We start from the raw sequence: 72,089 nt of genomic DNA on the forward strand, positions 1-72,089 counted from the left end.
AAATATCGTAGCATTCACAGGTAAAACTTGGTGGTCTATTAATGCTTGATCATTTTCCTAAGAAAGGATTTGCGGAAGCTATTTTATCCTGGATTTAAAAGAAAGTTGCCCAACTCTTTCTCTGATACCAAATGTAACTACGGGATGTAACTTAAGAGGGGGAGTGAATTAAGAATACCCGATTTTTGTCGATTTTGCGCTATGTTCTTAGTTTTCTTAAGTTATAAAAATGATATGTTGTTAGAAAGATAAAGTGCAAAAAATGAAAGTGTTTGAAAATAAATAAACACAAGGAATTATCCTAGTTTCCCTTATCAACCAAAGATACATCTAGTCCCTTCACATCTAAAAGTATTTTACACTATGTTAGATCTTTATACAAGTCTCACACCAAGATATCTCCAACAATCTTTTAGCATAAACACCAAAGACTATGGTGGACTTTGAATCTCTCTGAATCAAAGGATTTTTTCACAAAACACCAAACAATATATTGGACTTTGACCTACACAAATTCAAAGAATCTTTTACAGCAAACAGTTTATCTACAGACTTGGTGATCATGTTACAACACACTTTTTGAATAATCTTAAGTATTTGAATCTTGAATAAATTCCAAGATGAAGATTGATCTTCCCTTTCAATGTTACAATTCAATAATATATAAACCTTAAGTGATCAGAGTATATTATGAAACTTTTTGAATGATTTGAAGGTTATGCACAAAGTTTTAACATATTAAAATAAATGAACTCTTAGAAAATTAATTTGAATTGTATTAAAATTTGTATTAAATTGGTAACCTTAAGTACACCCTAACAAACTTCTATAAATAGATGAATAAGTTTGAGACGTTTCCATGAAGGATTTCATTGATTTAGAATGACAATAGTTCATGAAAAAACACAATTCTGCATTCCGTGCCCGATTTTTTAAATCGAGTAAACGTTACATGATTTAAAAAGTGCAGGATGGTTTTCAAATTTCAAACAACAACGTTCATATAATTGGTTTCTTAAATCAGGTAACTTGTCATCTCAAAAAGTGCATGACATTTTTTTTAATTCAAACATAACGAACCTGTAACTGGTTCAGTGATTTGTGTAATCGGTTACCACCCTATAAATTTTTAAGAATATGCTTTTAAAATGTTTGAATTGAGTGGTTTTGATGCATGAATGTTGTAGCACCTCAAATTTGCACCTATCATTGTACATATCATTTCATATTAGGTCATAGCATATCATAACCCATTGCATAACATTTGCATTGTTTCTCAGTTGCCTCAAGAGCAAGCAAGCAAGAATTAGGTCAAACTGATCAGGAGATCAGTCTACCAATCAAGCAAGGTTGCTTCTCAAGGAATCAAAGCCCTAAGGTTTGCCCAACAAGTTCACATGCCTTGGAGGTCTTTTTGAAGTGTTCAAGTCAAGGTTTGAAGGCTCAGAGGTCATCAGTCGATGCACAGACAAGCCAAAACCCTAAACAGTCAGCAATCAGTCAAAGCAGTGGATGGTGGCCATTCTTGTGGAATTTGGGCACCATGATCAATCATCAAGAGTTCATATGTCTTGAGACATCATTTGAAGTCAAGGTCTCAAGGAATTAGGGTTTGGAATTCATCAGAAATGCACAGTCAAGTCCAAAACCCTAGAAAGTCAAAGTTGGTCAACTGTGGTTGATTTCTTTGGTTTTGATGGATGGAAATGGTTTGAAGGAGTTTATTCATGTCCTAGTAGGTCTCATATGTCATGGGAATCAACATCATGGAAGAATATCAAGCCAATCAGAAAATTTCCCAAAAATAGAAACTGGACCTGTAATTTCAACTGCCAAAAATGGAAACTTCTTGATCCTCAACTTGCATCATGATACAAGCTTCAAATGAATTTTTGCCCAACATGAAAGTTGAAGATCTTGTTCTCCCATTTTCAAAAAGTCCAAGAACTCTCAAATCCCATGTGCGGTTGTCAAGATATGATCCAATCATTTTCATCAATTTGTGAACTTCAACTGAGCATATCTCCCAAACCATAAGGCCAAATTTGGTGGGGTTTTTTCCTACAAACCACATTTTTCATCCTCTTTCCAAAAATATAAATTTCATGACCTAAAACCCTGCCAATCAAAATGGCATTTTTGGACCTATTCCTTTAAAATTCAAAGTTTGACCCAAGTTTGACTTTTTGCTTCTTTGATTTTTTCTTGACTTGGCCAATTGGAATCCATTTTATACCACATTTGTGACATGTTCCAGCTCCTAACTCATCATCATACCACCATTTTCCCATCATTTTGGCCTAAAGTGCAAAGTTGTCAAAATATGCAATTGGTTTCAATAAGCAAGTACATGTTAGCAATTGATGTGCAGCCACAAAGCAGCAGAAATGCAGTCTGTATGCAGCATGATTGCAGGCCCACACGACCAATCTGCACACCTCCATTTTCATTTGTACCAATTTAGCAAAAAATGAAAATAAGTTCTTTAAGGCTAAGCAAGCTTAGCATGTGATTAGTGGAGCATAAACAGACCCATATAAGCCTTCCTTCTGTCCAAACAAACCCTAGTTTTTACAGCCTACACACAGAAAACACACTCTCACTCTCTTCTTGCAAATTGGCAATTGGAAAAATTCTGAGCAGATCCTCAAAGCACACAAGTTCCTCTTGTTTCCTTCATTATCTAGACAACATCTTGAGCACATTCTCATCATCATTTCTCAACTGAAACACCTTCCCTAGCTCTGCATCTTCAAGAGCACTGTTGAGGGCAGATTTTAGGCTGGACCAGGTTATGTGTTCTTGAGCTAATTTTCTGCAAGCATTCAACCTTTGGAAGCTGTGTGACTACCTGTTTCGAGCTATATCCCTCAATCCATCACTATTTCCAGCTTTTCTTCAAAAACAAGTTAGTTTTCAGTCCTCTCCTTTCTCCAAACTATATCATGTTTTTGGTAGGTCTTATCATGCTGAGTACACTACAATTTATTTTACCTGAAATGATGATGTTATGAGGGAGAAATCCGGATTTGTATTTTTTGTGCATGAAGTTGTTCTTACCCGATTCTTGAAAACTATGGTGTATTAGTGGTCATGTTTGAGGGATATGTCATGCTTGCTTGCCATGTTATTTGATTTTCAATTGATGATGACTGATTGATGATGTTGAACACATGCTACTGTTATATCCGAACCCTAGCACTCTGTCTTGAAAACTCCCATAGTCATGTTGTTTTGTTGTCAGCTAGGTTTACTTAATGATGAATGTTCATTACCATGCCTGATTATTGAGGATTCTATTTATGATTGTTTGTTCATCATTAATGGTTGAATATGGAAATAATAAAGCATTGCTGTATCCATTAAACTCTAATTTGTTTCCAGTTTATTTTCCCATAGTCATGCCTGTTGTTATTAGGTGTATCTGCATAATCATATTGTTGCTGCTATGCTGCTGACCATGCTATAGGTTGATGTTGAGTTTCAATGAAAATGTTCATGCCTGCTGTTTCTTAAATCCATTAGACCTGCCTAGAATATCTCCTTGAACTGTGTATGTTTTTCTGTTTAAAGCCATTTGGGGATGATGTTTAGTTGCCAGGCAAATTGGGCCTCTTGATCGGGATTGATTTTCTCATGATGTTGGTCACATAAATAAACCTGTACCAGTGCCATGTTATTATGTGTTTTGCTTGAATTTTGTTTGATGTTGATGAACCATGGAGTGGAATTGATATATGTTGCTGTTGTTTAATTTAGTTCTGCCCGGGAATCTCCTCTGCTTGTGCTTGGTCTGTTGTTAATTAATGCTGTATGATGATGATGTTGCATAAACAAACTTGTACCAATGCCATGATTGCTTGCCATGCTGTTCAAGTTTCAATTGGTGATGACTGTTTGATTGCATGATGAACATGACTTTCAAACCCTGCTGCTGTTAAACTACTTTATCCTGTCCAGGAATTTTGTCTGAATGTGTATTGGTTTGTTGCACTATTGTCATGATTAATTGTTGCTGTTCATTGGATGTTGTTTATTCGATTGCTTGAAGCTGAACTTGATACCCTGCTGATAATCCCTAAGGTTTTTCTAAAAAACAGAATGTTGAACTTCCATTGTTTATTTTGATGTTGTTCATGCTGCTTGCCAAATACTATGCTGGTTGTGTGTTCAAATGTTTGATTCTGTTTGGATGTTGACTGAACTTGTTTGAAGTTTGAACCTTGAGCCATGATGTTGAAATCCTGTTATTTTTCTTCCAGAAAATCATGCTTTTATTGTTGCATGAACATTGGCTGTTGTTTTTGCTCATGTTGCATGATACATTTCGAGGCCATGCTATTGTGTGTTTGCTGTTTGGATTTGCTTGGATGATTGATGAATACACGATGCCATGCTAATACCTTGCTAACTGTGTTTCAAACCTTAAAACCTGCCAAGATTTCGCATGAACAGATGGTGTTGGTTTGTTGTTATGTTATGGTTGTATGAAGAATGTTTATTAGATGCTATGCTGTTGTGAGTTTGTGGTTTGAATTTGTTTGGATGTTGTTGCTCATGTTGTATGTTACATTTCATAAACCATGCTGTCGAAACCCTAGAGCCAGTTCCCATATAGTCTTGTTGGCTGTTGTTGTCCTGTGCTGCATGAATGTCCTTTATGTTACCATGTTGGTCTGCACGATTTTGTTGAAATTTATTGGCCATGATGTTTGATTGAAGTTGAGTATTTGAATTGCCCTGCTGTTGTATTATGCCAAGCCCTAGTTCCCTGCATGAACCCAGAAAATATGGAAGTTCATTGGATATTATGGCTTGGTTTACTGTTTCATTGGGGCAAGCCAATCAGGACATTTCCTGGGCGCCCCTGAAACACAGTCGTTTCAATAAGTGGCCTCAGTAATTACACATTTGCCATCCTTTGACCTTGGTTTGACTACCTTTGCCTTGCCCTTGTTCATGTTTTGCCCAATATTTCATCCAACTTCAATAATTATTTTCCAATTCATTTTTCACCCAAAAATTATGAAATTTTTTACACTTGATCATGTTTGAGTCTATTATTTAATGGTGAATTTTAATTAATTTTCCAGTGGTTGGTTTTTAATTGACAATTATTTTCTCAACATGTGTGCATGAATGATACCCTTGGCCATTTCAATTGTGAAATAATGATGTTGTGCCCAATGCCTTTGAAATTTTTTAGGGTGAAACTAGACACATTGACCTTCATTTCCATATAGAGTTTGTGCATTTATCATTTGTGGATTGAGGGTTATGATTTTTTGAAGTCATGTGTTACAATTGATGCTATGCCATGATCATGTATTTTCACAAATTTTGTTCACACACTTCCCCACATCCAAATGATCCCAAATTTTGCATGAATGATCTCTTGTATGTCTAGTTGATCTATGAATTTTCTTGGAGTTAATCATGCTGTTCTCCATTTAATTGAGAATTTTCTTCCATGCTTAGTCATTTGTTGACTTTTTGTGCTATACCTTGCCAAATCCTTTGTGAAATTCTCAAATCATATTGTATGTCCATGAAATTTCATATGTGATAACTAGACTCTTTGAGCTTTGCATTGGTGTTAATCTAATTCATTTCTCTTCTGTTTTCAAATTGATATGATTTTTTGAAGTTGACCCATGCTTGTTGACTTTCACCATGCTTACTTGAATTTGTTTTGACTTCATGATTTTATTTGACTGCCTTCCTCTCATCCAATTGCCATGAAATTTGACATGTATACCATGTTAGATGTTAGGATTGAGTGTGATTTGTTTCATGATTTTTTGAGATTGTTTGAGTTGACTTTTGAATGAAGTCTTTGCTGTTGACTTTTGTATGCTTCCTTTGCTATGCTTTGCATTCTTTTGCATATGAAATGACCTTGATGCATGATATAAGTTTGAACCCAATTGTGTTTGCTTCCTACATGATTGAGTTTGACTTTGATTGAATATTGCTTGCTGCCTTGACCTTCTTCTTTCATCTTTGACCCTAGGCTAGCCCTAGTGGTCTTCTGAGCTTACAATTGAGCTGTTGTTTCAGGTTGAGCACCCATGCTTTAAGGATCACTCAAATGTGATTGAATTTGATTGTTTGCTTGTCTATATTGTGCTAACCTTTTGTTTTGTAGGTGACTCATGTAACTTGAGTCTTGCTTTGCACAGTTGATCTTCTGTGGTTGACTGTTTCTCCATTTCCTTTGCTTTTAACTGTTTAATTGCATACTGATTTGTTTGGTTTTTCTCAGGTACCCTTTAGTTGCTTTAGTTGCTTGCTTTGCTTTTTAGCAATTGCTTTGAGGTATAATCTCTTTTACTTCATGTAGTCTGGAGTCCCGGTCTGTTATTTGACCGGGCAAACTGTCTGAAGCCCTCCTTAAGAGGCAATGCCTGTGTTTGTTTAAAATTGTCCTAAGCAGGAAAAGTCCTTCAAGTAAGGCAATCGGTGGAAGGTAGGGATAAGTAGCCTATCCCCCACTATTCAGTGTGTCCTCTCTCTGCTCCCATTACATGGTTGAAGCATCGAGATAAGAACCCAAGATCTATCGAGTCAATAAGGGGAAAGAGTTCCATCTTTCTGAACTCCCCTACTTTCTATTTGATGCTCTCCCAGGCCAGGGATAGAAGCAATGAGGCACACCCCTCATCTCCTTTCCTCTGCTTCACCTTAGCCTCTCAATGGCAAGGTTAAGAGCACACTTACCCCATTCCAGTTGGCCCTAGTGCCTAACCTCTGATGTTTGAGCCCCCTTGTTGGTGTGTTTATTTTATGCTATCTGTGTTTGTGATTGCTTTGTTTGCCTCTTTAGGCTCTAGTTGCTTGCCCTTGTGCAATAGGTTGTGCTTGGCTTGCTTCCTGTGCAAGTCAAGTCTGTGTGGCTTAACCCTTGTGTGAGCCACACTTAGAGTTGTTAGGCCGAACTACGGCAACTCTGATTCTCATGTCCAGATGAGATACGTAGGCACGAGATGCGATGTCTTGTCGAGTTTGACTAACCACTAACACTAATTCTTTTCTCTCACCCCTGTTGTGATTGAGATATCCCCTTTCTCTTGCCACTAGTTGCAATTGAGATCCCTTGCTTCCTGTGCAAGCCTTGTCTAGGATAGGTTGGCCCTTGTGCCATTTAGCTAGAAACCTTAACTTAGGGTTGACTTTGCATGACAACATCTAGGCTCGAGTCGTAGTCTCCCTAGAGTTGTGTCTCCCTCTGTTATCTGGTTAGGCTAGATCCTTTGTCCCTGCGTAGGGGAACTACATCGCCCTGATCTTCACACCAGATGAAGTATGTAGGCAGGAGATTGAGCTGATCTCTCCGGGCGCCTTTTCTTTTCTTTTTGTGTTTTGTTTGACAGTTATAGGCTGAGTCCCAGACTCCCTCTCTATCTGTTGTGTTGTTTAGGTTCGGATGCTGACGTAAGTCCAGTGATTGGCATTCAGGCTCCACGTTTGCCTCTTTTGCGTGTCGTTTAGGTTCGGATGCTGACATAAGTCCAGTGATTGGCAGTCGGGCTCCACGTTTGCCTGTGTTTTGTTTTGTTTGCGTGCGTGTCAGCCGAGCTACGAATGCTCTGATTCTTCTCTCGTCCGAGAAGATACGTATGCATAGGATACGATATCCTAGCGAGCATGTGTCGTTTCCCCAGTCCGAACTACTTCGACTCTGATGTCTATGCCTGATAGACTAAGTAGGCCCAGGATGCGACATCCTGCCGAGTCAGTTTCAGTCAGTCTCTTTTGTCTCTTTCAGCCAGTGTGTGTGTGTTTGAGCAGTGTTTAGCAACCATATTCCTTCCTTTTGTGCGTGGATCCCGTAGAGTACTACGGATGCGTAGGGTGCCTAACACCTTCCCTTCGCATAACCGACTCCCGAACCCATCCTCTTTGGTCGCGAGACCATGTTTTTTCCTAGGTTTACTTCGAGCGTTTCCTTTCCCTCTTTCGGGATAAATAACGCACGGTGGCGGCTCTGTTGTTTCTTTCTTTTCCCGCCGGTTTTTCGCGCGATGCGACAGCTGGCGACTCTGCTGGGGATACGGAGAAGTTGACCTACGCTGGTCCATCTTCCCTAGGCGAGTCTCTCCTAGCGCTCTCTAGGATTAGGGTTTTGGTTGCTTTCTGCTTGTTGTATTTTATTGCATTCATTGTATATATGTACATTTATTGTTTGCATTGATTGTGCGCATTGATGTTTGCATTTCATATTCATTATTCATTGCTGGCTGGCTGTCTGTTTTCTCTGTGTGGGGGGGGAGTCAGTCGAGGTAAAAGGTCCAATACCCAGACCATGAGTGAAAATCTAGGATGATTAGGAATAGAGTGATTCATGGGAAGCGGGTGGTATGGCGCCACTTAGCGGAACATTGATATCACGAGCAGTTCAGACCCTGGTGGGATACTGTCGTTACATACTTCGGGTGTGTATATGATAGTATTTCTGCGAAAGGTTATTTATGCTGCGTTTCTCTCAGCTTTACCCTGGCCTAGACTACACCCGTGAGTGGGGAAGGGTTATTCATTACAGGTACCGTTGGTGACTTTGGTTCTGATGGTGACTTTTGTTCAGACAGTGTTCAGTTAACCCTAAGTTGGATTTATGTTCTGATTCCGACTGAAGCTTCATTCTGATCAGAGTTTGCACAGCCAGCCGTGTCTGCATCATGTGCATCATAGCATGTTTATTTTTCAAAAGAAACGCATTGAAAAAAAAAAAAAAAAAAAAAAAAAAAAAAAAAAAAAAGAGAGAAAAAAAAAACTAATCTCTGCATGCATATCATTTCTCAGGTACATTCCCGAGTCTGCCTACTGATTGAGATGGCAACAGTTCCCGAGCTGAAGCGGAAGACCTGTTCGTACAGTTTCCACCGAGAGCCGTTGACTCCGCTAGTTGAGTTGGGTAGCCTCGTGTCAGACGATCGACTGAAGAGTTTCGTTGGACGGTATGGAGATCTCTTGACAGTATTGAAGACAGTAGTAGATCCAGTGCCTCTGCAGACACTACTCCAGTTCTATGATCCAGAGCTCAGATGCTTCACCTTCCAGGATTACCAACTAGCACCTACTCTCGAGGAGTATTCCATCCTGTTGAGTATCCCTGTTCAGCATCAGGTTCCCTTCTTGGACGTCCCCAAGGAGGTCGACTTCAGATTGATTGCCAGAGCTCTCCGGTTGAGTGTTGAGGAAGTTGGTAAGATTTGGAAGCCTTGTGGGGAGGTTGTTGGTCTACCGTTGAAGTTTCTGTTGAGAATTGCCAGAATTGAAGCAGATAAGGGGAATTGGGAAGTTTTTCACGCACAGCTAGCTGCCATGATCTATGGGATCATCCTATTTCCTAGTATGCCGAACTTCATAGACCATGCTGCCATCAGCATTTTCATCAGAGGGAATCCAGTCCCTACCCTCCTTGCAGACACTTACTATGCCATCCACAGTCGGCATGGTAAGGGTGGAGCCATCAGATGCTGCTTACCTCTTCTGTACAAGTGGTTCATGTCACTTCTGCCAGCCAGCGGACCATTTGTGGATGCCCAGAGCACTCTGAAGTGGACTCAGAGGGTCATGTCGCTCACTTCCTACGACATCAGGTGGCAGTCGTACCGGATGGACGTGAAGGATGTTATCTTGAGCTGTGGTGAATTCCGGGGTGTGCCACTCATAGGAACCAAGGGTTGCATCAATTACAACCCAGTTCTCTCCCTTCGCCAGCTAGGGTTTGTCATGAGTAGAAGACCGCTCGAAGCTGAGATAGCTGAGAGTTTCTGTTTCGAGAAGAAGGATGACCCTGCTAAGTTGGAGCAGTTAGGGAAGGCCTGGAGAGATGTTGGAGTAAAGGATGGATCCGTCTTAGGGAAGAAGTTTGCCATTGCGATGCCCGATTACACCGATTGGGTAAAGAAGAGAGTGGAAACTTTGCTGCTTCCCTACGATAGGATGGAGTCGTTGCAAGAGCAACCACCCTTGGTACTTGCTGATAGTGTGCCTGCTGAGCACTATAAGTTAGCCCTGATGGAGAGTCGGCGTCTGAGGGAGAAGGAGCAAAACACTCAGATGGAGTTGTACAAAGCTCAGGCCGATAAGCTGCATTTGGCCCATCAACTCAGGGAAGTGCAAGGAGAGGATGCTAGTAGAGCGAGGGGGAAGAAGAGATCATATGAAGAGATGGAATCCCTGATGGATGCAGATCATAGGGAATGTCTGAGATTACAGAGAGTGGAAGTCAGTTATCAAAAGAAAATCAGAGACTTGGAGAAGCAACTCAAGGACAAAGACAGTCAGTTGAAGAAGGAGATGGAGTTGAGACAGAAGTCGGAGGAGTATCTCGGAGGAGAAGTCTTGGAGCTGAGGAGACAGTTGAAAGAGAAGATCACTCCGCTACCAGATTGTTCAGAATGTTCACTGCTGATAGACCAGTGTCATTACCTGAAGACCCTCATTCCAGAAGACCGTCTGCCTTAGACTATATCTTTGTTTTGTATTTTTGTTGCTGAATCACCTCCAGGCTTGTTGGATGGGATTCATTTGTTTGTAATCCATCTCTCTCGGATCTTTTTATTGAGAATCACCACCAGACTTGTTGGATGGGTTTCTTTTTCTTTGTACTCTGTTTTCGAAAATTCAGTTGTATGACTTCTTTTGTACCCTTATTCATATATAAGGCTGTTGATTTTCTCTGTTGATCTCTTTTTCCCTGTATCTGTTTATCTCTTGTTGCTGCAGGTTGCCATCTTTTTTCAAGATGAGTCAGACTCCTTGAATGCCTGAGAAATGAGCATCTCATGTGCATCATGCATATCATTAGACATCATAATCATATCATTTGCATAACAGGTGTTCTTGTGCAGTCTTCTCACTGTGGGTTCCTGTGTTCAGGCAGGATAGCTGATCAGAGACAACACCGCTACTCAACGAGGCTCAACCATCAACGTAACATGGATCAGGTGCAAGCCGAGTTGGCAGAAATGAGGGCTAGCATGGCCCAATTTATTCATATGATGCAAGGGGTTGCACAAGGTCAAGAAGAACTCCGAGCATTGGTCCAGAGGCAAGAAGCCACATTGCCACCGCCCAACCAGCCTCTGCAAGAAGGAAACCCAGTTCCTGAGGTCCCTGCCGCTGCTGTTCCCGTCAACAACTACGCTGTGGGTGAAGAGTTGAGGGGTATCCGAGTCGACGGTCAACCGATTGCTCCGGATGTTGTTAGTCCCAGAGTCATCCATGCTCCGGTCCGTAACAGAATTCCAATTGTTGACAGACAAGAGGATTTATTCACTATGCTCAGCGAAGACGACAATATCTTGGGTAGAAATGATGCGAGAGATCGCAAAGTTGAGGCCCTTGCTGAGAAGATCAGAGCAATGGAATGTCAAAACTCCCTCGGTTTTGACGTTACAAACATGGGATTGGTTGAAGGACTCAGAATCCCGCACAAATTCAAGGCGCCGTCATTCGACAAATACAACGGTACCTCTTGCCCTCGCACCCATGTGCAGGCGTACTATAGAAAGATATCCGCATACACAGACGATGAGAAAATGTGGATGTATTTCTTCCAGGATAGTCTATCTGGGGCGTCCTTGGACTGGTATATGGAATTGAAGCGGGATTCAATTCGGTGCTGGAGAGACCTGGGTGAGGCGTTCCTCAGGCAGTACAAGCACAACATGGACATGGCTCCGACCAGAACTCAGTTGCAAAGCTTATGTCAGAAGAACAATGAAAGTTTCAAAGAGTACGCCCAGAGATGGCGCGAACTAGCTGCGAGAGTTCAACCCCCTATGCTAGAAAGGGAGTTGACTGACATGTTCATTAGCACTCTACAAGGTGTCTATATGGATCGGATGGGAAGCTGCCCATTCGGAAGCTTTTCTGACGTCGTTATCTGCGGCGAAAGAACTGAGAGCCTGATCAAGGCTGGGAGGATCCACGATACTGGTTCCTCGTCGTCATCAAAGAAACCCTTCTCTGGGGCACCTCGCCGTAGAGAAGGAGAAACCAACGCTGTACAACACAGAGGGAGTGCTTACAGAGCCAACAACAGGGACCAGTATCGTCCAATCGCTGCAGTGACCATTCCTGCACCTCAACCGCGTCCACAACAACAAAGAGTTCAACAACAACCGCAACAACCGCAACGACCTCAACAACAGCAACAACAACAGCAACGTCCTTTTCAGCAGAGACAGAGATTGAATCCTGATAGGAGATTTGACCCTCTGCCCATGTCGTACGCAGAACTACTACCCGAGCTACTCCGGCTAGGGTTTGTAGAGTTGCGTACGATGGCAACTCCTACTGTGCTGCCACCCGGCTACGATGCCAATGTAAGATGTGACTTTCACTCTGGGGCACCAGGCCACCATACTGAAAGATGCCGGGCGTTTCAGCACAAGGTTCAGGATCTGATTGATTCCAAGACAATCAACTTCTCTCCGGTTCCGAATGTGGTAAACAATCCTATGCCGCAACATGGGGGGCATAGGGTTAATAACATTGAAGATGGAGAGGCTGAAGATCTGGTTGTGAATGTTGAAGATGTCCAGACTTCCTTACTGATTGTCAAGGACCGATTGCTAAAGGGGGGTGTTGACCCAGGTTGTTCAGAAGATTGTTTGGGCTGTTCAGAGGCCATGGACGGTTGTGACCAGTTGAAGACTGGTATTCAGAGGTTAATGGACGAAGGCTGTCTACAGTTTAGCCGTGCTACCAGAGATAATGGGGCAGTGTCTACTGTCACCATTTTTTATAAGCCGGCTGAAGGAAGAGGACGTGGGGCTGTCAGTACACCCACCACCAGCAATACTCCGGTTACCATTTCTGCTCCGGTAACCATCAGAGCACCTGCTACTATTGTGGCGTCCGGCAGAGGACAAGTTGGAAATAGTAGAGCTGTGCCCTGGAGTTATGACAATGCCTATCGCCGAGATAGGAGGGCTGGTAACCAGACAAGGCCGGTTGTTCAAACGCCAGTTACGATCAGTGCTCCTGTGAGGATCCCTGCTGTTACAAGTCCTGTGGTGGACAATGTCGGAGGACAGGGAGGCTTCACAAGGAGTGGACGACTGTTTGCGCCTCAGCCTGTGAGGGATGCTGCTGCTGAGTCATCCGCAAGAGCTAAGGGCAAACAGGCAGTGGTTGACGAAGAACCGGCTCAGAAGGAGGCTGAGGGTTCTTTTCAGAAAGATGTTGAGGAGTTCATGAAGATCATCAAAAAGAGTGATTACAAGATTGTTGATCAACTCAACCAGACTCCGTCGAAGATCTCGATACTCTCCTTGCTGATGTGTTCTGAGGCACATCGGGACGCTCTGTTGAAGATGCTGAATATGGCATACGTCCCGCAAGAGATATCGGTCAACCAGCTGGAGGGTGTTCTAGCAAACGTGAGTACCAGGCATGGTGTAGGTTTCACTGACCTAGACTTGACGCCTGAGGGCCGTAATCACAACAAAGCCTTGCACATCACTATGGAGTGCAAGGGCGCTGTTTATCTCACGTGCTAGTGGACACCGGGTCGTCCCTGAATGTCCTTCCGAAGCAAATACTGAAGAAGATAGATGTCGAGGGAGTCGTGCTCACTCCCAGTGACCTGATCGTGCGTGCATTCGACGGATCCAAACGGTCTGTGTTTGGTGAAGTCACATTGCCAGTGAAGATAGGTCCTGAAGTCTTTGACATCGTATTTTATGTGATGGACATTCAGCCTGCTTACAGCTGTTTGTTGGGGCGTCCTTGGATACACGCCGCTGGAGCAGTCTCGTCAACTCTCCATCAGAAACTCAAATATGTCTGGAACGGTCAGATTGTGACCGTCTGCGGTGAAGAGGAGATTCTGGTGAGTCATCTCTCCTCATTCAAGTATGTTGAGGTGGATGGCGAGATCCATGAAACCCTGTGCCAGGCATTCGAGACTGTGGCATTAGAAGGTGTAGCTTGTGCAGAGCAGAGGAAGCCAGGTGCTTCAATATCATCGTACAAGCAAGCCAAAGAGGTTGTTGACTCCGGTAAGGCTGAAGGCTGGGGCAAGATGGTTGACTTGCCTGTAAAAGAAGACAAATTCGGCATTGGGTACGAGCCTCTCGCAGTAGAGCAGCATGTACAAGCAGGTCCGAGCACCTTCACCAGCGCTGGGCTGATGAACCATGGGGACGTCTTTGCTACTAATGGTGAGGACTGTGGTTGTGATTTGGATGTCTGGGTCCGCCCTTGTGCACCAGGCGAGGTCATCAACAACTGGACAGCAGAAGAAGTGGTCCAAGTTACTCTACTGACAGAGTAATTTTCTTTTGTTTATCATTTTGCATGAAAACCCTACGTTCCGCCCAGGGCGTAGTGGTTCATTGTAGGGCCACATCATGTTCTCAATGTTTATAAATAAAGGACGTTTTTTTTCAATCAAATTTTGAGATCTCTGTCTTTCTATTTTCTGTTTTTCCACTTTTTCAAAATATTAAAAATGGCAATGTTTTTGTTTTTTGTGACTTTATTGAAATCTTTTTTCTAAAAACAAAACATTAAACATGCAGAAGTGATCTTTTGGCACCCACTGTGAACGACTCTGTTATGGCTCAGTATGATTTCAACAATCCCATCTACCAAGCTGAAGAGGAGAGTGAGGAAGACAGTGAACTCCCTGCAGAATTGGTCAGACTACTGAAGCAAGAGGAAAGGGTCATCCAACCTCACCAGGAAGAGTTGGAAATTGTCAATCTAGGTACCGAAGACGCCAGAAGAGAGATCAAGATTGGGGCTGCTTTAGAAGACTCTGTCAAGAGGAGGCTAATCGAGATGCTGAAAGAATATGTGGAAATATTCGCCTGGTCATACCAAGATATGCCGGGTTTGGATACAGACATTGTGGTGCATCGGTTACCTCTCAGAGAAGAATGCCTGTCGGTCAAGCAGAAGCTTCGCAGAACTAGTCCTGATATGGCTGTCAAGATCAAAGAAGAGGTTCAAAAGCAGTGGGACGCAGGTTTCCTGGCTGTTACAAGTTACCCACCTTGGGTTGCCAACATCGTTCCAGTGCCAAAGAAGGATGGCAAAGTCAGAATGTGTGTCGATTACCGGGATCTGAACAGGGCAAGTCCAAAAGATGATTTCCCATTACCTCACATTGATGTATTGGTGGATAATACGGCTCAATCCTCGGTATTCTCTTTCATGGACGGTTTCTCAGGCTACAACCAGATCAAGATGGCGCCAGAGGACATGGAAAAGACGACATTCATTACACCTTGGGGCACGTTCTGCTACAAAGTGATGCCATTTGGGCTGAAGAATGCCGGTGCTACCTATCAGAGGGCAATGACGACTCTCTTTCATGACATGATGCACAACGAAATCGAAGTGTACGTGGATGATATGATTGCGAAGTCGCAGACGGAAGAGGAGCACCTGGTTAATCTGCAGAAGTTGTTTGACAGACTGGTCAAGTTCAAACTGAGGCTGAATCCGAACAAGTGTACGTTCGGGGTGAGATCCGGGAAGCTCTTAGGCTTCATTGTCAGTGAGAAAGGGATTGAGGTTGATCCAGCTAAAGTCAAAGCTATTCAAGAGATGCCTGAACCGAAGACGGAAAAGCAAGTCCGTGGGTTTTTAGGGAGATTGAACTACATTGCAAGGTTCATATCTCATCTAACTGCTACATGTGAACCAATTTTCAAACTACTCAGAAAGAATCAGGCGATCAAATGGAATGATGACTGTCAGGAAGCTTTTGACAAAATCAAAGAATACTTGCAAAACCCTCCAATCCTTATTCCTCCAGTTCCTGGGAGACCACTGATCATGTACCTATCAGTCACCGAGACTTCGATGGGGTGTGTATTGGGTCAGCATGACGAGTCTGGTCGAAAAGAGCATGCCATATACTACCTAAGCAAAAAGTTTACCGACTGTGAAACAAGATATTCACTGCTCGAGAAAACTTGCTGTGCTTTGGCCTGGGCTGCTCGCCGACTAAGGCAGTATATGTTGAACCATACTACTCTGTTGATTTCTAGGATGGATCCAGTCAAATACATCTTTGAGAAGCCAGCTCTCACCGGACGTGTTGCCCGTTGGCAGATGATCTTAACAGAGTATGACATTCAGTACACGTCTCAGAAGGCCATCAAAGGTAGTATTCTGTCAGACTATCTTGCCGAACAACCGATCGACGATTATCAGCCTATGATGTTTGAATTCCCTGATGAGGACATCATGTATCTGAAGGCGAAAGACTGTGAAGAGCCGCTTGTTGAGGAAGGACCTGATCCTGATGACAAGTGGACACTGATGTTTGATGGGGCCGTGAATATGAACGGTAACGGTGTTGGGGCAGTGTTGATCAATCCCAAAGGTGCTCATATACCTTTCTCTGCCAGATTGACTTTCGATGTCACCAACAATGAAGCTGAGTACGAGGCTTGTATCATGGGGATAGAAGAAGCCATTGATCTGAGAATCAAAACACTTGATATATTTGGAGATTCAGCTCTAGTGATCAATCAGGTCAATGGAGATTGGAATACAAACCAGCCACATCTGATTCCGTATAGAGATTACACCAGAAGAATACTGACGTTCTTCAAGAAGGTGAAGTTGTATCATGTCCCGCGAGACGAGAATCAGATGGCTGATGCCTTGGCTACTTTATCTTCCATGATAAAGGTTCATTGGTGGAATCAGGTGCCACATGTTGCTGTGAATCGACTCGAGAGGCCTGCATATGTGTTTGCAGCCGAGTCCGTTAATGCTATTGATGATAAGCCGTGGTATTATGACATCAAGAACTTCCTCAAGACTCAAGAGTATCCTGAGGGTGCGTCGAAGAATGATAGGAAGACCCTGAGAAGGCTTGCTGGAAGCTTTTATCTGAATCAGGATGATGTGCTATACAAGCGGAACTTTGACATGGTCTTGCTCAGATGCGTGGATAGACACGAAGCAGACATGTTAATGCAAGAAGTGCATGAGGGTTCGTTTGGTACCCACGCTGGTGGTCATGCAATGTCGAAGAAATTGCTGAGAGCCGGTTATTATTGGATGACTATGGAATCCGATTGCTTCAAATACGCTCGAAAGTGCCACAAGTGTCAGATCTATGCCGACAAGGTGCATGTACCACCAAGCCCGTTGAATGTCATGAACTCGCCTTGGCCGTTCGCCATGTGGGGCATTGACATGATTGGGAGGATTGAACCAACTGCTTCTAATGGACATCGCTTCATCTTGGTTGCGATCGATTACTTCACCAAATGGGTGGAAGCAGCTTCCTATGCCAACGTCACCAAACAAGTGGTTGCCCGGTTCATCAAGAAGGAAATCATCTGTCGTTATGGAGTTCCCGAGAGAATCATCACTGACAATGGTTCGAATCTCAATAACAAAATGATGAAAGACTTATGCAGAGATTTCAAGATTGAACATCACAATTCTTCTCCTTACAGACCAAAGATGAATGGTGCTGTAGAGGCAGCTAACAAAAACATCAAGAAGATTGTGCAGAAAATGGTCGTTACGTACAAAGATTGGCATGAGATGTTGCCTTTCGCTTTGCATGGATACCGTACCTCAGTACGTACGTCGACCGGGGCAACCCCCTACTCCCTTGTGTATGGTATGGAAGCAGTCCTACCAGTTGAGGTTGAGATCCCTTCTCTGAGGGTATTATTGGATGTCAAGCTGGACGAAGCCGAGTGGATTCGTACAAGGTTTAATGAGTTAAGCCTTATCGAAGAAAGACGGTTAGCAGCTGTGTGCCATGGGCAGTTGTATCAGAGAAGGATGAAGCGAGCCTTTGATCAGAAAGTGCGTCCTCGGACATTTCAAACTGGCGATCTAGTTTTGAAGAGGATCCTTCCTCCCGGTACAGATAACAGGGGCAAGTGGACTCCTAATTACGAAGGTCCATATGTTGTGAAGAAGGTCTTCTCCGGTGGAGCCTTGATGCTTACAACTATGGACGGTGAAGATTTTCCTTCCCCTGTCAACTCAGATGTAGTCAAAAAATACTTCGCGTAAATTGACCCGCTGGACAAAAAGAACAAAATAGTCCAGGCAAAAATGGGCATCCCGGCGAACCAAAAACAGAAAGAAAAGGTTCGGGCAAAAGTTAGGGATAAAAATTGAAAAAATTGTACACCCGGTAAGTCGAAAACCCGCAAGGGCGGCTTAGGCAAAAATGGGTATCCCGGTGGATTGAAAACCCGAAAGGGCGATCCAGGCAAAAGAGGGATTAAAGCGAAGACTACATTCTGAGTCATCTGTACTTCGTCATGCTTCGTCAGCTGCCATCTCCAAAGATGTGATCGGTCCAGTCATTCTTCTCAGAAAGCAAGGAATTGGGAGGAAACTGATGATCTATGAGTTATAACAGAGTTGGGAAACAGTGGATGCCGTGTTCACATTGCCATTAGGATAGTTTATTTTTTCCTTTTGTGCGCAATTACCTCTTTCTAGGAATTGCTTCCCAATGTACTTGCCTTTTCAGGCACACTTTCAATCAATAAAAGTCGTTATTCAGATAAATTGCTCTCCTGTTTTTACTTTTACTGTTTTGTTTGCAAAAAACGTCCGAATTTTTGATAAACATTGCATCTAAAAACATGAAGGCTAAACAATGACGTGCAGAAAGATTAAAACATTTGAAAATCATTTTGAATGTTGAGGACACTTGAGCGTATCTTGTCCATGTACTCCCTGGGGCATCTGTCGTTCCGATTCGCAGGTCGTCACCTGTGAGTATTCTCCCCGGTAAGGTCGTCGCCTGTGAGCACTCTCCAGCAGTGCTTTCCCCAGACAGAATCATTACCCTAGTCTATGGATTGTTCAAGCCTTCCCCAGCGAAGCAGTCATTTCTCCAGCGGAGATTATCCTACCAGAGGATTGGATGAGTTATCGTGGCAGATCGATATCCGCATCCCCAGCTGAGTTGATTTCTACTCGTGAATATTGTGGGTCGTCCCCGGCGGAGTAGCAGTTATTCCCCAAAGCAGTCTGTTTTATCTGAGGTTTGCATGAAGCCTCATCCCCAAAGAGTCGCCTGATTTAGCTCCCCCAGCGGAGTTTTTATTTCCCCAAGCGGAATTTTTGTGGATCGATTGGGCTATCCCCAGTAGGTTTCCCTCTGTTTTCCCCCAGCAGAGTTGATTCATTGCTCCCCAGCGTGTTGCTTTGCTTTCCCCTAGTGGATTTGTATTGTTGGCTCCCCAGCAGTTGCCCTCTTTTTCCCTAGTGGATTTGTCTTGAAGATTTCCTCAGCACAGTCGTCCTGTGTATTTCTCCCCGCAGAGTTCTTATCATATTGCATTGCATATAGTAATCATTGCATCCTCAAAATTGCGTAGCATTTCCATCCCATATGGAGCATTACGCCATAGAAAAATTCAAACATATGCATTCATGTGTTCGATACCACATCAGACCGCATCCCCGGCAGAAGCGGATCATTTTGTTCAAAATCAGCACCAGTCTGCTACATTTGCTTCGACGGCATTCGGAATTGATTATCCCCACAGAGGTTTATTTCCCTCACCCGATGGTGACAGAGGTTTATTTCCTCACCCGATGGTGACAGAAGTTTGTTTCTCCCCAGTGAGACTCCCAGCAAGTGATCAGCCTTGTTTCAACTTATCCCAGATTCTATTCTGGTGATATCAGTAAGAGTCACGTCAACACCCGCGTGTGTCTTCTTTGTGTTGGTGTCGGTAAACGCCATTGCTTCGGTGTCGGTAAACATCGAGTTCCACCCAGTCATCGGTAAATGTCTGGTCATTTTTTGGTGTCGGTAAACGCCATTGCTTCGGTGTCAGTAAACATCGAATATTTCTTTCAGTCATCGGTAAATGTCTGATAATCCCCAACAGAAATCCCCAGTAGAGTCATCGGTAAATGTCTTGTCTGGTTTTCAGTTGCAAATATCTGTTTGTCTTTCCCCAATAAATTTCTCATCCCAGTCATCGGTAAATGTCTGGTCATTCTTTTGATGTCGGTAAACATCATCTTTCGATGTCGGTAAACATCGTGTCTCACCCAGTCATCGGTAAATGTCTGGTCATTCTTTTGATGTCGGTAAACATCATCTTTCGATGTCGGTAAACATCGTGTCTCACCCAGTCATCGGTAAATGTCTGGTCATTCTTTTGATGTCGGTAAACATCATCTTTCGATGTCGGTAAACATCGTGTCTCACCCAGTCATCGGTAAATGTCTGGTCATTTCTTTGTTCTCTTGTTAATAAAATCAGAATCCCCAGAAGTCGTCGGTAAACGTCTTGTCTGGTATCACCACAAAGATTTTGTTCCTCCCCAAGCGGAGATGCCATCGGTAAATGGCCCAGTTTCTTCGATATCGGTAAATATCGAATTCCCAGTTGCAGCAGCCATCGGTAAATGGTCTTGCTAAGTTGACATCGGTAAATGTCCAATTTCTTTGAAGCCACCATCGGTAAATGGTCTTGCTTCTTTTCTACATCAAATTTGTTTCCCAGCAGCCATCGGTAAATGGTCTGGCTGAAGTTGATATTGGTAAATATCAAGGTCCCAGTTTTAACCATCGGTAAATGGTTTGCTTTTCAGAAGTTTGTTGTCCCCAGCCGCCATCGGTAGATGGTTGTGCTGAAGTTGATATCGGTAAATATCAAGGTTCCAGTTTCTTCAACCATCGGTAAATGGTTTTGCTTTTCTGAAGCTGTCTTGCAGTTTGTCATCGGTAAATGACGTGGTTCACATGTATCTCATCCAGCCGGTGCAAATTTCTACGGTTCTTTTGTATTCAATCCCTGTTTACCCTGAAAGTCTGACAGCCATTGCTATCATCCGTTCGGGTTCCCAGCTGATTGAATAGGGGCAGCTGTAGCACCTCAAATTTGCACCTATCATTGTACATATCATTTCATATTAGGTCATAGCATATCATAACCCATTGCATAACATTTGCATTGTTTCTCAGTTGCCTCAAGAGCAAGCAAGCAAGAATTAGGTCAAACTGATCAGGAGATCAGTCTACCAATCAAGCAAGGTTGCTTCTCAAGGAATCAAAGCCCTAAGGTTTGCCCAACAAGTTCACATGCCTTGGAGGTCTTTTTGAAGTGTTCAAGTCAAGGTTTGAAGGCTCAGAGGTCATCAGTCGATGCACAGACAAGCCAAAACCCTAAACAGTCAGCAATCAGTCAAAGCAGTGGATGGTGGCCATTCTTGTGGAATTTGGGCACCATGATCAATCATCAAGAGTTCATATGTCTTGAGACATCATTTGAAGTCAAGGTCTCAAGGAATTAGGGTTTGGAATTCATCAGAAATGCACAGTCAAGTCCAAAACCCTAGAAAGTCAAAGTTGGTCAACTGTGGTTGATTTCTTTGGTTTTGATGGATGGAAATGGTTTGAAGGAGTTTATTCATGTCCTAGTAGGTCTCATATGTCATGGGAATCAACATCATGGAAGAATATCAAGCCAATCAGAAAATTTCCCAAAAATAGAAACTGGACCTGTAATTTCAACTGCCAAAAATGGAAACTTCTTGATCCTCAACTTGCATCATGATACAAGCTTCAAATGAATTTTTGCCCAACATGAAAGTTGAAGATCTTGTTCTCCCATTTTCAAAAAGTCCAAGAACTCTCAAATCCCATGTGCGGTTGTCAAGATATGATCCAATCATTTTCATCAATTTGTGAACTTCAACTGAGCATATCTCCCAAACCATAAGGCCAAATTTGGTGGGGTTTTTTCCTACAAACCACATTTTTCATCCTCTTTCCAAAAATATAAATTTCATGACCTAAAACCCTGCCAATCAAAATGGCATTTTTGGACCTATTCCTTTAAAATTCAAAGTTTGACCCAAGTTTGACTTTTTGCTTCTTTGATTTTTTCTTGACTTGGCCAATTGGAATCCATTTTATACCACATTTGTGACATGTTCCAGCTCCTAACTCATCATCATACCACCATTTTCCCATCATTTTGGCCTAAAGTGCAAAGTTGTCAAAATATGCAATTGGTTTCAATAAGCAAGTACATGTTAGCAATTGATGTGCAGCCACAAAGCAGCAGAAATGCAGTCTGTATGCAGCATGATTGCAGGCCCACACGACCAATCTGCACACCTCCATTTTCATTTGTACCAATTTAGCAAAAAATGAAAATAAGTTCTTTAAGGCTAAGCAAGCTTAGCATGTGATTAGTGGAGCATAAACAGACCCATATAAGCCTTCCTTCTGTCCAAACAAACCCTAGTTTTTACAGCCTACACACAGAAAACACACTCTCACTCTCTTCTTGCAAATTGGCAATTGGAAAAATTCTGAGCAGATCCTCAAAGCACACAAGTTCCTCTTGTTTCCTTCATTATCTAGACAACATCTTGAGCACATTCTCATCATCATTTCTCAACTGAAACACCTTCCCTAGCTCTGCATCTTCAAGAGCACTGTTGAGGGCAGATTTTAGGCTGGACCAGGTTATGTGTTCTTGAGCTAATTTTCTGCAAGCATTCAACCTTTGGAAGCTGTGTGACTACCTGTTTCGAGCTATATCCCTCAATCCATCACTATTTCCAGCTTTTCTTCAAAAACAAGTTAGTTTTCAGTCCTCTCCTTTCTCCAAACTATATCATGTTTTTGGTAGGTCTTATCATGCTGAGTACACTACAATTTATTTTACCTGAAATGATGATGTTATGAGGGAGAAATCCGGATTTGTATTTTTTGTGCATGAAGTTGTTCTTACCCGATTCTTGAAAACTATGGTGTATTAGTGGTCATGTTTGAGGGATATGTCATGCTTGCTTGCCATGTTATTTGATTTTCAATTGATGATGACTGATTGATGATGTTGAACACATGCTACTGTTATATCCGAACCCTAGCACTCTGTCTTGAAAACTCCCATAGTCATGTTGTTTTGTTGTCAGCTAGGTTTACTTAATGATGAATGTTCATTACCATGCCTGATTATTGAGGATTCTATTTATGATTGTTTGTTCATCATTAATGGTTGAATATGGAAATAATAAAGCATTGCTGTATCCATTAAACTCTAATTTGTTTCCAGTTTATTTTCCCATAGTCATGCCTGTTGTTATTAGGTGTATCTGCATAATCATATTGTTGCTGCTATGCTGCTGACCATGCTATAGGTTGATGTTGAGTTTCAATGAAAATGTTCATGCCTGCTGTTTCTTAAATCCATTAGACCTGCCTAGAATATCTCCTTGAACTGTGTATGTTTTTCTGTTTAAAGCCATTTGGGGATGATGTTTAGTTGCCAGGCAAATTGGGCCTCTTGATCGGGATTGATTTTCTCATGATGTTGGTCACATAAACAAACCTGTACCAGTGCCATGTTATTATGTGTTTTGCTTGAATTTTGTTTGATGTTGATGAACCATGGAGTGGAATTGATATATGTTGCTGTTGTTTAATTTAGTTCTGCCCGGGAATCTCCTCTGCTTGTGCTTGGTCTGTTGTTAATTAATGCTGTATGATGATGATGTTGCATAAACAAACTTGTACCAATGCCATGATTGCTTGCCATGCTGTTCAAGTTTCAATTGGTGATGACTGTTTGATTGCATGATGAACATGACTTTCAAACCCTGCTGCTGTTAAACTACTTTATCCTGTCCAGGAATTTTGTCTGAATGTGTATTGGTTTGTTGCACTATTGTCATGATTAATTGTTGCTGTTCATTGGATGTTGTTTATTCGATTGCTTGAAGCTGAACTTGATACCCTGCTGATAATCCCTAAGGTTTTTCTAAAAAACAGAATGTTGAACTTCCATTGTTTATTTTGATGTTGTTCATGCTGCTTGCCAAATACTATGCTGGTTGTGTGTTCAAATGTTTGATTCTGTTTGGATGTTGACTGAACTTGTTTGAAGTTTGAACCTTGAGCCATGATGTTGAAATCCTGTTATTTTTCTTCCAGAAAATCATGCTTTTATTGTTGCATGAACATTGGCTGTTGTTTTTGCTCATGTTGCATGATACATTTCGAGGCCATGCTATTGTGTGTTTGCTGTTTGGATTTGCTTGGATGATTGATGAATACACGATGCCATGCTAATACCTTGCTAACTGTGTTTCAAACCTTAAAACCTGCCAAGATTTCGCATGAACAGATGGTGTTGGTTTGTTGTTATGTTATGGTTGTATGAAGAATGTTTATTAGATGCTATGCTGTTGTGAGTTTGTGGTTTGAATTTGTTTGGATGTTGTTGCTCATGTTGTATGTTACATTTCATAAACCATGCTGTCGAAACCCTAGAGCCAGTTCCCATATAGTCTTGTTGGCTGTTGTTGTCCTGTGCTGCATGAATGTCCTTTATGTTACCATGTTGGTCTGCACGATTTTGTTGAAATTTATTGGCCATGATGTTTGATTGAAGTTGAGTATTTGAATTGCCCTGCTGTTGTATTATGCCAAGCCCTAGTTCCCTGCATGAACCCAGAAAATATGGAAGTTCATTGGATATTATGGCTTGGTTTACTGTTTCATTGGGGCAAGCCAATCAGGACATTTCCTGGGCGCCCCTGAAACACAGTCGTTTCAATAAGTGGCCTCAGTAATTACACATTTGCCATCCTTTGACCTTGGTTTGACTACCTTTGCCTTGCCCTTGTTCATGTTTTGCCCAATATTTCATCCAACTTCAATAATTATTTTCCAATTCATTTTTCACCCAAAAATTATGAAATTTTTTACACTTGATCATGTTTGAGTCTATTATTTAATGGTGAATTTTAATTAATTTTCCAGTGGTTGGTTTTTAATTGACAATTATTTTCTCAACATGTGTGCATGAATGATACCCTTGGCCATTTCAATTGTGAAATAATGATGTTGTGCCCAATGCCTTTGAAATTTTTTAGGGTGAAACTAGACACATTGACCTTCATTTCCATATAGAGTTTGTGCATTTATCATTTGTGGATTGAGGGTTATGATTTTTTGAAGTCATGTGTTACAATTGATGCTATGCCATGATCATGTATTTTCACAAATTTTGTTCACACACTTCCCCACATCCAAATGATCCCAAATTTTGCATGAATGATCTCTTGTATGTCTAGTTGATCTATGAATTTTCTTGGAGTTAATCATGCTGTTCTCCATTTAATTGAGAATTTTCTTCCATGCTTAGTCATTTGTTGACTTTTTGTGCTATACCTTGCCAAATCCTTTGTGAAATTCTCAAATCATATTGTATGTCCATGAAATTTCATATGTGATAACTAGACTCTTTGAGCTTTGCATTGGTGTTAATCTAATTCATTTCTCTTCTGTTTTCAAATTGATATGATTTTTTTGAAGTTGACCCATGCTTGTTGACTTTCACCATGCTTACTTGAATTTGTTTTGACTTCATGATTTTATTTGACTGCCTTCCTCTCATCCAATTGCCATGAAATTTGACATGTATACCATGTTAGATGTTAGGATTGAGTGTGATTTGTTTCATGATTTTTTGAGATTGTTTGAGTTGACTTTTGAATGAAGTCTTTGCTGTTGACTTTTGTATGCTTCCTTTGCTATGCTTTGCATTCTTTTGCATATGAAATGACCTTGATGCATGATATAAGTTTGAACCCAATTGTGTTTGCTTCCTACATGATTGAGTTTGACTTTGATTGAATATTGCTTGCTGCCTTGACCTTCTTCTTTCATCTTTGACCCTAGGCTAGCCCTAGTGGTCTTCTGAGCTTACAATTGAGCTGTTGTTTCAGGTTGAGCACCCATGCTTTAAGGATCACTCAAATGTGATTGAATTTGATTGTTTGCTTGTCTATATTGTGCTAACCTTTTGTTTTGTAGGTGACTCATGTAACTTGAGTCTTGCTTTGCACAGTTGATCTTCTGTGGTTGACTGTTTCTCCATTTCCTTTGCTTTTAACTGTTTAATTGCATACTGATTTGTTTGGTTTTTCTCAGGTACCCTTTAGTTGCTTTAGTTGCTTGCTTTGCTTTTTAGCAATTGCTTTGAGGTATAATCTCTTTTACTTCATGTAGTCTGGAGTCCCGGTCTGTTATTTGACCGGGCAAACTGTCTGAAGCCCTCCTTAAGAGGCAATGCCTGTGTTTGTTTAAAATTGTCCTAAGCAGGAAAAGTCCTTCAAGTAAGGCAATCGGTGGAAGGTAGGGATAAGTAGCCTATCCCCCACTATTCAGTGTGTCCTCTCTCTGCTCCCATTACATGGTTGAAGCATCGAGATAAGAACCCAAGATCTATCGAGTCAATAAGGGGAAAGAGTTCCATCTTTCTGAACTCCCCTACTTTCTATTTGATGCTCTCCCAGGCCAGGGATAGAAGCAATGAGGCACACCCCTCATCTCCTTTCCTCTGCTTCACCTTAGCCTCTCAATGGCAAGGTTAAGAGCACACTTACCCCATTCCAGTTGGCCCTAGTGCCTAACCTCTGATGTTTGAGCCCCCTTGTTGGTGTGTTTATTTTATGCTATCTGTGTTTGTGATTGCTTTGTTTGCCTCTTTAGGCTCTAGTTGCTTGCCCTTGTGCAATAGGTTGTGCTTGGCTTGCTTCCTGTGCAAGTCAAGTCTGTGTGGCTTAACCCTTGTGTGAGCCACACTTAGAGTTGTTAGGCCGAACTACGGCAACTCTGATTCTCATGTCCAGATGAGATACGTAGGCACGAGATGCGATGTCTTGTCGAGTTTGACTAACCACTAACACTAATTCTTTTCTCTCACCCCTGTTGTGATTGAGATATCCCCTTTCTCTTGCCACTAGTTGCAATTGAGATCCCTTGCTTCCTGTGCAAGCCTTGTCTAGGATAGGTTGGCCCTTGTGCCATTTAGCTAGAAACCTTAACTTAGGGTTGACTTTGCATGACAACATCTAGGCTCGAGTCGTAGTCTCCCTAGAGTTGTGTCTCCCTCTGTTATCTGGTTAGGCTAGATCCTTTGTCCCTGCGTAGGGGAACTACATCGCCCTGATCTTCACACCAGATGAAGTATGTAGGCAGGAGATTGAGCTGATCTCTCCGGGCGCCTTTTCTTTTCTTTTTGTGTTTTGTTTGACAGTTATAGGCTGAGTCCCAGACTCCCTCTCTATCTGTTGTGTTGTTTAGGTTCGGATGCTGACGTAAGTCCAGTGATTGGCATTCAGGCTCCACGTTTGCCTCTTTTGCGTGTCGTTTAGGTTCGGATGCTGACATAAGTCCAGTGATTGGCAGTCGGGCTCCACGTTTGCCTGTGTTTTGTTTTGTTTGCGTGCGTGTCAGCCGAGCTACGAATGCTCTGATTCTTCTCTCGTCCGAGAAGATACGTATGCATAGGATACGATATCCTAGCGAGCATGTGTCGTTTCCCCAGTCCGAACTACTTCGACTCTGATGTCTATGCCTGATAGACTAAGTAGGCCCAGGATGCGACATCCTGCCGAGTCAGTTTCAGTCAGTCTCTTTTGTCTCTTTCAGCCAGTGTGTGTGTGTTTGAGCAGTGTTTAGCAACCATATTCCTTCCTTTTGTGCGTGGATCCCGTAGAGTACTACGGATGCGTAGGGTGCCTAACACCTTCCCTTCGCATAACCGACTCCCGAACCCATCCTCTTTGGTCGCGAGACCATGTTTTTTCCTAGGTTTACTTCGAGCGTTTCCTTTCCCTCTTTCGGGATAAATAACGCACGGTGGCGGCTCTGTTGTTTCTTTCTTTTCCCGCCGGTTTTTCGCGCGATGCGACAAATGTTTAGAAATTTTATAAATGAATAAATAAGAGTTCTGAGAATCTAAAGTTTATACATAATAAATTGCAATTAAGTGTCGTAGCACCAAAATCAATTTCCTTAAATTCAGAACATTCAATAATTTATGCACTCTTGATATTTAATTGAGTTAGACTTCAAATTTTTTCTGCTTTAATAAACTTTTGTCTTCGTCAAAACTAAACTAAGATAGATGATGAGCACCTTCTTCACAATTTAATGGGTTACTTGTCTAATAAAAAACGATTAAATATGTGTGTAGTTCTATAAATAACCCAAAATTTAGTTTTAGTATCTATAAAAATTGCCTTCGAATAATGTTCCTTTTAAAGTTCTTCGTCCATACTTTTGATCTCTATCGTCTACTTCCTCTAATGGAAGTTGGCATGACACACCACGTCACTTAAAATCAACATCATACTTGACTAAAAAAACATGTTACATTGCGGGGTTACAAACCTTCTTGTCTGACAAAAAATCATTTTTGGAGGCATACTTCCAGTAATAATTGAGGTGTGCATTGAGCAATTATCCTAAATTTATGATGAGCCAAACCTGATAAATCAAGTGAACTCGTTTGACAGTTATATGATCTTCAAGAATTCAATTTGTCACCCCTAATTTGAACCTGACACTCACTATTTTGTATTAATAGACAATATTGTCCCTGCAAAAATATTTCACTTATTTCTTAAATTCATCTTTCACACGCGTGATTTTTGAATTTTAAGGCGATACCAGAAATTTGAAAAATAATATTTTTTTACCGTGAATAATAATTTGCAAAATTTTGTACAGTAGATTTCAAAATTTTCGATAATAATGAATACATTTACACTAAAAAATTTACAATTTATGTTACAAAATGACTTGCAAATCCACGGAAATTTCATAATTTCTAATAGTTATAAGAACTTTATTTTTTTTCCCGAAAATTAAAGAATTTCCAAAAAAAAAATAGAAAAACTCTAAATGTAGTGAAATTTTCGATAATTATTAATCTTTTTTATTTTTTCTATTTTTTAAGTGAAATATAGGGACAGTGACGACACTATTGCAGGCAAAGCGACAAATCAAACGGCAGATCAGGCTATAGGGCAGCTGAGGCTGAGTCTTCCCAGATACTGGCAGGACGAGTGATTCCAACCGATTCACACAAGAAACAGTTGACTGAACAAGGACAGGGAGATATGGTGTCATCAAACAGTCAGAACTCTACGGAAAATAAAGATCCATTGAAGTACATATATGTGAATAGGAATTAGTTTATTCATAGATTAAGGGTTTGTTCCTAGAATAAGGGAAACAAACCAGTGTGAATAGGAATTAGTTTATTCATAGGGTTTGTTCCTAGAATAAGGGAAACAAATCAGAAATTGATTTGTTCTCATTAAATGTAATTAATTAGTGTAATTACTTGTATAACCCTATAATCTCTATATATACCAAGAATAATAATGAGAGAGGTATCAAACCTATTTTTCTGACATGGTATCAGCCTCGCGATCAAACTTGTGATTTTTTGGTTCTAATCGAGTTTTGTTGTTCATCGTTTATTGGTCTCTGATCGATCAACGTGGAATTTGTTTCGCGGAGATTTCATCGTGATTATAGGGTTAAGGCTTCAGTTTGTTTTGCGATTCTTTTCCCAAATCGTGATTCTCGGTCGTGTTTGGTTTTTTTTTCGGTTGCAATTTTGATTTTTTTGTTCTTGGATGTTCTTGGTTTGAGATTCTTGATCGTGATTATCTTTTAATTCTGCCGCTTCTTCAAAATCGCATTTGCTTTGTTTGTGGATTGTGGATTGTTCGGTTCGTGGATTATCTTGGTTATCTTCTTGTTGCACTATTTGTGGATTGTGGACACTATACTGTTCGTGGAGTATTTGGTTTGTTTACTGTTGTTGGATTATTATTATAATCATAATAATTATTATAATAAGAATTATTATTATAATAATTTATCAATTAGTGAGGTTGAATCTTGTTGCATACTAACTTAGATGGCTTCCGAAAAAGAAAGAGATAATTTTTGTGTCCGTTTTACCGACAAAAATTATTCAGCATGGGAATTTCAATTTAAGATGTATGTTAGAGGAAAGGGATTATGGAGTCACTTAGATGATGTTTCTAAGGCACCGACGGAGAAAACTGCTTTAGATGTGTGGGAAACTAAAGATGCTCAAATCATCACTTGGATTCTCAACAGTATTGATCCTCAGATGATCAATAATTTGCGCTCTTTTTCAACTGCTCAAGAAATATGGAATTATTTGAAGCGCATTTATAACCAGGACAATTCGGCAAAACGGTTTCAGTTAGAGCTAGACATAGCCAACTATAAACAAGGTGACTTGTCTATTCAAGAATACTATTCTGGTTTTCTAAATCTTTGGACAGAACACTCTGCTATTATACATGCTAAGGTTCCCAAGACCTCCCTCGCGGTTGTTCAAGAAGTTTACAACACCAGTGGGCGAGATCAATTTCTCATGAAATTTCGTTCAGAATTTGAGGTTGTCAGAGGTGCTTTGCTAAATAGGAATCCTGTTCCTTCTTTGGATACTTGTGTTGGTGAACTTCTCAGGGAAGAACAACGTCTGATTACTCAAGGAGCTATGTCTCATGATGTTGTCAGTTCCGAACCCATGGCAATTGCATATGCTGCTCAGAGCAGAGGAAAGGGTCGTGATATGCGACAAGTCCAATGTTTTTCTTGCAAACAATTTGGACATATTGCTCGCAGCTACAGTAAGAAGTTTTGCAAATATTGCAAACAACAGGGTCATATCATCTCTGACTGTCCCACGCGTCCTCCCCGACCAGCACAACATCCAGCCCAAGCATTCCATGCCACTACCAACTCTACAGTTGGTCTTCTCAGTACTGGTGCATCTAATGGCGGTGTTATACAACCTGAAATGATTCAACAAATGGTACATTCTGCTCTTTCAGCCTTGGGAATTCAGGGTAAGTCTTCTAATGTTTCTCAACCGTGGTTTCTTGATTCTGGCGCATCCAATCACATGTCGGGCTCCTCTGAATACTTGCACAATTTACATTCTTATAATGGCAATCAGCAAATTCAAATTGTTGATGGTAATAAACTCACTATCACTGATGTTGGTGACATAAACTCTAACTTTCGTGACGTGCTTGTATCACCTAAACTTGCTTCCAACTTATTGTCAGTTGGTCAATTGGTGGATAACAATTATAATGTTAATTTTTCTCGTGTTGGTTGTCTTGTGCAGGAGCAGGTGTCGGGGAAGGTGATCGCGAAGGGGCCTAAAGTGGGAAGATTGTTTCCGCTTCAGTTTAGCTCTAGTCATTTATCTTTTGCTAGTAATAGTGTTTTGAACTCTTATGAGGATTGGCATAGAAAATTGGGTCATCCAAATTCTGTTGTTTTGTCTCATTTATTTAAAACTGGTTTGTTGGGAAATAAACATGTTTGTATTGCTTCTATTTCATGTTCTGTTTGCAAATTGGCTAAAAGTAAAACACTTCCTTTTCCATCAGGTGCTCATCGTGCCTTCACTTGTTTTGAGATGATTCATAGTGATGTGTGGGGAATGTCTCCTGCAGCATCTCATGCTCACTATAAATATTTTGTCATATTTATTGATGACTACAGTCGTTTTACTTGGATATATTTTCTTCGATCTAAGTCTGAAGTGTTTTCTATGTTTCAGAAGTTTTTGACATATGTTGAAACTCAATTTCAAGCAAGTGTGAAAATTTTTCGATCTGACTCTGGAGGTGAGTATATGTCTCATGAGTTTCAGGAGTACCTTCAACAAAAAGGGATCTTATCTCAACGATCTTGTCCCAATACCCCCCAACAAAACGGGATGGCAGAGCGAAAGAATCGTCATTTGCTTGATGTAACTCGCACTTTACTTCTTCAAGCTTCTGTGCCATCCCGATTTTGGGTAGAGGCTCTGCTCTTTCCACAGCCGTATTCTTGATCAATCGTCTTCCTTCTACGGTTATTGATTTTGATTCTCCTTTCTTTCGTCTTTTTAAAACTCAGCCTGATTATAGTTATTTACATACTTTTTGATGTGTGTGTTTTGTTCACTTACCTCAGTTTGAACGAAATAAGCTTGGAGCACAGTCTATTCAATGTGCATTTATGGGGTATAGCAACTCTCATAAGGGTTTTGTGTGTTATGATGTGTCTAATCACCGCTTTCGAGTTTCTAGAAATGTTACATTTTTTTATAATCAATTTATGTTTCATTCTCTTTCTCCTGTCACAAATGAAATTGCTATTCTTCCTAATTTTTCTGTTATGCCTCGATCTATAGAACGTTACAAACCAGGAATCATATATGTCAGACAACGCAGAAAACAGGTTCCCACTGCCCCTCCCGACACAGATCCGCCACCTAATCCTGAACCGGTCAAACAACGACGTTCTAGTCGAATATCTAAAGCACCAGATAGATATTCACCAGACAGGTATGATTCCTCACATACTTCTCTAACCGCCTCACTGTCTAGCATATCTATTCCTACTTGTTATGCACAGGCTGTTAAAGACGTGCGCTGGATAAAAGCAATGAATGAGGAACTTCAGGCTCTTCGAGAGAATTTTACATGAGATATTGTCTCTTGTCCCCCTGATATCAAACCCATAGGTTGCAAATGGGTGTATTCTGTGAAACTGAATTATGATGGGTCTCTCAATCGTTTCAAGGCTCGATTGGTTGCCTTAGGAAATAAGCAGGAATATGGAATTGATTATGATGAGACATTTGCACCGGTTGCCAAAATGACATATGTTCGTACAATACTCTCCATAGCTGCTTCTAACGGGTGGTCTCTTCATCAAATGGATGTGAAAAACGTTTTTCTTCATGGTGACCTGACGAAAGATATTTATATGACTCCTCTTCAAGGTTTATTCTTGTCATCTAAGGCTGTGTGCAAGCTCAAATGCTCCTTATATGGTTTGAAACAAGCGCCTAGAGCATGGTATGAAAAATTCCGCTCAACTCTACTTGGGTTCTCCTTTACTCAGAGTCAATATGATTCTTCTCTATTTATTCATAGAACTTCTACTGGAATTGTCCTACTTCTTCTGTATGTTGATGATATGATTATTACTGGTTCTGATCATGCTTCAATTCAAAGCCTTAAACAACAGTTACAAGCATCGTTTCATATGAAAGATCTTGGTAATTTGCATTACTTTCTTGGTCTTGAGGTTCATTCTACATCCAAGGGCATATTCCTCCATCAACACAAATATGCCACAGATTTAATTTCTATGGCTGGTCTACAATCGGCTAATCCAGTGGATACTCCTCTTGAGATTAATGTTAAATATCATCATGATGATGGTGATCTCTTGCCTGATCCCTTATTGTATCGTCAACTCGTGGGTAGCCTTAATTACCTGACTATTACTCGCCCTGACATATCTTTTGATGTTCAACAAGTAAGTCAATTCATGCACTCTCCTCGTCATCTTCACTTGGCAGTAGTTCGTCGCATAATTCGCTACCTGAAGGGAAGCTCTCATCGTGGTTTATTCTTTCACACTGGAATTACTCCTAAACTGAGTGCTTATAGTGATACCGATTGGGCAGGATGTCCTGATACTCGGCGATCTGTCACTGGTTGGTGCATGTTTCTTGGCTCTTCATTGATATCATGAAAAAGTAAGAAACAAGCGAGAGTCTCTAAATCTTCTATTGAATCTGAGTATCGTGCCATGTCTGCTGCCTGTTCTGAAATAATTTGGCTTCGTGGTCTTTTGGCTGAACTTGGATTTCCTCAAACAGAGTCAACTTCACTTTATGCGGACAATACAAGTGTCAACCAAATCGTTGCGAATCCTGTTTTTCATGAACGCACCAAACATATCGAAGTTGATTGTCATTTGATCCATGACGCATATGATGACAGACTAATATCACTTCCTCATGTCAGTACTCAGTTGCAGGTTACAGATATTCTTACCAAGCCCGTTCCGCGTCCACGTCATCAATTTCTTGTTAGCAAATTGATGCTCATTGACCAACAGCATCAATTTGAGGGGGGATGTGAATAGGAATTAGTTTATTCATAGATTAAGGAAAACAAATCAGTGTGAATAGGAATTAGTTTATTCATAGGGTTTGTTCCTAGAATAAGGGAAACAAATCAGAAATTGATTTGTTCTCATTAAATATAATTAATTCGTGTAATTACTAGTATAACCCTGTAATCTCTATATATACCAGAAAATCTCTATATATACCAGAAATAATAATGAGAGAGGTATCAAACCTATTTTTCTGACAATATATGCCTTAATCAAAAATTGAGGAAGAAACATTTTGAGATGTTTTTATCAAGCATGTGATCTCTCCTATTTATACAACTTTACATTTACTCTAAAACACACAAAACTATCGTTGCAATCACAGTTGTTCAAAACTGTTAGCAAAATCCTAAACGTTCAAAATTTCAAATAACACTATCAGAAATTTCCCTTTTTTCCTTTGGTTGAAATTTTTGATATAAAATAGTACTTTAAAAAATTTCAATAATATTTATAAATTCACAAAAATTTCATAAATTCCAATATACCGAAAATTTAAAATATACTATCTAAAATTTAATTTGTACCAGAAATTCTGATTTGACTACCAAAAATTTTGTACAGAAATTTGATTTAATTTTCTATCGAAGGCTGATTTGGAATTTTGAAACTATAGAGGTGACAGGTATTGGCAAGTTAAAACCTCATATCTTCCTTACAAGAGAGTCCACAATATATTAAAGATTAAAGCATCAATATATTGTCAAAATAAACATTAATATCTATTTCTATACGATCAAATCATGTTTCACATGAAGAAGAAAAAAAGAGTAGATCAACATAGAGGACAATGAAATAACCAGTGTAGGTTTCAAATGTTGGACACTAAGTGAAGGTACAACATATATCTAATCTAATTAGACAAAGTGGTAATAACTATTACCATTAGAAACTCACGCACACAATAGTGAGTACACAGTTCTAAACCAGTGATGATGTGAGTACACAGTTCTAACACCGGTGATGATGTTCATCTTAACAATATCGATTTTTGTTGGTGAGATAGGATATGCTGACCGCAAAATAGATACTAGTAATTAAATTGTAATCAACCTCAAAATGAAAATACCCCATATAGACTTGTCAGCCCAAAATCCACATTTTCTCTTTTAACAGTCAATTAAATAATGTCAATGTTCCCATCAAGTGATTGTCTAACGGTTACATCAAAAGTCAATTCCTACTCTAGTCATTCATGGTCAGACAGAATTTTTGTTCACCAACTGATAAACACAATTTTATCTCACCAGAAGCACCAAACAATCTCTGGAAGTTCTGATTGTAGAGTTGCATCTCATCGGCAATTTCAGAAAATATCGACCATCCAGGTAAGCAATCCACACCACAGGCATTTTCACTCAAGCAAAGGAGTAGTAGGAAGAGTATGTGAATGCAACACATTGCCTGGTTACTCAGCAACTGCAACATAAAAAGACTTCAGTCACGTTTGGATAAATGTCTTAATTAACTGCTTAATATCATAGGTGCTTATCTTGGAGAGCTGATGGAAATAAGCTGGAAAAAACTTATGAACATGTCATAAGCTATTTTTAGAAGCTCGTGTCAATCAATCAACCCCTTAAAATAGAGCAGAAAAGGAGCAAGGGAATATGTGCCTGAAACTCCACATACCTTGTTAATGATGATAGGAAGGTAAACACTTGGTAAAATCTGTTTTTTCATTTAAAAGGGGCAAATATGATTGAAGAATTGTGGCCACCAAAACCAAATGAATTAGACAAGCCTGCCTTTATGTCCAATCTCTCTTTCTTTGGACCCACAAGCACATTGGTGTCCTGGTTTTTGTTTTCAGGTAAACAAATTAGATAACTTTGATGAACGCCGTATATGATGCTACCTCTGTCCCTAAAACTTCATTTGAAAACAAAAATGTGCTCCTACAGTAAGCATCGGAGAGAAATACAAACAAATACATACCACTGCTTCATCTGGGTTTTCTAGATTGATATTAGGATGAACCCACCCTGTCTTTATTGCCTACATGCAGAAAAACAGAAAGAAGAAAAATCCTCAACTTTTTTGTCACAACACTTTACACTTGGGTTATTGGAACAAATTCATAAACAAGTGCCACATTAGTTTTCACCTGTATAGTTGCTACGGCTTCCACACCACCTGCTGCCCCTAGTAGATGACCAATCATAGACTTTGTCGAATTAACTCTTAACTGTAGCGTAGATCAAACGAAATAAAAGGTAAAAGATTATAGTTACTTTTAAAGTGGCTAGGAAGAATATACTAATAAATACACATGAAACAAAGTTTACATCAGAATTTTGGCCAAAACAATGAATCAAAGCCTGGTACTCCTTAAGATCTCCAGCAGGTGTGGATGTGGCATGTGCATTTATGTAGTTCACATCCTCCCTTGAAACACCGGAATTAGCTAATGCATTTTCAATGCAAAGAATAACACCAGCCCCTGTAGATGTGGAATAAAGAAACATAAGTTCAAGCATAACTAAGATATGATTTGCAGGGATATATAGAACCAAATTTTCTTAACAAATTCATGAATCAAGTACTCACCCAGGACACTACATTGTTTAAAAAAGACATTAGAATGTGAGAATCATACAGAAGATGTAGCTGATATAATCTGAGAATTGTCATGGTCAAAGTGGCAAAGTAACATTGAACTTATTTCTATAGTTTTTAAGACAATAAGATGACATGAAGTATAAAAAAATTTACAACCACATTGAGATTTATAAAAATATATACAAACAACCATAAGTGAAAAAATATATATAATTTTGTACAAAGAATCTTTAACATCCATCTAAAAATGTAATAGGAAAAACGTTAATTATAAAACATGCCTCAGCACTATTTATACAACATTGCGTCCTATAATCATCATAGATGAAGAAATAACAAGCAACGTAACGATGAAAATGGTGGTACATTGGTCAATTTACAAACAATAATACAATATCATCAGGAACTATATGTTATTAATTACAGAAATTCTTGCAAAAATCAAGGTTGTGTACCAGTACCCATTCTCAATTATGCCTAGCAGTTTTCCTGTATAATTTTTTATAGGGGTTTTAAACCAAATTTCTATTACTATAACAACGGCCGTAGCCTTTTCCCACTAAATGAGGCCATTTAGTCAAATGCCATAAAGCAGAAAAAATATGTCTTGGTAAATCTTATTTTGAAAATAACTTTTTGAATACAAAAACAAATATTAATCATTACATTTTTCCATTAATGAAATCATGAAATTGGAAAATGGCTTTCATTAGTTGCTTCCCCTGCTTTCAAACAAAACCGGGAATATGAATCAGTCGACATCAGAAAATTGCAAGTGTTCTGTGTTCTTTGACAACAACAAAACAGAAAACTATATTCAGTTCTTAGTATATGGGTTGAATCTAACTTAACAAAATTGGTTTGTAAGGTGAGGACTACCCAAGTTTAATAAGCACTACTAAAACCACCCCCTCACACCCAACACAATGAAGGTGTCAAAAGGTGTTAAGGCTGTAATGAAGGGAACCCAAATGCTTCCCATTAAGGAAGCTCGGGGTGGGCTGCAATTAAGATAGAGTTTCCAACATCAGTATTTATGGTGAAACCAATCTTCCAAAAAGGGTGTTTTTTTCTTTCTCATGAAGCACAACCACTTCTTATTTAGATGCTCGGTTGAACACTTCCAACACCGGCGCCATATGACACTCATAAAATGCATGTCTCACAATCCTCATCAGGTGTCTTATTAAAGAACTATATTTTCATCAGCTTAAAATAAGGCTTGGAACTTGAAAGACGTGGCTCTTACAAAAAATATATATATTGTTTAACATAACTTTCAGAAAAAACAACATGAAATCATATTAAAAGAGGTTGAAACTTAAAAAATCTTCAAAAAGATAGCCATTTCTCCAGTGCACTTCATTTAAAAACACTGCTCCTTCCTCTATTAATCATTGTACCCAAAAACATATAGAGAGCATATCAAGTGAAGCAAGAGAAGTGAGAGGGGATAAACTTGACCATATCAATTGAAGATGTAGCTTCTTATTATTTTCCACAATCATAATGAAGTGTTTAGAAGTAAATATTTCCTTTTTCATTAATTTGTTTTCTCCCCAAAATGCATTTCTTTCTTGTTTTCTTTTCTAAATGGATTCCTCCCAAGTTTGTTGGTAGGGTAATATGAAAAGGATTCTTATTGTTAAGGTAAATATAACATTTACAAATTAATTGACATGCGTTCCGAAAGCAAGGGAAGGCCAATGGAATTTAGCCTAAATAAATTCTTGATCAACATATAAAAATCTCATGCAGCCTAGGACATGATTCCAGTGGCCTTAAACTTGGGGGAAGGAGCCTTAAGTCCAGGATAAGATTACTGAATCAACACATTAGTCTACAATCTCCAGAAGCTGTCAGAAAACCTACCAGCTATTTATGTTTCTAAAATCAGCTGAAAGAAATTAGCTTTAAGAAGATGCAAAATTTTACCATCAGGACGTGGCTCAGTAATATGGTAAGCGTCACAGGTGAAGCTTCCACCAAGGAACTCTGCATATATGGTTGCTCCCCTTTTCTGAAATATAAAAATTTAGATGCCAATACCAGTTAGTTGAATATAAGATTTTCCAAAACAACGTAATGTAATGAGAGTGATTACGCGTTGAAGGAAATAAGTATGAAGCATGATTCTAACACGGGATACAACAACAGATTCATCAGTGTGATTATACCTTTGAAAGGAAATGAGAGACAATCAGTCAATTGTGTAAATAAGTATCACATTATTGTTCTACACCATGCAGTAAAATAAAGTTGAGTTTTATTCCTAAATTGTTAGACTAAAATATAAGTACCTTAGCATGCTCTAATTCTTCTAAAAGCAAAACTCCAGCACCTTCCCCCATGACAAATCCATCACGGTTCTGCGATATCACACAGGTAAACTAATGGTTAACAAAAGAAGTGCAACATAAGAACAAGAAAAAAAATACAGACCAAACTACAAGAACTATAATTTTTTAGTAATTAGTAATTTAGTATCCTTTCCAATTGATGCATCTGTCACTTTGTCAAAAGTTGTTTAAATAATTAGATATTGAAGCATATGCTGAAAATTTTGCTCATTTCAGGTAAAAGTAAAACTTTTCACTAATGTTTATTCAGATGGATGCCTTCACGATTTCTCTTTTTCATTTCTCAAGGATTTTTCCAATTCAAATTATAGACATAGTGAAATTTTAAAACTTTTTTCAGGGTCCAACTTTCAGCGGTATTATAGACTAATAGGTTGTCAAAAAAGACTACTGAAAACTCAGCAACAATAATGGAAAAAGGAAACAAGAAAGCATTGTGATATTACAATATCCCACGGGCGTGAAGCTTTAGTAGGATCATCATTTCTCTGTGAAAGTGCCCTGCACGCTACAAAGCCACCCAAACCTATACCAAAGATTGTTGAATTGATATTATATTTAAGCCAAGATAACTTCTTGCAAGCCACAAATATTTGGTAAAAATAAAATACCAATTGGTATTATAGCAGCATCTGAACCACCACAAAGCATCAGGTCCTGCAAACGTAAACTCGATATTTTATGTCTCAATAAAAATTACCATATCGCTGTTAACAAAGTTCTTCTGAGAGAAAAGTTAGAAAAATGTGAGAAATCCACAATCGTACAAGGAAATGTTGAAGTTGAATACTTACAGCTTCACCTCTAATTATATGGTTTGCAGCATTCAATATACAAAAATTACTTGTAGCACATGCTGTAGAGATTGAATAATTTGGGCCCATCCACCCCTGCATTTTTCATTAGAGAAATCATTTTCCGGAAGCTTAAGAGAGAACAAGGCACCAGTTATGGTGTCAATAATATGTGCTTAAATTTATTTATTCAAACAGACCAGATCCATCGCAAGCATGGCGGAACCCATATTTGTGGTTGCAAAAGGTACACAAAAAGGATTCATCTTCCTGTATGAGATTCGTAAAGCTTCAATGGCATCATGAAAAACCTGTTCAACACAAACAACAAAAACAAATTTGGAGCATTGTATATTAGGTGATGCCAACACTTCAAATTAAAGCCATTTCGGACATGGACACTTTCATTTTCTTAAATAATTATTGGTGTCTATTTGTCTGGTGTCTGCCAAGTCGGTGTCGATGCTTCATAGATAATAACTAAATTTTCAAGAGTGATTACCTGCATTCCACCCATTGCTGAGCCAATCAAAACACCACATTTTGCTTTATCTAATTCATCCATTACATCTTCAGTAACTCCAGCATCAGCCAATGCTTTTTTCCCCGCTGTCAGCATATACAACATAAATTTATCCATCCTCTTTGAAAACTTTGGCGTCACCCAGCCATCAGTTGAAAAAGACTTGATCTCACCAGCAATCCTCTGGAAACATAGAATACTAAGATCAAAAGCTACAGAAGACAACGAATACGAATAAACTTCGAAAGAAATATTGTTACCGTTGGAAATTCCGCACAATCAAAAGCATTGATCTCGCTTATCCCACTAACACCATCAAGTAAATTATTGTAGAAGACATCTGGATCATGACCAAGTGACGTGACCACGCCCAAGCCCGTCACCACTACTCGTCTTTGCTTTAAAGGAGGTTTTCTCGTTGTTGTACCTTCTTGAGCAGGTTCTAAAGCTACGGCCTTTACTTTACCTTTAAGTTGTATAAAACACAAGGCATAGGTAAGTTTTATTGTAACAATACTTCATAGTAAACAGTAAATCATGACTTGAAAGTGGCTTCCTTCAACATCAGCAGCACAACTCTAGAGTTCAAATTTGGAGCCAATTTCTACTAATCATACAAGAAAACAATGCCAACAGCCTTATAATAGAGTGAATACCTAGTTCTTACCATTCAGAAAGAAGTAAAAGATATGCAGTTTTGATAGGCAAGAAATCATAATCTTAAATGTGTACACTAAATTAGAGCAGAGTGCAACCAATGACCAAGAATATGTTAGGTTTAGGTAAACTGTATCACCATAAACCTAAGACAAAAGATGCTTCAAAACATATCACATTGAAGCAAACATATGCTTAGAATGATAAGTTGATCACAATAGACGCATGATCTTAACTAAACTTACCCAGCCACAAAACATGCATGCATACTCAAAGACTAAGTTTACATTCCAGAAGTAACATGGCACATGATGAAATCTCCTATGTAGCACCGACACTTCATATTAAAGTCATGTCTAGTGTCGGACACCAAGACATGTGGTTACATTGTCAACATGTCAATGTTGTGTCTGTCATTGCTAAATAGATAGTCTCTACCATAAACTAATATATATTGCGTCCTTAATATTTTTCAAGATTTACAACAACAACAACCCAGTCTTATCCCACTAGGTGAGCTTTGCTACATGGATCAACTTTCGCCATAATGTAACTTTCACCATAATGTTCTATCCATGACCATGCTTCTATCAAAATCGCTAATCACGAAATCTTTCTAAATAACTTCTTTCACTTTTCTATGTCTTCCTCTTCCTCTAGTTGTTTGACATCTCTATATCCGATCTACTCTCCTTACCACTGAATCTACATGTTTTTTTCTCTACATATCCAAACCACTTAAGTCTATTTTTCACCCTCCTTTCCACTCTAAGTGCTTCCGCAACACTCTAATATTTTCATTTCAAATATTTTTCAAGATTTACTTAAATAAAAACAGCTTATCAACTTTTAACATACAACCAACTATCGATTAGAGAAGTCAAAGTCTATGTTTTCAATTTTTGCTTCAGACGAAATTCGCAAAATAAATCTCAGTACTATATAAAATGAACACTTAAATTAGATTACAAGAAAAAGGTGTCAATTATAAGAACATTAATTATCTATCTAACTATATAGAAGCAAATTAATTAAGTAATTAATTAATTAACAAACAAGTTTACACCTAACATCAAATAAAGCAAAACAAAATTCAAAGATTAAGAAACAATTAAAAGAAAATGCTTAATAACTCACTAAAATATCAAAATTAACGAAAAATGGAAGCTAAAACCAAAAAACAAAAAATGAGTAGAAAGAAAGGTAAATTACCAGAGCGGTACCGATTGGGAGTGGAAAGGGGGAGATTGAGATTGAGATTGAGAAGGTTCTTGCTACGACGACGAGAACGAGGAGAACGAGAGGAGTGAGATTCGCACGTGACTGACATGCAAGCAGCAACAAGCCACGTGCAGAGAGGAGAGGTAAGAGAAGCCATGAGAATGAGAATGGCGAAAAGCGAAAAGCGAAAAGTGAAGAATGAATGAAGGAGAAAGGTTGAAAATAGAATTCTAAGGTTTTATTTTGATTTTATTTTTGTTTTTGATTTTATTTTAATTTAATTTTCTGTGGTTGGTGTTTGTGTGAGAGAAGAGAACTCAGAGGAGAAACACAGTTCTGCACAACACTAATTAGTAGTACTCCTTCTTCCCCAATATAATACTAATAATATTAAATTATTATTATTTAATTACAATTAAAATAATAACTAACAAACAAAACTTAATTAATTGTATGTTTATTTAATTGAACTTGCTTATAATTTTTGACATAGATTTTAATAAAATATTATTCGTAAATAAAAAATTTATAGTGGTCAAAATTGTTTATATTGTACTAGTATTGTTTTATTATAATTGAATTTGAATGATTTTTTAATTTAAGATTTAAATAATAGTATAAAACTAAAATTATAAATATGTAATTAGATTATAATATTAATTAATGTCCCTTTTTAAAATATTATTACCTTGATTTGATAGGTTGTTTTTTAAGAAGGTAAAGAAAATTAAACTCTTATTTCGTTTTTGTTCTAATAATATTTTAACATTTGATTACAAAATAAATTTTATTATAGGTTCTGGAAAAGTTAAATTAAACCTATCTAAACTATTGTTTAGATTCAATTTTTGTGAAAACATTTATTTATATTTATAAGGCAATTAGTAACTGATTTATCATCTGTCCAATTGTATAAATTGGTGCGTTATAGTTCATCATTAATTTTTAAATGATAAAATTAAAACTAGTTATTCATTAATTAAATTTAATATATATATATATATATATATATATATATATATATATATATATATATATATATATATATATATATATATAATATTTGATCCGTTAAAACATAATAGTATTATCTTTAAATAAAAAATAATTAAAGATAACAAAAGTAGATATTCATATGATCATGTTTAAATTAAAAAAATTGAAAATTGTATTTAAAATTTGAATAAATTGATATAATTATACTACCTCATTTTAAGTAAAGTTTATGAGTTAAATATTATTGTAGAGAAACATTTATATATCACATATGTATTAAAAATAATTAATTCTCCAATAAACATTTTTTTTGTTCTAATAATGTTTTAACATTTAATTACAAAATAAAATTTATTATATATTGTAGATTGGTAGATATCATTAAATGTGTGTAAATTGTTGTTTAGATTTAATGGTTGTAACAAGTTACAACATTTATTTGTATTTATAAATTAATATAAACAAAAAAATTTATATTTGTAAGATGAGTGGAACCCGTGTGCCCAAAATATAAACAAATAGGTGAATCTAAGAAATGTTTTTTTTTTATGAATCAAGCATAAAAATGTCTTGACATATCAATTAAGCACTTAATTTTCAGTGATCTTGTACAACATTAGTGGCAGTGCAACTATGAGGTGGGTCTATAGAAGCTATCTACCAAGAATCACTTATCTTCCTGTAAGATGCAACTATCCGAAAACTTGAAAAGAACGTCACGACATTCAATGACATACCTTCTTGAATCAGTGTTGTAGCGATAAAAAAATTGAGATTAAGATATAGATTAACTTAACTCAGAAAGAAAGAGTTGTCATTGCGTTTTTATTATTTATAAAGGAAAGGGAAAAAGTACGAAAAAAACCCAAAGAAGTTTTAAAGCGAAACTAATAAAAAGAGATAAGGGTATGGGGGTTAGTTATGCAAAAGGAATGTATTAGCACCCTAAACATCTATAGTACTTTATAGGAACCTCTTTGAAAATTTGTGCATTTTGCCTTTAAAATGTTATTGTTTGTAAAAGATTAGGGAGATGAGAAGAGGAATATTCTAGAATATAAAGTAAAAGTTAGGGAGGAAAGATCTAACCAAGAGATATCAAGCTTTATGACATAAGTCAAGCAATAATTCTCTCCTTTGAATTAAGCCTCAAGCAAGCTAAATAAGCAAAGAATAACTCATGTATCAGATGAAACCAAAGTAACCAAGTCAAGTCTTCAAAAGAAGCCCAAAGTCAAAGGTACCAGATGAATCATAAGGTCTCAAATGACAAACTCCCAAAGCAAAGATCAGGGTCTTTATTATAAGTGCATAACTCCACAACAATGCCAAGGATAGTAACCACATGTCCATGGATCAAGAGAACCAATTTTTTAGAAGTGACGACTAAGTTAGAGCATACCCTGCATTCACCATTTTTTGCGAAGGCTTTTGTCTTTGATTACACACATGAAGTTTTGTATGATATGTCTAATGCAATAGACATGGGTAAAAGGAGGATTATGTCATTCGTTATCATGATTATTGTAAGCAGTCTCAATAGCAGCATGTTTTTCTAAAATCAAACGGAGATTGGCTTGTGGAGCGACATGTGTTCTGAGATGACTAAGGAAGAAACCTCAACCATCAGCAATTTCACCTTCGACTAGAGCAAAGGCAATGTAAAAGATATTATTATCGTCTTGTGCAACAGCCATAAGCAAGGTGCCCTTGTGTTTTCCGTATAACCATGATCCACCAATTTGAATAATAGGTTTGCAGAATGTGAAACCTTTGATGCATGGTTGAAACGCCAAAAGAGTTGGTGAAATATTCTATTTCCACCAACACAAGTTCTGTCGGGCGTAAATACTAGCAATGTCTCCATAATTGCAACAATCCCCAGTGCGTATGTCTTAAGTTCCCATAAAAATCGTGACAATTCTTTGTATGAATCCTCTCAGTTATTGAATACTTGTTCAGCAACCTTTGTCCTTGCAATCCACGCTTTCTTTTATGAGGGAGTATAATTATATTGTGTGACGATATGAGATATTATTATACTCACCTTTACTGATGGGTCCTTGTTAACAAACGAAAAAATGTCTTGACATATCAATTAAGCGCTTAATTTTCGGTGATCTTGTACAATATTAGTGGCAGTGCGACTGTGAGGTGGGTCTATAGAAGCTATCTGCCAAGAATCACTTATCTTCCTGTAAGACGCAGTCATCCAAAAACTTGAAAATAACGTTACGACATTCAATGACATACCTTCTTGAATCAGTGTTGTAGCGATAAAAAAATTGAGATTAAGATATCGATTAACTTAACTCACCAAGAAAGAGTTGCCACTGTGCTTTTATCATTTCTAAAGGAAAGGGAAAAAGTACGAAAAAAACCCAAAGAAGTTTTAAAGCAAAACTAATAAAAAGAGATAAGGGTATGGGGGTTAGTTATGCAAAGGGAAGGTATTAGCACCCTAAACATCTATAGTACTTCATAGGAACCTCTTTGAAAATTTGTGCATTTTGGCTTTAAAATGTTGTTGTTTATAAAAGATTGGGGAGATGAGAAGAGGAATATTCTAGAACATAAAGTAAAAGCTAGGGAGGAAAGATCTAACCAAAAGATAGCAAGCTTTATGACATAAGTCAAACAATAATTATCTCCTTTGAATTAAGCCTCAAGCAAGCTAAATAAGCTAAGAATAACCCATGTATCAGATGAAACCAAAGTAACCAAGTCAAGTCTTCAAAAGAAGTCCAAAGTCAAAGGTGCCAGATGAATCCCAAGGTCTCAAATGACAAACTCCCAAAGCAAAGGTCAGGGTCTTGATTCTAAGTGCATAACTCCACAACAATGCCAAGGATAGTAACCACAAGTCCATGGATCAAGAGAACCAATTTTTTATAAGTTTTTTATTTTATTAATGTCTTTAAAAGAAAAAGAAGTCCAAATGGACAAAGGAAAAAAGAGCATAAACATAAACAAAGGTCTAAGTGGACAAAGATCAAATAGCATAAGCACAAACAATATGAGATAAGATGCTAAAATAAAAACATAAAGTGAATAACAAAAATAAAGAGCATAAGATAAATGACATTAAAGTAAAGTTTAATACAATAAAATGTTAGTAAGTGGTGTTAGTGAAAAAAATGGAAGCTAATCAGTCATTTTTGGGAGAACACTCAACTATTCACTCACAAGTATGAAAACATGGACCTCTATATCACCTATGAGAAGGGCTCCAACTTGGATAAAATCAACAAGTATGTCACTAGCTCTCTTAGGTGAAAAGGAAACAATATTTTTCACACAATACCATGGGGAGTAGGAGACTTAGAATCTCACTTATGAAAATGACTTACTTTCAGATTCGGGACAAATTTTGTGTTACGTTAAGCAATCGTAATTGGACTTATATAGAAGTCACAACTATTTGAGGTCGATCAATAATAATATTGTGTTAATACATGCTAGAGAAATGATATATAAATCATTCTCCTAAAGTTATGCCATACCAAAAAAAGAGGATTCATCAAGCACAAAGGCTAGGAGAGTGGTCCATTACATCAATCCATACTTCATGATACTTAGGACAAACTTATGCATCAATCCAAAGTACCTTAATAATCCATGATCAATTAAGAGGTAGATTTGAAATGGTGAAAGTTCATCAAGTACCAATTCACACATCATGATTAAGATGGACGCAAACCATCAAATTGATCAAAAGAAAAAAAAAGGAAGAGAAAGGGATGAAGAAGAAGGAGACAAGAGAAACCAAATCCAGACTGGATCAAAGGCTTTATCAAGTCAACATTAAAATTAATCATCCATTTTGGTGGAGGTTTTCATCCCATCAACACCCAAGATTCATTGAGTTTGATGAGACCTATGATCAAAATAACTAAGATCCAAGGCCAACAGAAGTCAACAAAGGTCAAACAAATATAAAATGCAAGAAAATAGAATAAAATGCATTAAAAATATTTTTAAAATGAATTTTAAAAGGGAAATAAAAGAGAAAATCTATAAAGCCCTTCAAAACACCAAATAAATGGCCAAATTATGGAAGATTGGAAATAAAATAACAAACATAAAATAAATTTTTCAGAAATTTTAAATACATAAAAGTATTTTTAAATCAATTAAAATAAGGAGAAAAGCAAAAATCCAATAAAAATAAAAAATCAAGAAAATAAAATATGAAAAGATAAAAATTAGACGAAGAAAAATAAAATAAAATTTAAGAAATTATTTTAGAATTTTTTGGATGAAAAATGAATTTATTATGAATTTTCAAAGGAAATGCAATTTAAAATAAAAAATAAAAAGATATAAAATCAGAAAAAACATGGGCCGTTGGATCTGGCCTCATTAATTGACATGGCAGATCCAACAATCCTCAGGCTAGGGCGCACGATAGAAATTAGTAAAAATGAAACACGAGATCTAATTCAAAACGGGCCAATCCGAACATTTCAAATTGCCAACAAACTCAGATAACCTGAGATAATTCCGGTCATCTTCCCCGATGATCCCTCATCGGAGTTTCATCGCTTGGTAAATTCAGAACACGAAACTACCACCAATGTGATCGCCTTCTCATCACGAATTCAACCTCATGCTCGAAATTCATTTATTTAAATTAAGCATGGAGAATTTCAGAGAAGTTTCAGAAACAAGTAAGCCACAAAAAATAAAATTAAATGATAAACACGATCAATCAACACCAGATAAGTTAGGTGAAAGCATCGGAGAGTGAAGGCCTACATTGTGGTAACTTGTTTGAGTTTAAACGATGCTCAAAACTACCTTATCCAAATGGTGATCAGAAGTTAATGAAGCTCGATCTGGTCAGGGCACTTCAGAAGGTCTTAAAGCTTGGGAATTGTTGCAAAAACTTTAAAGAAGACCGAAGGTGCTAATGGAATCAAGAAATTTGATTGAAACCAACTAGAATTCAAAACACGATAGCTCAATTTTCTGGAAAAGTTCTAGATTGAAGTAGGGGTTTCTTGGCTCTCAAAATCTTGGTAATAAAGTAAGCATGTTGCTCTATTTATAGGGAAGAGATTGGTGATCTCATACGTGCAAAATGATGCTCAATTTCTGCAAAACGAATTTGCTCATGATGTGTGAAAATGTGACTTGCAAACCATTAAAACTCAGGCAAATCATGTGTTTTATGAGTCATTTAACTTCTGGAGACTTGATCAAACATGTTTAGGTCCAAAACACGTGGTAATTTGGCTTGTAATTGAGATTGGTGAAGTTCAAAATTCTGATCATGGTGATATTTTCATTTCCAAATCACCATGTTCAACTCAATAGGGCATCTTGCTTAGGGGGCTTTTTGATCTCATTCTTTTTGCAATTGGTTGACGTTATATCAAATATTACAATGTGCCAATAAAGATTACATTTGTATGCTTGAGCACAAAGTTGTGACATGTTAAAGTTGGCACAAAAGTTTGGTAATGTAACTTAGAAAATTTTAAGTCCCAAATGGCTGAAAATGACATATAATGTCTCAAACAATTCCATGGCCTTTCAAGCATAATTTGACTTTGGTCCTTGAAGCAAACTTGTAGAGTGCATCACAAATTATATTATGCAAAAAGAATCAGCCTTAAATGTTGAAATTTAAAGAAGTTATAAACCTAGAAAGTTGAGAAAAATTTACTTGAAAATAGGTCAAATTTCACTAAGTCCACAAATGACCAATAATTTCTTCAAACTTTTGATGATCCTCCAACCATAATTGGATCTTGTCATGCAAAGAGAATTTGTAGAGTATAATGCTAAGAGTCATATGCAAAAATAATCATTCAAAAATATAGAGAATTGAATAAGTTGTGATCTTTTCAACTTTGACTTCAAATGTTGACTTTTTGGTCAAACTTCTTGGAATAAACTTGTTTACTTGGACTTACCTTGAATTTTAAGGTACATGGATGATCATATGAACTTAAATTAAGGTGCCCTTGAATGTATCTTGATTGAATTTCTCAAAGTTTGAGGCAACTTGTTGAAGAAGGCATGGAAATAAACACATGAACCTTTGAATTCTCTTGAGAAATAAGCAACAAAACTTTGAGATACTCTTGATCAAAATGACTTTGAAAGATGCCTAAAGACCTTAGAGATAATGCTTTGAGAGATATCCCATTGAGAATTAATGGTTGACCATACTTTGACTTGAGGATTCAACAAAAGCCCTAGTTGAGGAACCATGCTTGATGTTCTTGATGAAAAGCTCTACCTTGCACAATAAACTTAAAGAAAACAAAACATATTTTTGCTATTTTGATTAGTGGTTAGATAATCTAAGCAATGAACATATAAACACAAAGGTAAAACACCAACAAGGAGGTGCTTGATGATCCCTGCAAAAAATTAAACCCAAAGATGAGAAGAAGATGACCAAGATGTGATCTTGTTTGTATGCAAGGATGCAAATGACATGTGGGATCTTAGGATGAAAAATTAGGGTATGACAGATGCCCCTATTTAAGTTCCTTCAATTCGGAGATATGAAGATTGAAATCTATATCTCGACGAGATTGAAGATACTTAAATATAGAAAACCCAGTTTTTGTCCCTAAGATACCGCAAAAATGCTTATGATATGATATGAATGCAGACAAGGATCTCTATGGGGAATATAGCGCCACGAAAGACAAAGAACTACTGGAGAAACAAGGGGAGTGAAATTCTACAGGGGAATATCATATTCCAATGGGGGATCTAGTTAGGGATAAATAAAGTTTAACAAGGAAAAGGAAAAACGTGCAGACAAAAAGTACGACACGAAATTGCTGGAGATAAAGGGATGTCTTCTAGGAAAATAAAGCACTAGAAACGACTCTACTTAAGAATAACTATTGTATTGGAAAGAAACCAATGTTCAATTAGAACTCAAACAAACCAAAGATCCAACAGGGAAGACTTATCAAAGCAAGACTCCTCCAGAGAAAAGATCAATCAAAGGGGATGCCCAATTCCACTAGGGGGAAATCACCTAACTATCAGCCAAGTGATAGCTTAACAAAGGTAATAAGGTCAAAAGGAAAGATTACCAACTATCATCCAAGTGATAGCTTAACAAGGTAACCAACCAGAGGTAAAAGAAACATCACCTAACTATCAGCCAAGTGATAGCTTAACAAAGGTAATAAATCTAAAAAAGGAAAGATTAACAACTACCAGCCAAGTGATAGCCTACACAAGGTAACCAATCAGAGGTAAAAAGGAATATTACCTAAATATCAGGCAAGTGATAGCTTAACAAAGGTAATAAAGCTAAAAAGGAAAGATTACCAACTATCAGCCAAGTGATAGCTTAATAAGGCAACCAATCAAAGGTAAAAAGGAATATTACATAACCATCAGCCAAGTGATAACTTAACAAATGTAATAAAGCTAAAAAGGAAAGATTACCAACTACCAACCAAATGATAGCTTAACAAGCTAACCAACCAGAGGTAAGAGAAATATTACCTAATTATTCACCAAGTGATAGCTTGACAAATGTAATAAGCTCAAAAGAAGTGATTACCAACTACCATCCAAGTTATAGCTTAACAAGGTAACCAAACAGAGGTAAAAAGGAATATTATCTAACTATCAGCCAAGTGATAACTTAAAAAAGGTAATAAGCCTCATGGACCAAAGTTCAACCCAGGAATAAACTGGAGAGAAACGGTCAAAGAAGACTTAACCCAATGAGGAGATAAACTCAATTGGGAATTAATTACATCCAGATAATGATCTGGAAAGGAAAATTGAAACAAAATGTTCCACAATGATTAAACTCCATGGGAAAATATAAAGGGTAAGTGTTTTGTGTTTAAGGTCGACACTCTATGGAGAGAGGACGCACACACTAAACGGGGAAAAAAACCACCAGAGAGCATGGAATGTATTAAGAAATTCAAGATGCACAAATAAACACTAAGATGTTATGCATATGCGTATGAATATGTGTATGAATATGCTGAAAAAATAGGCACAAAAGGAGTAGACCGATAACACAGTACAATTGGATACTCGGCTAATCTCAATAAGGTGGAGATTTTGCTAGGGATTCATTTGAGGAAAACCCTGCAAGGAATGATCATAAGCCATCAAAGAGGCTAAATCCCGATACAAGGTTTAAATCCTTTTGGAGAGAGAGAAAAAAGAAGATATTGCTTGGAGACCCAAAGCCAATTTTCTAAAAGCATGAACTCCATTCTGAGGGAGGGAAAGGTTTGTTAGGGATAAGAAACATCTTAATAAACTCTGCTATGAAGGCCTGATGGCAACTTTGCTGGAGATGTTACCATTCCCACAATCTCTATTGTGGGAACTGATGAGCCTGGATACATTCATAAGGAAATCCTGTCTCCGGAGAACGCTGAGATCCGCTCTTCAAGATCTTACCATCCTTGAGATTACTATTGATATTCCTCTTTTATATTCACAAATTGAAGAAAATATTTTTGTAAATTTCAAAAACATGATTGTTTATATATCCTTTTGTTTAAAAAATTATTATAAAAATAAATGAAATTTCGTAAATTGAAACAAGATAAGAACAACAAACAAATAGGCAAATGGCTCAAATTTTATTGATAGAATGGTAGCCCGCAAATGGCGTGACTCCATGGATCATTACAAAGTTGAAAAATGGTAAGTACATGGAAAGGGATACATTGAGATACAATGACAATTATTTTCCTAACAACTTTGAATTTTGTTATGCTCATAACTTTGGTCGAGGATAATTGAATGAGAGTCTTTGATAGGCATTGTTGCTTCAAATGATCAAGTCTGGCCTGATGTAGTTACTTGCTATAATCCTTAACTTTTGCCTCGATTTCCCTTCCGGGTATTCAATCTACCGGGATGATTATTTTCTATTTATGTCTCTAATTTTTGCTTAGACCTCCCTTTCAGGTTTCGAATCCCATGAGACGTTCATTTTTGCCTAAGCCTCCCTTTCGGGTTTTCAACTTCGCGATTGTTTTTTATTTTTCTAGGCGAAGTATTTCTTGACTGCACCAGAATTCACGGGATGAAGGAACCCTTCACCATCATAGTCGTAAGACTCATTGCACCACCATAGAAGGCTCTCTTAACAACATATGGGCCTTCATAATTAGGAGTCCACTAGCCCCTAGAATCAGTGTTGAAAGACAAAATCTTTTTTAGCACGAGGTCACCTTCTCTAAATATGTGGGGTCGAACCTTCTTGTCAAATGCTTTCTTCAATTTTTTTTATATAATTGGCCATGACACAAAGTTTTCATCCTCTTCTCTTCAATAAAATTCAATTATTCATATCTGCTTTGACACCATTTAGCCTCAGACAATTTGGCTTCCATCAAGATTCACATTGATGGGATCTCAACCTCTATGAAGAGCACTATTTCCATGCCATACACAAGAGAGAAAGGGGTTTCCCCTGTTGAGGTGCAAACGGATGTACGATACACATGCAAAGAAAAAGGGAGCATCTCATGCCAATCCTTATATGTCACAACCATTTTTTTGGATAATCTTCTTATATTCTTATTTGCAGTTTCAACAACCTTATTCATCTAATGTCTATAAGGATAAGAGTTATGATGTTCAATCTTGAAGTCGTCACAAAGCTCTTCCATCATCTTATTATTCAAGTTCGACCCATTATCAGTTATGATCTTACTTGAAACACCATATCGACAAATAACCTTATTCTTGATAAATCTGACCACAACCTGGTTGGTCACATTAGCATAACACGTTGCTTCAACTCATTTGGTGAAGTAATCAATAGCCACTAGAATGAAACGATGTTCGTTCGAAGCTTTAGGTTCAATCATACCAATCATGTCAATTCCCCGCATAGAGAAAGGCAATGGGGATGAAATAACATTGAGAAGAAGAGTCAGAGGCACATGAATCTTATTAGCATAAATCTGACATTTATGGCATTTCTTCACATATTTACAGCAATCAAATTTCATTGTCAGCCAATAGTAACTTGTCCTTAACATCTTTTTAGCCATTGCATGTCCATTGACACGAGTACCAAAGGATCCTTCATGAACTTCTTGCATTAACATGTCTACTTCGTGTCTATCTACGCATTTGAGAAATACCATGCCAAAGTTTATCTTGTATAACACATCTTTATTCAGAAAGAAATTTTCATCCAGTCTTCTCAAAGTCTTCTTATCTTTGCTAGATGCCCCAAGTGGGTACTCTCGACTTTGGAGGAAACACTTGATGTCATGATACCAAGACTTATCATATGTGAATTCTTCTGCTACAAACACATGAGCAGGCCTATCAAGGCGCATAATTCTGATATGAGGTGCGTCATTCCAATGATTTACTTTATACATATAAGATAAAGTAGCTAGAGCACCCGTCATCTGATTCTCTTCATGAGGTATATGATGAAACTCAACTTTGTTGAATAAAGTCAATAACCTCTTTGCATAATCTTTGTAAGGAATCAAGCCAGGATGATGAGTTTCCCATTCTCTTTTAATATGATTAACTACCAAGGTTGAATCTCCATATACATCAAGGATCTTAATTCTCAAATAGGTGGCTTCTTCAAGACTCTTGATACAAGCTTCATATTTTGCCATGTTGTTCGTACAATCAAACAGCAATTTTGCAGTGAAAGGGATATGAGAACCTTGAGGAGTAATGTTGATTTCCCCAATTCCATTACCATAAGCATTAACAACATCTATCAAATTTGAGGCCCTAAAAAGTCGGAGGCCCTGTGCGGTGGCACTCCTTGCACACCCACAAGGATGACCTTGCCTCAACATACAATATTTTTGGTATTCATGAATGATTTTTGTAAGACTTGATTTCTATAATCTTTTCTTCAACTTAGTAATATAACAAAATGCTTTGAAAATATTAAAAACCAATATCATAATCACTCCATATGAACTTAAAGAAAGAACCATAATAACTCCAACTTCAACATTTAAACCTGGTCATAATTATAAATTAAAAAGAACTATAAATTACTTGTATCAGTATCATAATTATGAATCAAATAACCATAAATCTCTTGTATCATTGTCATAATTTTGAATTAAAAAGATCTATAAAGATGAATTTAAATGACCATAAATTTGAATTCAAAATAATGTATATCCAGCTTCCTAGACCTCAATGGCCTACTTTTAATGACAAATCAAGAATGCTCGCATAAATTGTTCTAAGATTTCTTTATTGCTGCAAGTTTTTAGAGAAACATGAACAAAGCCTTTATGATAGCAAGTTTTTAAATGACTAAAACACCATACGAAGTCACAAAAGCTTGTCATTTTACTATTATTTTCCTCTTAAATATGAAATCATGAAAATGACACGAACCAATGAAGTACATAATTAATCATCATTATGAAAAAAAACTTAAGCAATTTGACTAAACTTCATATAAGATTCTGCTTGAGAAACCACAAACTGCGAGCAACTATCCAAGAAGTAAAATCAGACATTCAATTATGAAATCCAAAAAATGCAGTCTCACTTCATCACTGAAGAACCTACCAGAAAAACCATGACATATTAACAAAAAATGCACACAAAAATGTTGAAATAATGACATACAAAATAATGGAATCAAAGATACACCAAAGAAATATTTAAACCAAATAGACATACAAAGTATACCATTGATGTATTGTATAAAAGTAACATGGTATATTTAAACAAAAAAAATATACACAAAGAAGTAGTGAAAAGATGCCGAAAAATATCTTCGGTAACAATCTGGTTTCAAAACATACAAAAATATGTATGAAATATATATCTGGTTTCGAAACTCCCATGAAGTGAAAAATGGAGAAAATATGTTTTGAATATTTTTCGAAACGAAAATGAAAATAGTGAATATATGTAGAAAAATATCTTCTCTAAAAATCTGGTTTCGAAACATACAACGAATACGGCTAAATATAAATGTGGTTACGAAACTCCCATCAAGTGAAAAAATGGAGAAAAAATGTTTTGAAGATTTAGAAAACGAAAATGAAAATAGGTTTCACAAACTATGAACACTTTCATGAAATGAATGGATGAATCCATTATCGAAAACTTACAAGAATGAAGATGATTTTGGTGGCTTCGAAAATGGGTTCTTCACCCTGTTAAATGGGTTTTTCCGAATAAGTAGATGTAAACTTCAAGAGAGAGGAATGAAAATTTTCAAATGTGAAGTGAAGTTCTGAGCATAAAAGTGATTGACAAGGAGTGAAAATTAGAAGTAATGAAATAAGAGGGAAGGGAGAGAGGGAAAAGAAATATAAAAAAAGATTGGAAAAAAAAAAGGAGACACGGTTGAAAAATTGGCACCTGGCACGAGAGGGCCGTTAGGGAGTATGAAGTACATAGTGATATAGTTATATTCTGAAATGTCCAAAAGTTAGTGTAAATGGAAAATATAAAAAAAAAAAAGGGTAATTAAGCTTAATGATACTATTAAACTTTTTTAGGTAGGTAGTAGTTCCATCGAATTTTTACGCACATGTATTAATTGTATAAAGAGCTTATGTATCAATTGTGTGTTAATCCATAATCGGAATTAATAATCAGACAAATAAAATTATTCAAATCAAATAATATCTCAAATTTGTCGAACATCAAAAAGGGGAGATTGAAATTGCTTCAAAGGTAGAAGTGAATTTCATATGTATTTTGATGTTTTTTAATATTTTCGATATTTATAATTTGATAATTGATTCTATCAATTTGTTTGTAATTTGATTATTTGTTGTAGTATTGTACCTTGAGTCACCTCTTACACTTAATTAGAATTAAATCCATTACAATTTGTTTTTATCTTAAGTAAGTTGGTCAAAGTCAAAATATGCGTGCCTTGAGTCACAGGTTATAAAGCATAAAACAAGGAGTTTTTGAAGCTTAATTTGAATCAAAGATATATCCGATTCAAATAAACAATTAAATTTGAATTATGGATCTTGGTGTTGTATTAGTGATTTAAATAAAGGATATGTCTAATTCGAATCAAATATCACCTTGATGTGAATCGCAACATTTATGACTCGAATCATGATCAAATAATTTTTTTGAAAAATTAACTATGATTTGAATCATGTAACTGTTTGATTTAAATCACATGTATTAAATTATGATCTGAATCAAACAAGCCATTTCAAAATTGTATCACTATGATTCAAGTCATTCTTCCATCTGATTCAAATCATGATTGTATGATCAGACTCGAATCAATTATTCATTTTCTCACCTATTTTGTGCCCTAACTCTATTACCTATATAAACCATTTTTGTCATTATCTAAAAAAAATAGAAAATAATTATTGAAGGGTTATCATGATGATTACTAATTTAGGATCATAAAATTCTATATTTTCACAAATCTAGAAAAACCTTAAGTGTTGTTTCTTTCACACCTTCTCTCTCGAGTCTATCCTATAGAAAAACTTAATATTATATTTATTGAGTTAAACCTATTTAGGAGTTTTGTGAGTTTCTTTAAGATATCCAATCATATTCAAACATGAACCAAATACCCCATTATTGTGGTACTCAACTCTAAAGATTGAGTGTTAATGGTAGATACATGGTCCATTAGGGATTTAATGTTTTTTGTGAACTTGTTGTGTGTATCAGGTTGAAGATTTGATATTATGATTATGGTGTCTAGAGAATGAATTCTAGCATAGAAAAATATCATTTCCTTTTCCATTGAAGACTTCGATAGTACCAAAAGAAGGTAGTTACAGAACAGAGTTTGGAGTTTCCAAGATTCTTGAGTAGAACAAATACGTAAACAAGGTACCGATATAGTTGAGTAAAGATTGTTGCAAAATGGAAACTTGGAGAAGAACTTTAGGTCTAGCAAAGAAAATTGGGTCAAGATTAAGTGAAGATCTTGTGAATTTAGTAGTTTTGAGTGTTCTTCTAGAACATAAGGGAAATTCTTATTTATACTTGTGTTGACTTAAGCATTTTGGCTTGAAGTGTTCAATGTTGTCTTAGCTTTCCATTATAACAAAAACTCTTGTATATTAAGTAATTTGCAAAATATTAGAAGACCTAACAATTTTTTATTGGTCTACTATTGAAGACTGGACTAAGCGTAAAGTAAGGACAAACGTGTTAAACCAGTATAAAATTGGTGAACAATCTCTCTCTATCTCTTATATAATCCATTATATATTTGCATGACTTAAGTTTTATTGCTTTCTAGAATCACATGTGAATGTATTTTATCTACTTATAGTGATTGATTTTGTAAGCGTAGATATATGATAGGTTTAGCAATTTGAATCCTCTTTTTGACGATCCTGACTGTATAAACTATTAATCTTAGATTATTTGTTCAATTAATCAAAACTCAATTTGAACCTTATGTGAAAATTGAAATATGTTACTTGATGCTTTCTTATTTAAGCAACTTCATATTTCTCAGTTATTGTAATAACTCATAACCGGTGTAAATCATAAAATAAATTCAAACATATATTTTCTAAAATCTCTGTTATTTTTCGTTTTCGTTTGTAATTTGCGCATCTTTTTGTAAAACTCTTATTTTCGAAGAAAATAATTTTTTTTAGAATGGTTTTAGCGAAATGTCTTATTCAAACCTGCCTCCCCCCCCCCCCCCCCCCCACACACACACACACAATTTCAAGATCATTCGACACCCATGTTATCCCCAACAATTGGGATTTGAATCGGGTGTTAGGTTGGGTTTATCTGGGTTAGAATTGTCTAATTGTAATAGGTACAAATGTTTGTTAGGACAATGATGATGGAATGATTCTCAATGTAGTAGTAGCACAATCATTTATTATGGAGGAGTTGCATCTCTGTCGGATTAATGCTTTTGATGACACGGTTGTTGGTTGATGAATGAGATAGGTTAGGGATAATGGAGGGGTTGTATTGTGAATACAAGGGTTAGAGGTGGAGCCTTAGGAAGTTTTGGTGTGGTTTGAGCTCGGGGTAAATGGACCAGGGACTTTGGTAATTGAGTTTTGTAGTGTGGACTTGATGGATTGAAATTTGGTCTTAAACTATCTTCTATAAATGGATACAACTTACACTAAATATGCAAGTGATTGTGATATTACCTTACATTGAAACCAGCTAACGAAACAGTCCAACACAACCTCTGAATTCAAATTTGTGACCCGATTCACTAACACAATGAAATTCAAGTAATATCCACCCTTAGATCTGGGTTGATTATGCTTGAAAAAGCATATTTGTACCTCTCAAACACTAAAGGCTTAAACTTTAATTCTATGTCCTCGTGAACTCTTACCAAGACTGGAACGGAAATTTTTGCGGCACCATCTAAAACCATGTCACCATTGTCTCGTTAAGTTGAACTAATGCGATGGTGATTTACTTTGCATCTAGTGTGTTGTAATAATCAAAACAATTACCTGCCTTAAAAATCCATGCTAATTGTAATATTCCATATTCTCTTAAATACTCTATTATTTGTCAGTTGAGATAAAATGAGTTCCTAAATGCTCTATTCTTTGTGAGTTAGGACAAATTGAGTAATTAGTGAACTCATATGAGAGTAATTCTTACACAATTCTCTAAGTCCTTGCTAATTAGAAAGAGAGAGGAAATTTTGGTAATTTTGACGAGTGGAATTTTGGAGAATATGAGGATTTGGCAAGGGTTGAATGGTAAAAGCACAAGTAAGACACTAAATGACAAAGGATTTGTCTACATATCATTTACCAACTTATTTTCTATTTATTTTTTCTCATTTGCTAAACTTAATAAGGAAAATATAGAAAAATGAGAGAAAGAAGAGAACATAAGAAGAAGAAACTCATAGAAGAACCATCATCAATCATCATCATCACCAACTTCATCTCAATTTCATCATCATATTCCTTTCTAAGAGGTGGGTTCTAGTTTAGTTGTAGCTTTGGGGGGAAACTATCATGAAAATTGGGAATTAGGGTTTGTGAATTCTTGATATGTTGTGGAATTGATGATTGAGATATGATTCTTGTTATGTGTTATGTTATTGTTGCTAAATCATGATGATATGTTATGTTGTGTTGTTGAGTATTAATGTTATGGTGAAGTCATGAGATTATATATTAAATATATATTATGTTGGTGTTGTATGATATGTTGTGTCGTTTTTGCTAATCCATGAAGTTGATGTTGTGTTTTAATTGTAGGAACGTGTGATGAAACTATGTTGTTGTTGTTTCTTGTTGTTATGACATGTTGATAACATGAGTTGGATTGTTAGAGATTAATGAGGTTAAGAAGTGATGAAAACATATTTATCTATACATCCTTGTATGATGTTGATTTTATGGTATGAAATGCTTGAATATGTTGTAATATGGTTGGATATGGTTTGGATGGTTAGAGGTTGAAGAATATGGGTTTAAAACTAATTTTCTGTTATAAGAAAATAGAGAAATTCAGTTCTGCCAGGGTTGATTCAAATCAAGGTTTTGACCTGATTCTAATGAGAGGTCAAAATTTCCCAAAACAACCTTCTAACTTGTATGATTCAAAATAGGGAATACGCATGATTCAAATAATAAGAGGGAACATTTGGTAAAGACCTTATTTTCCTCATAACTTGAGTTTCATAACTTAAATTGAGACACATTCAGATTTGTTAGAAAGCTAACGCATAGAGATATAACATAGTGAATCTTTTATGTTCTTATTCCAAACTAATTCCCATTAGGTCTGGTTAACCCCGTCATAGGATGATCAGATGTGCACTTACTATGTGGAGTGTAAGTGGACTAACTTAGGCTGAAGCTGGTTGCATGAAATCTTCATCTAATGCCTAATCAACAAGTTAATTGAAAAACTTGTGAGGATAAATCATACATGGAGTATTTGTGTGATTCCTTCCACGTGGTACGCTATGTTTTTGTGATTAGAAAGATAATGGTAGGAGAAATTGTGATGAATTTGAATGAAAAGTAATTAATCCAATACTATGATGATGAGTGAGATTAAACCTAGGATCGTAACTAGGTGAATAATATTAACAAAGATGACTAAGTTATGATAAATAATTTAGGTTGTGATGATCGAACATGATAGGTACCTCGGTGGTGCCCATGAACTAGTAGTCACTTGAGATGAATCGTTCTATCTACGAGAATGTTGTAGCGGTAAATTCATGGCCATCAAGCTATGGATAAACTTGACGTCGATAAAACCAGAGTCGCCACCGCGCTTTTATTGTTTCCAAAGGAAAAAGGAAAAGTATGAACAAAACCCAAAGATAAGAAGTTTTCAAATCAAAACTGATAAAATGCCAGAGATTACAGGTAAGGGGGTTGGTTACACAGAGGGACAATGTTAGCACCCAAAGTGTCCTAGGTACTCCTAGGGAGCCCTTTTTTATGTGTGTATGTGTTTTTGGTATAAAAGATGTTTGAGAAAAATAGAGTGTGGGGATGAGAAAAGAATTTATTGATTATATTTTTGTGTTTGAAAAGACCTTCGGACTTGTGCCTACGTACCAATATTAAAATGAGGGATCAAAACCTCGTAGTTCGTGGTAAAAATTTCAAAGTTGGTGAACTACTTTTAACAAAAAATTAATTGAGAAGGGCACAAAGGGGCCAAAGGTTTGAATGGAGGTATTAGTTCTTTTTGTCTTTTGAATTTTTAAGTCAATATGATTAGATTTATTTATAAGTTTGATTTAAGAAAAAGGAGTTCAAAAATTCAATGGCATAAGGCCAAAGTTTCTACTTGAAATAAGGTCCAAATTTGAAATCATAAGCAAAAAAAGTTTTTGAAAAGGGGGAGAGATTTTGAAATTTAATAAGTGGGAGGAGATGAAGAGACTAACCCTAAGCATAAAATTAAAAGTTAAGAATTGAAAAGATCTGACCAATGGGATGCAATCCAACAGACAGGTATGTCATATAGAAAACCCACTTTCCCTTTGGACTTCGAATCAAGCAATAATCAATTAGGAAATTAGCAACATTAGACATCATGAAGATCAAGGCATCAAATAAAGATAGCCACATCAAAGCAAGAAAATCCCATAGCTAGCAGTCTTCTTTGTCTTCTCATGTATCAGATGAAATACTCCTTGATCAACTTAGAATAAAACATTAGACACAAGATCAAAATAACAGTTTGTATCAAGACAATGTAGCAAATGATCTCAAACACATCCCAAGACTTGCATCAGATGAAGGCTCAATTCACAATGACTTAATTTCAGAATGTTGGCATTGGCCAAGTCCTTTTTGCACAGGGAATGTTGTCTAATCTTAAGTCCAAAAGTTCATATCAAGATCAATAGTCCACCAAATATTTGTTAGGGTTTTTGTTGTTTATTAGGTGTTTTAAAGTCCTAAGACCACAAACCAAAATCAAAACGCACAAATAAAACATATACAAGATATGGCTCAAATGAGCAAAGTGAAAATGACATAAACATAAATAAGTTAAATGAAATGTAAATGTCAATGAATAATAAATGACTAGAAGTTAAATTGCATAGAGTAAACGACTTGAAAGTAAAGCAATATTAATAAGAGTTAGTCAAATGTTAGTCAAGATTAATTGAATGTTAGTGGTGTTTTTTCTTTTTAATTGATTAAGTCATTCTTTGGAGAATACTCAACCATATATTCACAAGCATGAATCCTTGAACCAAGACATCTTCCTTAGGAAGGAAAAATGTCAAATTTCCACACAATACCATGAAACATGGGAGACTTACAATCTCATTTACTAGAATGATATGCCTTTAGGGTCAAATTTAGCTCTATGTTAAGCAATCGTAATTGGACTTATGTATAAGTCACAATTATCTGAGACCGAGCAATGAAAATTAGGTGTTAATGCGTGTTAGAGATTTGGTATAATGAACCAAACTCCTAAAACATACTACACACTAAAAGAAAAGATCAAGAGGAATGGACATATCTCATCCATACCTGTATTGGTTCATCTGACACAAAGTCATTGATGAACCAATTAGCCTTAGGATATTTGAGATTACATTGGTTAATGAAAGGAATGGGAAAGAATAGGGATAAAGATGAATAGGGAGGGAAGTGAGAGAAACACAAATTGGTCATGGGAGGAATTTTATCAAATTAAAATCATTCATTCATTTCGGAAGATGAAATGTACATTTCATCATTCCCCTACATCCAATGATTTTAATCCAACAAAAGTCAAATCAACCTTGACCAAGGCCCAAACAAGTAGTCAAACATCACAAGACCATAAAAATGACTCAACACAATTTTTACACAATTAATCAATTAAAAATCAATTTAAAAATGCATAAGAATACAAATTAGTTTGGTTAAAACCTAAAACCTCTTCAAAACACCAAATAAATGGCTAAGATATTTATCCTAGGTCAAACAAGATCAAATGACCTTAGACAAAAAATTTCATTATTTTTGAAAAGTCAGAAGTATTTTTAAACAATTTAAAATATGCACACAAATATTTAATTCATGAAAAATATCAAAATTAATCCAAAAAAATAATTTTAATTCAGAAAGGTGAGATCAAGGGGAACAAATTTCATGTTGAACATGTTTCCATTTGAGACTTATATCATGATGAAATTTGAGGTGGAAGTTTGTAAAATCAAACATATTTGAAAATTTTCTAAGTACCAAGCCAAATGTTCACTTCTTCCACCTTGAATAACTTTTTCTATGGAATTCAAATGGAAAACATTCATTCATAAAAGTTTCATCTCTTTCAAACCTATTCAATTTAGTCACAAATTTGACCTCATTTGGATTTGGCATGAAGGAGTTATGCATTTTAGATGTTGAGGAAAATCACTTGTTCAATGGTAATGGCCCAAAATGACTTATAATGTTTCCTCTTGGCACATGAATTTTAAAGTTGAATTTGAACTTCTTCCAAACATAAAAGTTGAAAATAACATCTTGAATTTGATCACGGAACTTTAATGGCTTTCATATCATGAATATTTAAGAAGTTATGGTCCTTGGAAGTTGACCTCCTAACTAGGGTTCAGACGAAATGACCTATAATCTTTCACCATAAATAATGACTTTCCAAGAAAAAATAGCTATTAACTTCAACATTAAAGATGTTTGGAATGTAATAAGGAGTAACGTTTATCTTGGAACCATTTTCACATGACAAACATTGTAGGAGATAGGGTCTAGGGAAACCCAGCTTTGACTAGTTGACTTTCTCTGGTCAACCACCATGGACCAACTTGCAAACTTGAAGTTCTCTTGATCTCTTTGACTCATGGAGGATCATATATGAGTAATATGATGTATATGAATTATCCCTTTATAAACTTGATCAAATGGTGAAGAAACTTATTGAGGAAGTTGTAGCACCTCAAATTTGCACCTATCATTGTACATACATTCTCATATTAGGTCATAGCATATCATGGTCCACTGCATAGCATTGCATTGTTCCATTTGCCTCAAGTGCAAGCCAATCAAGAAATTAGGTCAAACTGGTCAGGAGATCAGTCAGTCAAGCAAGCAAGCACAATTCTCAAGGAGCCAAGGCCCTAGGGTTGGTCCAGCATGTTCACATGACTTGGGGATCCATTTGAAGTGTTTTGGTCAAGGATTGGATGTTCAGAAGTCATCAGTCAATGCACAGTCAGTCAGAAACCCTAAAAAGTCAAACTTGGTCAACTGTGTCTGATTTTATGGTTTTGATGGTTGGATTTGGTTTGAGAGAGCTTATTCATGTCCAAATAGGCCTCATATATCATGTCAAACACCATCATGGAAGAATTTGAAGCCAGATCAGAAATTTCCAAAAATGGAAACTGGACCTGTAATTGAAACCTGCCCAAAATGGAAAGTCTTGATTCTCAAACTTACATCATGATACAAGCTTCAAATGAATTTTTGCCCAACATGAAAGTTGAAGATCTTGTTCTCCCATTTCCAAAAAGTCCAAGAACACTCAACTCCCATGTATGGTTGGCAAGTTATGATCAATTCATTTTCAAAGATTCTTGAACTTCAAAAGGCCATATCTCTCAAACCATTTGGCCAATTTTGGTGGGGTTTTTTCCAACAAGTCACATTTGACCTCATCTTTCCAAATATGTCATCCTCATGCACCAAAACATCACCATGCAAAATGGCCTTTTTGGACTTGCATGAATTAATTTTAAGTGTGGTACAAAAGTGAATTTGTGAGATAATCATTTCTAACCAATTCTACCTATCAAACATGTTCTGAAAATGCATTTGTGACATGAACCAAGCCATTCTTGTGCAGTACATACACACATTACCAACTTGCTTGAAAATTGGAGAAAAGTACACTTTTTTACCAACTCTATCCCACATTTTCATGGACCTTGATTCAGTACCACAAAACAGCAGATATATATCATTTTTTTCTGCCAATTGAAAACCCTAGTAGCTGCCTCCAAACTGAGAATTCATTCATTCTCTCAAATTTCATTTCTTGGCCATTTCCAAAATTCTTCGAAATCCTCCAAAGAGCACGACCATACCTTTGTGGCTGCATCATCCAAGCATCATTTCAAGTTCATTTCAACTGTCATTCTTCAACTGGAAGAGCTTTTGTTGGACTGTTCTTTTCAAATACCATCCATGGCAGATTGGATTTCGAGTAAAAGCAAGCATCCATGAGCCAAGTTCCTTTTATCATTCAACTGTAGGAAGCTTCATGTTCATCTGTTTCAACCATTGGAAGCCAGAAAACCATCGAATCTCATCTGTTCTTCAGAACTGGTAAGAAATCGACCTCTCAATTTCTCAAATCCATGCCATGCTTAGTGTAGGTCTTAGTATGCTGAGTCTAATGAACTTTGTATCATGTAAAATGGTTAAGTATTTAGCAAGAAATCTGGAAATGAAAGTTGATGTTCATATGGAGTTTTGTTCGATTCTCTCTCAATAGCTTGTTTCCATGAAAATTGATGTTGGATTCGTCTTTGCCTTGCTTGGATGAACATGTATGTGTGCTCATTATTCATTTCTGGAGTTTTTGTTCTTGGGCAAAGTTTGATGTTGATTTACATTTCTGCTCGATTCATGATGTATGTGTTGTTTTGATGAAAATCATTGCTGAATCCTTGCTTGCCATGCCATGCTGAACATTTGTGTGTATTTAATTTTAGTTTCTGGAAAATTTTTGAATCAAGCTCGATTGAAGGTGATGATGTTGTTACTGTTTGATATAAACCCTAATTCCATTGAAGCCTTGCCCAGAATTTTGGATGTGAACGTATGCATGGCCCTTGTTCCAGCATGAACCAATGAAAACATTTTATTCCCGTGGCCAATACGACATCGTTTGATTAAGTGGTTCCCAAATTTACACAAATGCCATTCTCGGTCCACATTATTCAAATTAATTCATTTTAATTTCATATTTTATTTCACTTTGGTTACTCAACTTTGAAAATTCATAACTTGTTCATTTCAATTCCAAATTTCATGGGAATTTTTGCATCATCTTCATCATGATCCCTAGTTTTTTGTCATTATTTTTGCTGATTTTTTGGATGAATAATTTTGAAATTGCATTAGGGTTTGTAGAATGTGACCAAAAATTGTACATTTTGCCAAATCTCTTGTGAAATTGTGATGCTTTGCCCATCTGATCTGAAATTTTTTGTGCTTAATCTACACTCATCCATGTTTATTTTTATGTAAAGATCATGATTTTATCCTATGTGGTTTGAGAGCTGTGAATTTTTGAAGTAGGGTGTGACAACTTGTGTCACACCATGGATGTTCAACTTCCTGATTTTTGATGACATGTTTCCTGACCTCCAATTGATGTGAAATTTTGCATGAACCTTCTCTCATATGTCTAGTTTATGTGTGAATTTTCCTGGATTTAATTATGCCATTTACTATTTGTTTGAGGTTTTTCTTCCCTGCCTAGTCAAATGTTGACTTTGTGTGACACATGTTGCCATTTCATTTGTGAAATTCTCATACTTTATTAGATGGACATGAAATTTTACATGAGATAACTAGACATCCTCATCTTTGCCATGGTTTTAGTCCCATTCATTTATCATATGCCATCTCTGATTTATGAATTTTTCAAGTTGATGCATGTTTGGTTGACTTCTTTGAGCATGTTCAAAATTGCTTTGACTTTCTGATTTTCATTGACTGCCTTCTACTTGTCCAAATGAGCTGAAATTTGACGTGCTTACCATGCTGTGGGTTATGATTGATCATGATTTATTTGATGATTTTTGGAAATGTTTGAGTTTGCTTTTGATGCAATTATTTCTGTTGACTCCTATGAGCTCTCATTTGCCATGCTTTGACTTCTTTTGCTTATGAAATGATGATGATGATTGATATGAATGTGAAACCAATTGGCTTTGTTTCTTGATTGTTTGAACATGATTTTGGACACTTGTCATTTGCTTTTTTGACCTTTTCATTCTCTTTTGACCCTAGGCTTGCCCTAGTGGTCCTGTTACTCACTTTTGAGCTTGTGTTTTCAGGTTGACCAACAAATGACCAATGAGACCAATTCTTTTTGACTGAGTTTGCTTGTTTATCATTACTAATCTTGTTTGTTTTGTAGGTTGCTTGGCTCACATGCCTTGAGCCTTGTGCATTGCACATTTGTCTGCTTGTTTTGACTGTTAACCTTTGTTTCATTTTGATTTAACTTTGACTTGTATACTAACTGTGCTTGACTGATTTCAGGTACTTTAGTTGCTTTTAGTTCCTTGTGAACTTTGCTTTGCTTTGCTTAAGAGCAATTTGCATTGAGGTATAACTTCTTTACTTCATGTAGTCTGGAAGACCTGGCCTGTTACTTGGCCAGGCAACTGTCTGAAGTCCTCCTTAAGAGGCAATGTTTGTGATTGTTTAAAATTGTCCTTGTACATAGTCAAAGACCTCCTAAGTGAAGAGGCAATTGGCAGAACCAAGGGATATGCAATCTATCCCCTGCTATTCTGTGTGTCATCTGCTCTGCTCACACCACTGTGTTGATGCATTGTAGATACAAACCCAAGATCTTGTACAATTGTACAGTTGAGTCAGTATCAAATGTGTAGAAGGGTTCCCACTTTCTGAACCCACACATTCTTGTCTTAAGCTCTCCCAGGCCAGGGATAAGAGCTGTGAAGTCTTATCTTCACTCACCTATCATCTGCTTCACCTTAGCCCTTCAATGGCAAGGTTAAGAGCAACATCTACCCAGTTCCAGAGGTTTGTTTGTTGAGGTTGATATGACCCCTCAACTAAAACCTAACCTTGTTTGAGCCCCTTGCTTGCATATAGTGTGTGCTACTTGTGCTTGTGTGACTTGCTTCTTGTGCAAGTTAGGGTTAGTTTAGACTTGCTTCCTGTGCAAGTTAAGTGTGTGTGTGGCTTGCTTCCTGTGCAAGTCATGATTAGGATAGGCTGGCTCCCTGTGCCAGTTAGCTAGAAACCTTAACTTAGGGTTGATTTTGCATGATAACATCTAGGCTCGAGTCGTAGTCTCCCTAGTGTTGTGTCTCCCTCTGTTATCTGGTTAGGCTAGTCCTGTATCCCTCTGTAGGGGAACTACGTCGCCCTGATCCTCATACCAGATGAGGTACGTAGGCAGGAGATGAGCAGATCTCTCCGGGCGCCTGTGTCTTTGTTTTGTCTTGTTGTGTGCTTGGAAGCTGATGTAAGTCCATCGAGTGGCATTTGGGTTCCAGTGTGGGTTTGTTGGTTCAGATGCTGATGTAAGTCCAGTGATTGGCATTCAGGCTCCACGTTTGCCTCTTTGTGTGTGTTTTGGTTCGGATGCTGATGTAAGTCCAGTGATTGGCATTCAGGCTCCATGTTTGCCTTTGCCTGTGTTTGTTTGTGTGCGTGTCAGCCGAGCTACGAATGCTCTGATTCTTCTCTCGTCCGAGGAGATACGTATGCATAGGATGCGATATCCTAGCGAGCATGTGTCGTTTCCCCAGTCCGAACTACTTCGACTCTGATGTCTATGCCTGATAGACTAAGTAGGCCCAGGATGTGATATCCTGCCGAGTCCGTCTTGTTTGTTTTCTTGTGTCTCTTTCAGCCAGTGTGTGTGTGTGTGAGCAGTGTTTATAGCAACCATTTTCCCTTCCTTTTGTGCGTGGATCCCGTCGAGTACGACGGATGCGTAGGGGTGCTAATACCTTCCCTTCGCATAACCGACTCCCGATCCCATTCTCTTTGGTCGCGAGACCATGTCTTTTTCCAGGTTTACTCTGAGCGTTTCCTTTCCCTCTTTTGGGATAAATAATGCACGGTGCCGGCTCTGTTGTTTCTTCTTTTCCCGCCGGTTTTTCGCGTGATGCGACAGTTGGCGACTCTGCTGGGGAAATAGAGAAGTTGACCTGTGCTGGTCCATCTTCCCTAAGCGAGTCTCTCCTAGCGCTCTCTAGGTTAGGGTTTTGGTTGCTGTTTGCTGTTGTATTTATTGCATTCATTTGTATATATTTGCATTTACTGTTTGCATTTATTGTTTGCATTAATGTTTGCATTCACATTCATTATTCATCTGGCTGGTTGTCTGTTTCTCTCTGTTGGGGTGGGAGTTACATGAGGTAAAAGGCCCAATACCCAGGCCATGAGTGAAATCTAGGATACTTAGGAATAGAGTGATTCATGGGAAGCGGGTGGTATTGCGCCACTTAGCGGAACATTGATATCACGAGCAGTTCAGACCCTGGTGGGATATTATCGTTACATACTTCGGGTGTGTATATGATGATATTCTGCGAAAGGTTATTTATGTTGCGTTTCTCTCGACCTTACCCTGGCCTAGATGACACCCGCGAGTGGGGAGGGAATGATCATTATTACAGGTACAGGTACTTGTTGGTGAATTGTTGGTGACTTGTGATCCTGTTGGTGACTATTGGTTCAGAATTTTGGGGTCTCAGATGACTTTGGGTTTCAGATGAATTTGTGGTTCCGAGTTCAAGCCGAAGTTTTGATCCTGTGTTCTGAGAGACACAGCCAACCAGTCCAGTCTGCATCATTTGCATCATAGCATATTTATTTTTCAAAAGAAACGCAATAAAAAAGGATACAAAAAAAAAGAAAGAAAACAAAAAAAAACTAATCCCTGCATGCATATCATTTCTCAGGTACATTCCAGAGCTTGTTCACTAATAGAGATGGCAACAGTCCCAGAGTTGAAGCGGAAGACTTGTTCCTACAGCTTTCACCGTGAACCTTTGACGTCTCTGATTGAGTTGAGCGACCTTATGACCAGTGGTAACCAGAAGGGGTTTGTTGACCAGTATGGAGATATTCTGACACTGTTGAAGATGGTAGTCGATCCGGTGCCGTTGCAGACTCTTCTACAGTTCTACGACCCAGAGCTTCATTGTTTCACCTTTCAAGATTATCAGTTGGCGCCTACTCTTGAGGAGTACTCCATTCTGCTGAGTGTCCCAGTCCGGTATCAGGTTCCTTTCTTGGATGTGCCCAAGGAGGTTGATTTCAGAGTTGTTGCCAGAGCTCTCCATTTGGGTATCAAGGAAGTCAGTGATAGTTGGAAGTCCAGTGGGGATGTTGTAGGATTGCCTTTGAAGTTTCTGTTGAGGGTAGCTAGAGAAGAAGCAGAGAAGGGAAGTTGGGAAGCCTTTCATGCTCAGTTGGCCGTCATGATCTATGGGATCGTCTTGTTTCCGAGTATGCCAAATTTTGTTGACTATGCTGCAGTCAGTATTTTCATTGGAGGAAATCCAGTTCCTACTCTGTTGGCTGACACTTACTATGCTATTCACAGTAGGCATGGTAAGGGTGGGGCTATCAGGTGTTGTCTCCCGCTTTTGCTCAGATGGTTCTTATCTCTCCTGCCAGTCAGTGGACCTTTTGTGGATGCTCAGAGCACGCATAAGTGGACTCAGAGGGTTATGTCTCTTACTTCCTATGATATCAGGTGGCAATCTTACCGGATGGATGTGCGTAACGTCATTATGAGCTGTGGAGGATTCCGTAATGTGCCACTCGTAGGGACTAGGGGTTGCATCAATTACAACCCGGTTCTTTCTCTTCGCCAGTTGGGGTTTGTGATGAAGGGAAGACCACTTGAGGCTGAGGTAGCAGAAAGTGTGTATTTTGAGAAGCAGAGTGACCCGGATAGATTGGAGCAGATAGGGAGAGCTTGGAAGTCTATTGGTATGAAGGATGGATCTGTCTTAGGGAAGAAGTTTGTCGTTGCTATGCCTGATTACACTAATTGGGTCAAGGAGAGAGTAGAAACTTTGTTGTTACCCTACGATAGGATGGAGCCGTTGCAGGAGCAACCACCTTTGATCCTTGCTGAGAGTGTGCCTGCGGAGCACTACAAGCAAGCCCTGATGGAGAACCGCCGTTTGAGAGGGAAGGAGCAAGATACCCAGATGGAGCTGTACAAAGCCAAAACTGATAGGTTGAACTTGGTTCATCAACTCAGAGGAGTGCGAGAAGAAGATGCTAGCAGACTGAGAAGCAAGAAGAGATCCTACGAGGAGATGGAGAGCATGTTAGATGCAGAACACCGGGAGTGCTTGAGGTTGCAGAGAGTTGAGGCCAGCTATCAGAAGAAGATCAGAGACTTGGAGAAGCAACTCAGAGATAAAGACATCCAGTTGAAGAAGGAAGTAGACTTGAGACAGGCATCAGAGAACCACCTTGGAGGAGAAGTGGTAGAGCTTAGACGACGAATGAAGGAGAAGATCACTCTTTTGCCAGAATGTTCAGAATGTGACCTGTTGATAGACCAGTGTCAGTACTTGAAGACTCTCATTCCGGGAGGCCGTTTGTCTTAGCTTGTATCTTTGATATGTATGTTGAGAATCACCTCCAGGCTTGTTGGATGGGATTCATTGTTGTACTCCGATTGTTTGGATTTTCTTTGTCGACTTTGTTGTATGATCCTGTTACTCATATAGATGAGGTTGTTGGTTTCACCTTGTACTCATCACTCTTGTGTATGTTGTTTCTGTGCTTCTATGTTGTTCTTGCTGCAGGTTGCCATCTTTTGAGGATGACTCAGGCTCTTTGAATGCCTGAGGAATGAACATATCATGTGCATCATACGCATCATTAGCACCATACTCATATCATTTTGCATAACAGGTGTTCTTGGTCGTGACTTCTCACTCTTGGTTCCTGTTCAGGCAGGATAGCTGATCAACGTCCGCACCGCTACTCAACAAGACTGAATCAACAGAGAGGTATGGATCAAGTTCAAGCAGAGTTGGCTGAGATGAAGGCTAACATGGCCCAGTTTATGAATATGATGCAAGGGGTTGCGCAAGGTCAAGAAGAACTTCGAGCCATGGTTCAGAGACAAGAGGCTGCAATTCCACCGGTCAACCATGCTCCGCCAGAGGGAGGCCCGGTCAATGATAATAATGTTGCTGCTGCTGTACCCATCAACAACTATGCTGTAGGTGATGAGTTGGGGGGTATTCGAATCAACGGTCAACCTATTGCTCCAGATGCCGCTAATGCCAGAGCAGTCCGTGCCCCGGCCCGTAATCCTGCTCCGATTGTTGACAGACAAGAGGATATGTTTTCTCTGCTCAGTGAAGACGAAGACGTTCTGGGAAGGGTTAATGAGAGGGATCGTAAAGTTGATGCCCTTGCTGAGAAAATTAGAGCTATGGAATGTCAGAATTCTCTCGGTTTTGATGTTACCAATATGGGGTTGGTGGAAGGTTTGAGAATCCCTTACAAGTTCAAAGCACCGTCCTTCGATAAATACAACGGTACTTCTTGCCCTCGCACCCATGTGCAGGCTTATTATCGAAAAATCTCTGCGTATACCGATGATGAAAAGATGTGGATGTATTTTTTCCAAGATAGTCTATCTGGGGCTTCTTTGGACTGGTACATGGAATTGAAGAGAGATTCTATCCGCTGTTGGAGGGATCTGGGTGAGGCCTTTTTGAGGCAATACAAACACAACATGGACATGGCACCGAGCCGGACTCAGCTGCAGAGTCTTTGTCAGAAATCCAATGAGAGCTTCAAGGAGTACGCCCAGAGGTGGCGTGAACTGGCTGCTAGAGTTCAACCCCCTATGCTGGAGAGGGAGTTGACAGATATGTTTATCGGTACTCTTCAGGGTGTGTTTATGGACCGGATGGGGAGCTGCCCATTCGGTAGTTTTTCTGATGTTGTCATTTGTGGAGAGAGGACT

The 72,089-nt window shown here is 37.8% G+C and overlaps 1 protein-coding gene across 1 annotated transcript; it reads right to left on the reverse strand.

The window, feature by feature from the left end:
• Positions 1 to 34,899: 34,899 nt before the first annotated feature.
• LOC127135997 (3-oxoacyl-[acyl-carrier-protein] synthase II, chloroplastic) lies at positions 34,900 to 42,281 on the reverse strand. Its single transcript, XM_051062613.1, has 14 exons — positions 41,928 to 42,281; positions 40,319 to 40,524; positions 40,038 to 40,241; positions 39,736 to 39,846; positions 39,536 to 39,631; positions 39,353 to 39,398; positions 39,188 to 39,267; positions 38,682 to 38,750; positions 38,317 to 38,401; positions 36,108 to 36,262; positions 35,927 to 36,007; positions 35,758 to 35,817; positions 35,452 to 35,615; positions 34,900 to 35,238 (listed from the first exon to the last, which is right to left on the reverse strand). Exons 1-13 carry the CDS (start codon positions 42,091 to 42,093, stop codon positions 35,499 to 35,501), a joined length of 1,476 nt encoding a protein of 491 aa, XP_050918570.1. The 5' UTR covers positions 42,094 to 42,281; the 3' UTR covers positions 34,900 to 35,238; positions 35,452 to 35,498.
• Positions 42,282 to 72,089: the final 29,808 nt, after the last annotated feature.

This window comes from Lathyrus oleraceus, chromosome 1 (assembly GCF_024323335.1).
Source record: "Lathyrus oleraceus cultivar Zhongwan6 chromosome 1, CAAS_Psat_ZW6_1.0, whole genome shotgun sequence".
NCBI classification, from domain to species: Eukaryota; Viridiplantae; Streptophyta; class Magnoliopsida; order Fabales; family Fabaceae; genus Lathyrus; species Lathyrus oleraceus.

Excerpts from the sequence above, each read along its gene's own strand:
- LOC127135997 (XM_051062613.1), bottom strand. The coding sequence starts at position 42,093 with ATGGCTTCTCTTACCTCTCCTCTCTGCACGTGGCTTGTTGCTGCTTGC. Across the intron at positions 40,525-41,927 it reads TCCCAATCGGTACCGCTCTG|GTAAAGTAAAGGCCGTAGCT; the intron begins GTAATTTACCTT and ends TACAACTTAAAG. Across the intron at positions 39,847-40,037 it reads CAGCAATGGGTGGAATGCAG|GTTTTTCATGATGCCATTGA; the intron begins GTAATCACTCTT and ends TGTGTTGAACAG.